Here is a 72,089-nt window from a genome sequence, read left to right as displayed (position 1 = left end):
ATCTTAAATTATCAGTGGTGTAGGCCATACGTATCATAAACAACCAGTGGTGAAGGTTATACATATATTAAATTATCAGTGGTGTAGTCAAATATTATCATATAATATCACCGGTGTAAGCAATTAATATCAAAAATTATCATTGGTTTAGGACATACTTGTAGGTGCTGTCAAATAATATCATACATTATCAGCGATATAGTGAAATAATATCATCTATTATCAGAGGTGTAGGCTATAAATATGATAAATTATCAGCGGAGTAGGTCATACCATAAATTATAAGTGGTGTAGTCAAAGAGTATCATCATAGATCATCAGCGGTGTAGACCATACATATCACAAATTATCAGCGGAGTAGGCAAAGCTTATCACACATTATCAGGGGCGTAGACAATACATATCACAAATTATCAGCGGAGTAGGCAAAGCTTATGACGCATTATCAGCGGCGTAGACCCATACATATCACAAATTATCATCGGAGTACATTCAAAAAAAAAACTTTTAAGTTTAACAGAAAGTCAATATAAAGACACTATTATACTAACAGAATATTAGGTTGAATATGACAGAATATTATGTTATGATAACAGACTGCATTCTACAATCACCCAGACAACAGACTTTCTATTAAAATTAACAGATTAATCTTTTGAGTCTAGACCATATCATAAATTATCGGTGGTGTGGGCCGTGCATACCATAAATTATCAGTGTTCTAGGTCAAACATATCACACATTGCCAGTGGTATGTAGACCACACATATCACACATTACCATCTGTAAATAGGTCACACATATCACACATTGCCAGTGGTATGTAGACCACACATATCACACATTACCATCTGTAAATAGGTCACACATATCACACATTACCAGCGGTTTGTAGGTCACACAAATCGCACATTACCAGCGGTATGTAGGTCACATTAAGACATTATCGTTATTTGGACATTATATTTTCCTCAGCAAAACATTCAGCACATGTTTCCAAACGTATTTAGAGCCGACACGGCAGACAGATGGCTTCATAACCCAAACTTCGACACATCGCCAGTCACGACCGGTGTGGATATAAAACAGTTTAATATCTCCATCAGATACAGAAAACAATTGTGACTTTGCCCTCTATCACGAGTTCACAAGTTGCCAAAAGATAAAGTCTAACCAGCCAGTTCACAAGTTTGCAAAAGATAAAGTCTAACCAGCCAGTTCTCAAGTTTGCAAAAGATAAGTCTAACCAGCCAGTTCACAAGCTGGCAAAAGATAAAGTCTAACCACCTTCACAAGCTGGCAAAAGATAAAGACTAATCAGCCAGTTCACAAGTTGGCAAAAGATAACATCTGACCCAACCTTCCGGAAATACCTCTGACCTCCAATATAACAAACGACGTGTACTGGTGCTATGCAGTACATTCATACTCATTCATGTACTATACAGTGAATTCATATAAATATACATGCTATACACTGCATTCATGTGCATACATGAACTACATTGTGCAGTCATGCGCATGCATCAATTATACAGTACATTCAATGTACTGTACAGTGCATTCATGCACATACATATAGTACATAGTGCATTCGTACACATACATGAAGTATACAGTGCATTAGTATGCATTCATGTATTCAGAGTGAATTCATGCGAATTAACATATATATTACGCATACTCAACCACACCTAACAGTGACAAATAATCCTATTAGATCAACAATAATGGAATGCAGGCCTTTCAAACAGATCTTCATATCTACATGTGTTAGTTCGAACCCTTTGATAAGTGATGTGTCTGGTGTATCTGCCCTGCGGCACATCAGTTGCTTCCTTAAAAACTTAGTATCTAAATCTTGACACTAACGTGAAGTACAAATTACAGTGCAAGAGCAAGTTCCAATACTCCTCTATCAAGTCATTTCAAAGTTAGCCCTGTGCATAATGGCAGTTGTAAATGGATGATTGTCGTATCTCAAGGGTGCTGCCATAAATGATATTTCAAATCGCCAATGAACCCTTATGGTATCGCGGATCGACTTTGCAAGGTGCCTGGATGACAGATGTGGCAGTATGACAGACTGACCTATACCCCCAGGGGGCTCTCCGACCATCTATTAGCCCACTTTTCGGTCTGAAGTGTACACTAATCCCAATAGTCAACATCACACCAATCCCTAAACGGAAATCGTGCTAGCATGACATTCATCAATCGGTTCTCAAACATGCTTATTCTAAGTTAATGCCACATTCATATTTCGTTGTTCGAACAGGGAAATTCTTACTGAGGTTACATATGAGCTTGCAGGTTCTCGAAGATCTGAATCACGAAATACTTGCTGGAATCTCATTTGTGCCATATATACATCTCCACATTAAGCATTACACCAGTCATCACACTAAACATTAATGAACATTATGCCTATCCCCAGTGAACAAGACACCAATCCCCACAGTGACCATTACACCAATCCCCATAGTGAACATGATACCAATCCCCACAGTGACCATTACACCAATCCCCATAGCGAACATGACACCAAACCCCACAGTATGTATGTGTGTATGTATGTTTGCTTGAGCTTTTACATCGCACTTACCACTTTTTCAGTCATATGACGACAAGCAGTCATTAGATGTGTCTTCACATACTGTGTCTTCTTTTAGCAGGGCGAGTCCAGGCCGACAAAGTGCTGCAGCCACTAAAATATTATGAAGAAGACATTGGCTTCTCTCCGATGATTTCCACTCGATTTCTTACGAACCCCTTATGTAAAAAAAAAGGGGGGGAGGAAATATTCAACTTACACTTATGCATTACCAGGTGAGCGCGTTGGCGTTTGACAATCGTGAGGGATTAGCACTAAGCAGGGACCAGTATGAAGAATCGATGTGTACGTTGCCGTGACGGCGTTTTTGTGCTGGCGTTTCTCGTTTCTTCATCTGTTCCGTCAATTCGGATAAAGTTTTCTTTTCTCTGGCTTCCTGTTATAACAGCTTGTTTTCATTCAGCCCCAGTCTCCTTTGCTGGCGCTGTTATCTCAGACATAATGTCGCCTGGAGAGGACATTATGGCTTTGTGGCAGGGGGTTTGTCAGGTGGCAGGAAAAGTACATGGGCTTCTCCAGGCCTATACACCGGTTTATCCCCGCCCCCATTCTCACATTCATTCACCCAACCCATCTCACACTTAGCCACCCACCCTCACCTCTTTCCCACAAAGAAGACCGCCGCCGTGTATAAAATTCAAAGCCCTCATGTTTTTCACCGCACTGATTGTCCTGTTGGATTTCAGGAAATTCAGTTGGATCTTGCCTGTTGTTTTGTTTACGTTGATAGTCTTCTCGTCTTCTATTCTACTGTCTTTCTCCGGACATGGATTCATCAAGATGTATTTAGCACCATATGGCCCCTCGTGGTTTATTGCTATTTTAGTACCGTTAGGTTTATTAATGTGCACAAAAGTGTAAAATCTGTCTGCTTGCCGTCTTGAGACTAAATGGTAAAGTCTCTCTATTCAGCGACTCTGGGCTCGCTGTCACAATGAGTAATTTGTTTGTCTCCCTGTACTCAGTTGTCTTCGCAGGGGAAAAAACGGGCTGATCGATTGGTCTCCGCCATAATTCGAACTAATGGAGACCACAGACAGCTTGGACTTCTCAGCTTGATCGATGGATTGGTTGAATGTCCTAATGATTGATCTTTATACTTAATTTCCGTTTTGGTTTTAGGGTGCGTTCATTTACGCGGTGTTTCTGTATTCCCTTTTCCTAGTTTGCAGTTAGGTTGATCTGTTTGAAGTTTCCATGATTACATGACTGAGCTAGGTAAGTACATTCGTTTCATTGGTGTCAGACTTCGTTCGTTGTTGATACCTCCACAAGATGGTTCCTTGTTTTTTATGAGTCTTCGGAAGGTTAATGAAAGACGCATGCGATATGTATTTTGAGTCTGTTTTAGACAAGAGTAATAATATATTTATACCCTGTTTATTCCGCATTTTCCACATATGTTAGAAGTTGGTCCATGGTTAAAGCGAACCATATAAGATGTATTTTAGTCTTTTACTTTTGATGATGGGTACACCAGATGAAATAGAACATCACAAATCGTTCATGTATCTGATCCGTGATAAACCATATGGTCAAACCTCACTGTTTTCATAAACATGTATATATAAATCCATTAACTTGGACCTGTCACTCTTTTGTTCCACATTTTCATGCAAATTTGTTATATGTTGACAAGATGGTCCTAATTTTTTCTTTCAAAGAATAAACAAAGCCACGTGTGATAGGTATTTTTTGTCTACTTTTGATGACATGTATACCAGGTAAAATAAAATGAAACACACATTTGTTTAAGTGAATATTTTCCTTTTTTTCTTTACAAATCTGAATGCTGAGACAAAAGGCTGTTGGCCACATCCTTGAGAAGAAGTAAAAATGCACTGCTATTCTAATCTTGCGTCTAATCAAGTTGGACAAATCCAGTCTCCCTCAGGGAGGTGCTTGATCTTCAAGCACTTACGATGATACCACTCAATCTTACAGTTTGCTGAACCACATTCAACCATATCTCCATAGCCTTCACCTCCATTGCAGATGCAATGGGTCTCGCATGCATTGCCTTTAAACGGTACTAGTCGGCCTGGTTCTCTAAACCATCTGGTAATCGGTTCTGGCATGATAACCCTGTGGTCTACCAGTATAGGCAGTACTTCTTCCCACAAGACTTGGCTTGGCTGCACCCTAAAACTCAGCAGGCTCTATGGGATTCAGATGACAAGATCGCAGTAGTCAACTTGCAGGATGAACATTTGGGCTTGAGTCTACAAAGAGAAAAAATGTCGTGAAATCAGAATCAGAATGATATTACTGTACTCAACAAAAATCAGGAGATATATTTTGGTATATCATTTAATTTAAATGAATTATAATTTAGTTGGAAGCTGGTAATGTATGATTTTTGTGCAGACCAACTTAAACAAGTTTGTCAGTAACTTGCTAAAGATTGGTAGTTCACCACGTGGCCTCCAGTTACGTTCTCTCATAAAACCAACTGACATCTTCCAAATGAAAAAATCATTAAATAACATTATCATAATTACCTGGTAATAATATGGATGCCTCTGGTCTGTTTTAGTTTACCTAACTTTGAAATGTCAAGAAAGATCTATTTGGCAAATACCTCATGGAACAGGCTACCCAGGTACTTATCCTTCAGGGAGAAGGGGCACTGCAACTTTAGGAAAATTATAGTGTTACTATACATGTTCTATTTACTTAACATGCATTCAATCAATTTCACAAACTCAAACCTCATGCCAGAGGCGACTCACATGGTTAAAGTGGTAGTGACTGATTAGCACTTGTCAAATTCAGCGCTCAGTGTTTTGCTTGAAGTGTAAAGTGTAAAGATTCAACAGGTAGCTGGGAAAATTTTCCCCGGTTTGTTCCTCTCATAACCTGGCAGTGATCGCCCTTACATGAAGGAAAAAATTCATTAGCATGGGACTAGACATCAGCCAACATAACTCACATACATAACTCAGACTGGAGATCATATGGCGTAAGTAGGCGTACAAAATGATGATGAAATATGTAAATCTTACCTTCATTTCTTTCACCCCTTTCCCATAGCAACTGCACTATATCAATGCATCTGAAGACGCACCGAGATGAAAAACCCACACGACTGGACCACCAGGCTACCGTGGCGTTTCTCCATTAACTTTGTGTATTCTTCCAGCGCAACTGACTCGTGGACATTTCCGCCCCTCAAACGTGACAGTGGAGCTCGTGTCAGATTTTTTGTGTTTGTTCGAGCAATATAACACACATATGAAAACTGGGCTTGTCAATATATCTATCCCGCGATAAAAAGAATTACATTTAAGCGGCTGGGAAAAAAATTATTTATTTTATTTATTTCATTGGTGTTTTACGCCGTACTCAAGAATATTTCACTTATACTGCGGCGGCCAGCATTATGGTGGGAGAAAACCGCGATCATCCCCAGGTTGTTGGAAGACCTTACCACGTATGGTCGGAGAGGAAGCCAGCATGAACTGGATTTGAACTCACAGCGACCGCATTGGTGAGAGGCTCCTGGGTCATTACGCTGCGCTGTGGATGGTCCAGAGCGGTCACAGTTGCTATCTTAATGTTGGATGCAGTTATTCTGCCTGCTCTGAACTTAAACCACTTTGCCTGCTTCCGGGTCCTCATTTCCACATTTTTTACCATGGATAATGTCACTTGTATCTTGTCCATGAGTACTTTAAGATTCTTCCAGAAGTTCATCAAAATGAGCATAATCCTTGTCCACACTGTAAAGCAGTGAAGGTAAGTACTGTGGTTTTTCAGTGTGTTTTGGCATGTGATGTTGATGGTAGTCCTTTGACACAGCTAACACAACGGCAAAAGGACGCACTTGGAAGAGTCCCTTGAACAAGTCATCTTTTTCTGCTGTTGCTGGAGAATGATCTTTCCCAATCCCCCTCGATTCTGGTTGTGAACTGCGTGGAATTCCATTCTCCAACTCCTTCATTTTTGCCCACGGCTGATTTGAATTCAATGTCCCGGACTTTTGAATAAGAAATCTACACGAGGGAGATAATACAACTATTATGATCACGCTGACTTGAGCTAAACATATACACATATTTCACAGCATGTCTGTAACAATATACATGTAAACAGAGAAGATAACCTTCAAGTGAGAATATCTGTGATGTAGTATTGCTTTCATGTTTAAAAACAGTAGTGAAACTTACATTCTTTAAAGCTACTGGCATTATCCATCTGCAAGGCTGTGATGTGCAACTTGTATCCATCATTTTGCTGACTGTGTCCACATAAAACAGCAGTGCACCAACATGTGAACATGACGTACCTAGTCTAAAAAAAGAAAAAATTGCAATCCTTATTAATCATTTCTTGTAGTAAATTCTATACATGCACAGTAAAACATACACAAAATGAGTGCACCGTAGGTTTCAGTGTACAATGGTTGTCTTTATATATTCACATATTTTTTATATTATAATTAGGTTATAAGCTTATGCCGTACGTAACTATCACCATTAAAATATCCAGAGAGATGTTACCATACCAAGCGCAGTAGGCCGCCCGAACTGCCCCATCATCTTCAGAAATGGGGCCTCCTTGGCTCAGTTGGTTAACGCGCTAGCGCAGCGCAATGACCCAGAAGCCTCTCACCAATGCGGTCGCTGTGAGCTCAAGTCCAGCTTGACTTCCACTCCGGCGGTAAGTGGGAAGGTCTTCCAGCAACCTGCGGATGGCCGTGGGTTTTCCCCGGGAAGATGCTAGGCATTGGGACAATGAGATTCCCTTTCCTGGGCGATGATGGCTTGGATCCTAGCTGGACTGACAAAATGTTCCCTTGTAACATATATATATATATATATATATATATATATATATATATATATATATATATATATATATATATATATATATATATATATATATATATATATATATATATATATATTATATCCATAATTTTTTTATTGCGTTTTACTTCAGCTGTTTGTGCTCGTATATCCTCGAGGAGTTTATTGTCTAATCCTGTATTCCTGTGGGCACAAAGCTGATTTTGGGTGGTAGATTGCTTTACTCCTGTACCTCTCATGACTATGGCGCTGAGATTGTTGAATGGTGTATTGTTTTACTCTTGTATCCCTTGTGACTGGCGCTGTGATTGTTGGGTGGTAAATTGCTTTGTTCTTGTATGCCTCGTGACTATGGCGCTGAGGTGGTTGGGTGGTAGATTGCTTTACTCCTGTACCTCTCATGACTATGGCGCTGAGATTGTTGAATGGTGTATTGTTTTACTCTTGTATCCCTTGTGACTGGCGCTGTGATTGTTGGGTGGTAAATTGCTTTGTTCTTGTATGCCTCGTGACTATGGCGCTGAGGTGGTTGGGTGGTAAATTGCTTTACTCCTGTATCCCTCATGACTACGGCGCTGTGATTGTTTGATGGTAAATTGCTTTGTTCTTGCATCCCTCATGGCCATGGCGCTGTGGTTGTTAAGTGGTAAATTGCCTTACTCTTGTATCCCTCATGACTACGGCGCTGTGATTGTTGGATGGTAAATTGCTTTGTTCGTGCATCCCTCATGGCCATGGCGCTGTGGTTGTTGGATGGTAAATTGCTTTACTCTTGTATCCCTCATGACTACGGCGCTGTGATTGTTGGGCGATAGTTTTAGTCCCCTATTCCTCGAGACTATCACGCTGAGATTCTTGGGCAGTAAATGGCTGTACTCGTGCATTACTCGTGACTATGACGCTCAGTATGCTGTATGATAGCAAATTACTGAACTCTTTCACCCCTGATGGGTAAAGCTCTGAGGTAGACGAGAGGTAGATTTTTGTTTTCCAACATTTCTTATTGCTATAACTCTGAAATGGTTGGGTGGTAGACCGTTGCCCTACTCGGATCCTGTTTTCGTTGGGCGGTAGATTGTTGTACTCTTGCGTCCTATATTAGTGTTGAGATAGGTCGGTGCAAGACTGTAGTATGCATTCATCTCACATCGTAGATGTGTATTTACAGATATATTGTACTGATGGCTCTATTGTTGGTGTCCGCAAGGAGACTTACAAAACCAGTACACTCTTTTGCTTAACAAATGCCACGTGAAAAAATCTGTTAAATCTAGTCATCTAAACAGATATTCTTATAGCAATAACGGACGATTGTCTCAGTAAGTAGGACAAATTTCCAAAACAACGTTCAGCACAAACGGCCAAGAAACTAAGAATATATATATAGCAAGAAATGAAATAGGCCAAACTAAATTATTATTTGCTAATCAGCCTACTGTTTGCCGTTAAATACATAGAATAATATCCTTTTCCGTCTAAAGTTGGTGTTTAAAGTAATTTTTGTCTTAAGAATTATACCGTGATCCCATGTGAATTTATTACGATGATAAGCTGATAAACAGTTGGCCCCTATCTCAATGCAGTTGTACGATATGATGTTAGCTTAAGTAAATAGCTTAGAGCTTAAATTTAAGAATACTGTATATAATCTAAATAAATTTCCAGTAACATATTTAAACTTATCTAACATACTGCTTGACAATATATGAAGAAATATAAAAAAGAATTTCTTGTGTGGTTCAAATTAACACCCCCGCCTCCCCCTTCATCACCTCACTTTGTTAAGAAATACAAAAAAAAACATGCAAATACAGGAATCAAACTCGTTATCTTATTCGACACAACGATTTCAAGGCACACATGTTACCATTGAACCAATACGAACAATGCATTAGATGCCATGAAATGGTATGATCAATGTCTTCTGAACTTCCACATTATTTCTTCTTTTTTTTTTTTTTTTTGCATTTATAAAAATATGATTGCATGAACCATCTCGATACTTCGTTATAACCTACTACACCCAAACTAGACACCAAATATGTGGAAATGATTTTGGTTCACGCAATCATATTTTTATTATGAAGGAAAACGCATTAAATAGAAAATGTGCTTTTTACACTACTTTTGTCTGTTGATTAAACAAAAAGTATAAATCGCATCAAATCAATTTTTCACGCACAGGTTCTTCAGTAATTGTACTTTATATTCAAGTAAGTTTTACTTATATTTCTGCATAAAAGAAATTACACCTCACCGCTGCACTGAAGTGGGAGAATTTCCTATCTAGTGGCATGAAGTTCTTTCTCATGATTATGGCGGGCATATTTACTTTTCCTGCTTACGTTCTGTCGTTACTGCTCAGAGAATGGTAGCATTTTTTAACGTTTATGTCAAGATGATCTAAGTAAGCAAATGTAACGTGAAGATTACCTCGTAAAGCTATACTCTACACTCATAGAGACTTGGTACTTTAGTGCCAAAGAAAGTTGTTGGGCGTTCGCGTGATAGTAACGATGACGGATTGGGGAGTGGCGTGCTAACAAAGACTTAGATAATCTCCTAACACTCCCGCTGAAATACTACTGATATACCCTTTGGGTGGAGTACCCGATGGCAGACATGTTGTTTTCTTGAGGTCGTTTACGCCTAGAGCTGCGTCTTGCTTTAACGCCATTAGGTCGTCTTGGATCCTATACAAATCATCGGGGTAAAAGTGATGACAAAACTGAGTCCACTTCAGACGAAAGAAGGGCCACAAAAGGCCTTAATGACCTGTGAAATCAGTCAAAGAGCCGTTATTCTCGCATTAGCTACTCAAGTGTTATCCCTCTCCTCAGACTAGAATTGCTAGAGGAACCTGTCATAGCATGTAGCACAATGGTTTCTGTAGGTGTCTATATACCAGGTCTTCAAAAACATGGTTTTAACAGATGCTTCTACACACATACCGCACGATGGTTTCTTTAGGTGATTATATTTATTTATTTATTTATTTATTTGATTGGTGTTTTACGCCGTACTCAATAATATTTCACTTATACGACGGCGGCCAGCATTATGGTGGGTGGGAAAGGGGGAAGAGCCCTCGGGAAACCCACGACCATCCGCAGGTTGCTGGAAGACCTTCCCACGTACGGCCGGAGAGGAAGCCAGCATGAGCTGGACTTGAACTCACAGCGACCGCATTGGTGAGAGACTCCTGGGTCATTACGCTGCGCTAGCGCGCTAACCAACTGAGCCACGGAGGCCCCCGTAGGTAATTATATGCCAGGTCATAAAAGACGAAGGTTCTAACGGATGCCTCTAAACATACATGTAGTACCATGGTTCTTGTGGGTGTTCATATACCAGTCGTAAACCCGATGGTTCTAATAGGTGTCTCTACACATACAAACAACATGATGGTTTCTGTAGATGGTCATGTACTGAACCATAACACTTTCAGACGTCTATATACATACATATAGCCCAACGTCGTCTATTAGGTTTGTATACGTGGTCATAAAACAGGATGGTTTTTATTACACGTCTATATCCTGCTAGGTGTGTACACCTGGTCAAAAAGCACGATGGTTTCTTTTTCACGTCTATATACATGCACATAAAACGACGGCTCCTGCCAGTCATAAAACACAATGATTCGTGTTAGACGTCTATACCTTGTCATAAAACACGATGACATCATATTGGATGTCTACATACCACGTCATAAAACAATATATATCCTGTTAGGTGTGCATACCCAATCATAAAACACTATGCATCCTTTAAGCTGTCTATTCCCTTTCATAAAAATACAATGTATTTCATATGTGCCTATACCTGGTTATAAACACGATCCATCCTGTTAGGTGAGTATATCCAGTCATTAAACATGATCCATCCTGTTAGGTATGTGTACCTTCTCATAAAACACGATGCATTCTGTTATGTGTCTATATCCAGTCATAAAACACGATGCATCCTGTAAGGTGACTATACTCGGTCATAAAACACGATGCATCCTGTTAGATGTGTATACCCGTTAATAAAACGCGATACATCCTGCTAGGTGTCTACACCTGACAATAAAACACGATACATCCTGTTAGGTGTCTATACCTGGTCATAAAACACAATGCTCCTTGTTCGGTGTCTATGCCCAGTCACGAAACACGATGCATCCTGTTAGGTGTGTACACCCAGTCATAAAACACGATGCATCCTGTTAGGTGTCTATATACCCGATCAGAAAATACGTTGGTTTCCTTTAGACGTATACTTTCGCAGGGGACACACGATAAGTGTTTGGTCCCTTAGACAAAAAAAGTAAATAGAAATTAGCTAAATCAGATAGCTATAGCTTAAATCTTGTACAGTTTTCAACAGATGCGCCCGTGATGCTTGGATTAGGCTGTTTGCAATATCTTTATATCATGGTCAGATACCGTGTAATTATAACTCCGGAGACGACTAGAAATCTACTGTCTATCATTTTTGCTTTTCAGAGAGAACAGGCAACTTGATAGTAAATCAGTAACGATTTCTCCTTGTTGCACGGTATTTACTCCCAATACCAGAGATGAACGATCGTGGTAAAAGTCTTTGTCATTATCTATAAAATCAACTCTATAAATAGCTAGCACAATATTAACACTCGAAATCAATGCTCGTTTGTCGGTCTCCCACTGCCCGCAGCGAACAGCGTATGGCTTTCCACGAATAGCCTTAGGTCTGCGTGGTGGCGTGGGTTCAGATCCCAACATTGATTGAAAAAGAAGCTTAATTAGGAAGTATAGGCTTGCCTGTCAGGAGTCAATCATCAAAATATTGCCGATTTACGTATATGTCTCGTTATGGGTAAATAGTCAGGAGACTTTGACGCTTCAACGGTTACCTTTGTACTGACACATTTCCGATTCTTTCAAAGACCCTTTATTTTCGATTCTAATCGTCTCTTATCGCATCTTGCACTCAAAAAATCTGCATCGCCACTGTATCGTCTGCAGACGGTGCTGTATACACGCCCCTAGTAAACTATAACCTCTTACCTCCCTTCCACACGGTTTGTCCGCCACGACACATGACCTTGTTAACTCCGTTACCTGGTGACGTTTGATCAGATGCCCTATTTCTATGTCATAACGCACTTAAATAAACGTGGGATTTGGTACGTGCCCATGTCGTTTTACAGATTCTGAGTTCATAGCATTTTGAGAAAATTATTTGGTTGTAAATTTATGAGGTAAAATTTTGGTTAAAGGTCAGGGGAGCTGACAGAATAGCGGACAGACACGGCGCCAGGGAGCTTAGGAATTGGGCATGTACCGTCTTCTTGAAAGTTGCAGTGGCTCTGTAATTTTAGAGGTGCATCTTTGAGTCGAAGAATTAATAGAATACTGTGAGAGAGCCGTCTGAAAGCCAGATATGGGCCGGTGCGAAGATTACCGTAACTGAAACTCTGTTAGCCGCCAACGGCACCTGACCCTGGTGTTGTACTGATAACGTTTAAGTCATGTTTTAACCAGGCTACATGCTTCCCAGTTTAATTTCCTTGGATGATGCTTTAAAGTGTAGCGGTATTCACCTTATCTGACTAACACCAAATACAACAAAAGCCATATTAGTCAACATGTGTAACTTGTGATAGATGTATTTACTTCTTTCTCTGGATATTTCACTTATAGTGGCTACTATCAGGTTAAAGGATGTAAGAAACCAAGATCCTAGAAGAATTCGAGTAGTTCTAATTTGCACGCATGCCCTTACGACGAGCAACATGTGATTCTTGAAAAAGAATCGACAAGGAGCGGACCAAGTCAACTATTGCGAGCTGTTTCTTCTTCTTAAACGTGTTTGTAGAAACGTAAAAATTATCGGTTCTTTTTCAAGAATCGCGCGGTGTCATTTTAAACAAATAATAAAAAAAGCGTTACATCACAATTAGCGTCAGTGAATGCTCTTTCGTGTCGGCTAACCCGCATTATTTGCATAGTGGAATATAATACGTAGCATGGTTGATCTTTCATGACAATGTTACATGAAGTTTTAGTGCGTGAGCGCTTTCAGCCTCTAGGAGTCCAGTCGGTTGTGCTCGATACAGATGACTATTGGGTGTGTAAGATTAAGACAGTGACTTGGTCTATGATTAGTTATGCGGGAGTGTAAATCTGAATTGATTGAAGCTTCCATATAATCGAGCAAAGTCTGACAGTAGATTATACAATCAGTGTCACATTAATACAACCAGACCTCGAGACATGTTCGTAATCAGAATGCCACAAATTAGATCCATCAATTCTTCCTGTTCATATTTGTTCTGTTACGACCCAAACTGTCTGTATTATAAAGAGATGGCTTGTTCGAAATACACGACAGCTTAGGCGCACAAAAAGTAACCGAAACCAGCACATTTTATTTTACAACAATTTATTAACACACAGCTAAAGTATCCAAAACTCTCAATAATTCTCCTTTCTCCCTTGACCTGCTTTCATAGGTCTTTATAAAGCCTGGTGGAATATTCTACAATAAGAAAATTCTTGAACACTTGTTGTAAACAAACAGGCCCCGAACTGAGGGTATTCTGGAACATTCTAAGGCAGAGCCAGACAGCAGGCCCTGAACTCAGCATATGTAAACAGTGGCAAGCTAAATTTAGAAGATGACGGCTGTTGTGCACGTAACAGTTCCTAAGAGAATTGATGACGCTACTCTGCCTTTTCTCACACTGGCAACATTTGGTGTATTTGAAATGAAGGTGAAAAACGAGACTGTTAGAAAATGAATTTCACATTGATCAGAAACGAATGGACCCTTCATATGTAACATTCTTGGGATCGGTTAGACAAAGGACTGGCGTCACAATAAACATTTAAATTCGTCTAAAAGGAGAAGGGTTGGATGGTCTTCCCGGGTAACTCAGTGAGATACTGGAATGTTTTAAAACCTTGTGTTCGTGAGTTCTAATCCATCCCTACCGTATACCAGTCGAAGGTGCACTCAGGTAGTGCAAGTCGTCACCCATCACCTCTCAAACCACAAACTCGAAAACGTGGTTTCTTGAAAAAAAATCAACTGTGCAGATAATAGCTTGACGTCACAGCAAACGTTTCAATATAGTACACTACTTAAACTCGGTCAAATCCGTAACTGAGCAGGCAACATGTATATAACTATATTTAAGGGTCTCAGCTCTTTGGGCAGGGAACCGTGTTGAAAGTATTCAGATTTTCATTATTGTTCTTCTGTAATACTTCCTGAAACTTTAACGTTTATAAAATAGACACTTGTCGACCTTCATTTTAGTTTTATATTTAATATAGTAGCCTAGGAGAATGGGTATCAAAATTTTGTTGAAATTGATGACGGCTTATGGCGATAATATTGGATTCTATTCCAAACTTTTAATAATCTACTTTTCTATGACCATGATTCGATTGCTTTGAGATTTGATAAACGTGCACAACAATCCAATCTCCGAAAAATTTTGCGATCAAACATTTGGATCCTCAAAATTTATAGTGGAAAAGTTGTTCTTCAAAAGTGTTACGTGAAGAATTTTTTTTTCATCCTTTTCCATGTTACACGGCGCTAAATCTTCGTTCACCCCTATGTATTGTTTCAGGTGCTGACCAGTTTTTGACCAGTTGTGAAATTCTTCAGTTATAATGTAAAAAATATGGCTAATTAGTAATTTTAGTTTTGGGCTTGTAACTTTTAAAGTTTTAAAGTGAGAAAGACCAAACTTTTTACATATTGATAGCACAGTTGATAGAGCTTCCGCTCCGGGAGACGGTAGATCCAGGGTCAAACATGGGTCGGGTCACATCTCAGACCTTAAAAGAGGAAGTTGGAACTTCCTAGCCTGTTGTTCAGCATTAAGGGCATAGTTCAACTACTGGTTGACACCTGTCGCTGTAATGGCTCAGGTGGGTTGGCTTACTTGCTTTCGGTAAGTCGTATCAGTGAAGCTGCACTAGATAAAAGAGCGGTGGAAATCTGTCCTGCAACAAGGAGGCAAATAGCATGCACTCTAAAGACTCCTTTGTCGTCAGTTGACTGCAAAATTTGTTAAGTACGACGCTAAACCCTAAACACTCAATCACTCACTCACTTCAAATTGTACAACCTATTTAGAGTTCTTTCATAAACAGATTGAGAGTTTTCTTCGCTTGAAGTGTTGAAGTTTACAAATGTAGCTTGCCGAAGAAACTGTTTAGTAAATATTATCTTTGGACATTTGTTTGAAATGTTTTAAAGCCAGAATTCTGAAACCAGCCTGTAAAGTTCCAGAAGCTCTCTCTTCGGGGTTGAAACGTTTCTGAGCTACGACCGACATTTCTTCTCGTTGCACGTGATTTCTGTGATTCCCACAGTTATAGCGTTACTCTACTAGGGACTTACTGACCTCTATAGGGAAGGTTGATTGCACGTGGACTCAACCAGAGATTTGTTAGCCTGGATGGTCGTGCTGTCTACTAGTATAATTGTACGTGACGAAGCTTAATCATTCCGCATATTTCGATGCTTCATAGATTTCTCTGCTAAATCTGATGCTAGGCTGTCCTATAAAACTTTGAAACGATCCTTATTTTGTGTCTGAAATGAAGATTTTTTGTACTATCCGGAGAATAGCGATGGACAACAATTTACAATTGGCTATCTGGTTTCCACAAATAAGCAGTTCCCGGCGGAAACAGAAGTTATAGCGAGAAACATAAAATTTTCAAATTCGAATTGTGTGATTCCGCATTAACCATTCTGAATTGATATTCATTCCACATATTTCGATGCTGCATAGATTTCTCTGCTAAATCTGATACTAGACTGTCCTATAAAACAGCTAGATATATGTAGGTAACATGTTGACTTTGAATCGATCCTTATTTTGTGTCTGAAATGAAGATTTTTTGTACTATCCGGAGAAAACCCCTGCTTTCACTACTGGTATTTTTAATCTGTAATTTCTAACTTGACAAGTGCTGAAATAATTATATTATTAGCAGTAGTAATAGAAGTATTATATGTTATGTATAGCAATTTATACATATAACTAGCTGTATGGGATTTGAACCGCGACCCCATGATCATTTATGTTTCAGCTTTAATTTAACATAGAATCACATTTGTAAACTTCAGGCGTTTCTATTATCTTGAATACAGCAATTTTCGGGACCTAAGTTCGAACTCATAACTTTGCTAGAGCAAAGTTGTGTTATATATATATATATATATATATATATATTAGAGGAGAGGTTTCATGACTAACTTTCCCTCCTCCCCCCCCCCCCCCCGCCCCTCTCACAAAAAAACAAAATTGGTATAAAGCGGATATTGGAGACATAAAAGCCAGTGATATATATGACAATGCCACCTATGGTGCAGCAATAAATCCTGGCCATTCACTCCTGATTATCTGACAAGCCTACATCTGAGCTCACAACAGAAACGCTGTTACCAGCAAGAAACTAAGAATACATCAAAGATGATACACTAAAATAGTTACATTATGGTAACAATGGGCGGTATAGTCGGGGTTTTATTCCAATACCACCTGCAGATTAAGTGGATTATAGTCCACAAGGCTTTGATGACGTGCTTCTCCTGACTCCTCATCGTGGCCGGAAAGGGGTGGGTTTTGAAAAGCAAAGTTATATTGTAGTTTGCCAAGATCAATGCTTCCACTTTTCCGAGCGTTGCAGTGATTCTTGTTACAGGCTAATTCTAATGGCACTAGGACTTTACTGTTGAGGCAGACCACTAATTTCCGATTGCTTTGTCTTGCAGGGGCATGGCTTTTCCATGCTTGAATTCGAAACTAACAGAACCTAACGGTAATCTGGAATCAGTCCGTTGTGATTAGTCCGTAACTTACGACACAGCACTGTGTTTGTGTAGTTTCCTACGCAGTTTCTACGCAGTATGACCTCGGCTGTACACATTGCCGTTAAGAATAGATTCATCTATTTTTATTTATTCGGTGTTTTCCGGAACTTGTATGCATAATTCAGCAAGACTTTGCAAAACCTGATACAGTTGTGTTGGATCGTAGAATAATTATACCACTGTAATAGCGCTTGTGCCAGCGGATATATATATGTATTTTGACCGTTTAAGGTAAAAGTAATCAAGCCACAAAAGCGGGAAATAATTCGTGATATAGAAAGAAGACTAGAGCGGTTGAGTAATTGAAAGGCTTGTATTTCATTCGTCATGACACACGAGACCCGGGTTCTAGCCAGACCTTGAACAGGAACTCTCTGCACTCGCCGTTTAACAGTTCATGACGCCTTAGTATATTCTTTTATTTTGGCTAATTAAGTTATTTCTTTATGCACATTTGCGTAATCAAAGTGAAAATAGCAACAACAAACTAAGCCTACAAACGCACAGGTAGTTGAGCAAGCAGACGAAGTTGAAATGCAGCATGCAAGATGATCCGGTCCGGGCGAAAACAATTAAGAGAATGTCGGTGCCTAGCTCCGTAGACAAGTGTATCAAGGCTGCATCCCAATAACATCACCCTGCGGGACATCTCTTGTGAAATTATGCCTGATTTTATATGAGAGGGAAAAGAAAATCATTGGCTTTGAATAGAAAGTAGTGACAGTACTTTATAAGGATGGATTTGATCGATTTCAATTAGTGGATCAAGTTACTGGCGGGTTTGTATCCTTATCATTCCTAATAATGGAGCGCCTGTAACAATATAACTGCCCGCTAGTAATCCGCCAAATATCCTAGAAAACAACTTCCATCTAATCCAAATGACGGGAGACTAAAAGAAATATGAGTTGGAACAGCGTAGCAATAAGGGCGTATTATTGATGGCTGGGTAATTCTCTGAACAACCCGGATAAACCACTAGCGGCAGACATCTAGGGCTAATAAAATACGGTTACGAGACACCTGTGAGGGTAGAAGATCACACGGCCTTCTCTAGGGCTTTGTTCCGAACACAAAAAAAGCAATCTTGATAATCACTTTCCATGCGTCGGCGAAAACACAGCGTCGCAGCCTTTACCTGGTGGAGGGAGACCGAGAACAAACTGACAATTTGACAAGGCTATAGACATGTCCCCACGGACTCCACGACAGGGACTGAATACAAGATCACTGGCACGAGTTATGACTAGGGACCAATTTGATGAAATTTGGACGACAGTAATATTTCTGTACTTTGTGGCGATCATTTGTTCCCTTCGACATCCAGAGACATCGATCATCGATTATCTGAGTCCATTGAGACACCTCAGCCCTCAAAGTTTCTGGACTTTGCTGCATAAATATTATGATCTACTATTATGACTTTCACAGGGCAGAATGTATAACAGAAAGAAGACCAATGTGTCAAGATACAGATATTTACAGTGAAATCTGGTACAATGCATTTCTTCATTAGATGTCCAAGGCTAGAAAAAGAATAGTCCTTAAGATTAAACAATTGTAATACAGTTCTACAGGTGTCATGCCCAAGATTCTGAATTTCTAATATAATTTTATAATCTCCACAATCTAATTTTTATCGTTTTATAGGCTTTCTTTCACCGGGTTACTTGATACAATCCTATAGGCGTCACAACCGATTTTCTGATACAATTTTTTAGGCGTCATGCCTGACTTTCTGGTACCGGTACAGTTTTTAGGCGTAACACCCGACTTACTCATATAGTTTTCTTAACCTCACACCTTACTTTTTACTGCACTTCTATACGCGTCACACCAGACTTTCACACGCAGTTCTTAGGCGGTATAATGTATACGTCATACATTCTGACACTGTTTTTACATCTGACAGCGCCATACAGCTTAAAACGGTTAATCCCTGAAATGAAGTGGCATTCTTGAACGATTTATGACATTCCTGATAAACAAGCGCAAAATCGCAACGTATGAGAAATTCTGCTCATGTCGTCTTGCATGCAGCCCGCCCGTCAAAATGAATAGGCCTATCCGAACTGACAGCATTCTCAGAAAAACCGGATGTCCCACACACTGTTTACAAATGTTCAATCTTTCGGTGACGTCGTGACGTCACAGTTGCTTTCACCAGGAATGGAATAAAAAGTAATATTGTAACAAGAAGGAGTGTTGGGATATCGGATGTGTTGGATCCATCCATTGATATAAAAAAAACTGACTAACTCACCTACCAATCATACGACGTACAGATAAACAGAGAGATAGGCTGGGCGAAGTATTGTGCGACAAGTAAACATTTATTTGTTGTTTGATTGGTGTTTTTAGCCGTACTGGAGAATAATTTACTTATTCACCGGTGGTCAGCATTATGATGAGAGGAAACTGGTAATTACCGTGGGGGGAATCCACAACCATCCACAGGTTGTTGCTTCGCTACTAATGAATCAAGTTGCAGTATATAAGCACACCTCGTATCTCTGAACCGTGGGTTTATACACACATGTGAAATCGTGATTGACCATTATATATGCAGGCACTCACAATTGGCCCACTTCGGTGTACAGTACGACGGGACATAAACACACAATTCATGCATGTTCCGTTACGTTCTGTGATGTATCGATTGTTCATAATTATACACTCCTTGGCGTAGCGAAGATAAATAGTGTTCGATTGTCCTCCACTGTTCCGCTTGCTGCATCTCACGATATCTGCGTCACCTTTATGTGGTGTAACTACAATTACCGCTTTAAGTGGGATATAGCCTCAAATTGTCATCACAGCCTCACAATATCCGCCCCACCCAACCCCCCACAGGCAAGGCCCGTTCCTGGAGAATTAAATTGTTTTACACGCCTTTTTCGGTTGTCCAAGAGCCAGACATATTTAGTTTGCGATAAGCAATTCTAAAGTAGACCCATGCAGTCAGCCTGTTGATGGTCTTATCGACTGTCTGTTGTTCTGTCTATTGGTCGCACAAATTTTTGACATTCTATCGTTAGTTTCTCTTTTGTAATCAGCCATTCGCTTAGCGAAGGGCCCTGAGTGCAACAACACACATATCGAAATGTCACAGCTTTCGCGGATTTGAGATATTTCTGAGAAATGGAACTATAACTTATAAGTGAAGCCATTATTTAGGTTACGTAATACGAATCAGGCGACCTAACATCAACGCTGATGTAAATTGGGTCATCATCGTGCATGGGTTTATTTATTTATTGATTTGGTTGTTGTTAAACGCCTTGCATACTCAACACTTCTTCCTGTATTTATATACCATTCCAACCAGTTACATGGATAGAGAGACACCGGAGTTTCTTAGGCAAACCACCAATCTTTGGCCAGTTCTTTGCTTGTGTTTAATACTCTTGACAAATTTTTCTTACAGTTAATTAAACTGGATAGTTCTCTTACATACCTACTGAAGTTAACTGATCTTGATCCGTGTTTTTTTATCGCACTACAAATTAATCATCCTTTAATAGGACTGACGCCAATGCCTTCGTTGAAAATACCGATGGACAACAATTTACCATTGGCGTTCTGGTTTCCACAAATAAGCAGTTCCCCGTGGAAACAGAAGGTATAGCGAGAAACATAAAATTTTCAAATTCAAATTGTGTGATCGATCAGATGGCAAGAGAACACTTTTTTAACTTCTCTGTTTGTTGTTTTCCCAAAAAGTAATCTGATACAGTTAACAAAGCGTCAGTTATCTGAGTGATGCTAGAATGTGTTCTGCTATTCTGGCAGATTATTCTGTTAAATATAGAACACATGTTCTGTTAATTCAAGATTGTGTTAGCCGAACAGTATATTAAGTTTAATATGCAAAGTATGTCTACTGTGTTATAATAACAGAACACATTTTGACAACACTCAGATAGCAGATTTTCTGTTAAAGATTCCTTTGTTGAGTGGACTGTACCTCTGAGATCGGTTGGCTGTGTTCCCAGCTTAGATTCCGCATTAAGCATTCTGAATTGTTATATTTTGTTTGCCGATGACACTAGTGCATTCTTATCTGACTCCGATCCGGTACTGTTAAATCAAAAAATAAACGAAGAATTCGATAAACTTTACTAATGGTTGTGTAGTAACAAATTATCCCTGAATATTAAGAAAACCAAATATATGTTTATAACACCAAACAGAAGAAACAACACTCAGTTCCGACCTCATATTAATGTAAAGCAACAAGAAATCGAAGCTGTAACATCTTTCAAATTTCTAGGAGTAACTATTAATCATAAATTGACATGGACGACACATATCAGCGAAATTTGCAAGAAAATTTCTCGTAATCTAGGCGCTCTCTCTCATATTAGGAATTTTCTGAAGAAGAAACCATTATATATTCTTTATTATGCCCTTATATATCCCTTTCTTACTTATTGCAACATAGTGTGGGATAATACTTACACAACCCACCGTCTCCCCTTGATACACCTTCAAAAACGTGCTGTTCGACTGATTAATTTTTCCACAAAATATGATCATACTGGCCCATTGTTTAAGCAAAACAAACTATTGTCGATTGAATCTATCAACGTATTTCAAATAAACCAGTTGATTGTTTAAGTGCTTACACTGTCCTGATCTAGTCTCCTGCTTAAATTCTTGTTTCATTAAAACAATCATCGGTTCATTATTTCCCCACACGATCCTCGTCAGTCAATTTTCAGAGGCCTTTCCATGAATCCAATCTGAGTTTCTACACTTGTAAGATGAAAGTCTCGTAGAATGAAATAAGTTGCCCTCTGACATAAAATACTGTGATTCTGTTTCTCTTTTTAAATCCAGGTCAAAGTCCTATATCATTGCTTACTGTCAGCCAGATTAAGTGTCCTTCAATAGCTTCCATTCACATGTATATACGTTAATGTGAGTTTACCTTGTAAATATTGCCACTCTTAGTTCAAGTATATTAATTACTACTACCTATATCCTTAGTTAAACGATGCATATCTTTAATAGCATATACATATTAATACGCATGCAGTTTTTGATTCTAGCTGGTCTTACTAAGATATTGTTTTATGATTTCCGAGTGTTCTGTTTTACAATTTTCACTAGTCCTTTATTTATCAAATACCCTTATATTACCCTCAGCTCATATTTTCATAATCCACTCATAAACGGGACAAAACAAGCCCTCTGAGGGTTTCTTTTCCCGACGGGGAGCGGCATATCACTATAACATATGCACTTTCTATACTAATGTCTTCTTCATTCCTGTGTGCATCTGATGCAATATGTTTTGTTGTACCCTGCTGCATTTCTGGTGAAATAAAAAAATAAATAATAATAATATTCAGAAACCTTAAACTCGGTCAAGCTGCACTTGACGAAAACGGGTTTCCCGTGATCTAAAAGTAATTCTGAATTCATATTACTTCTTTGTGCGGGGATAATAAAGACAATAAAGTTACAATTAACGCAAACTAACCGACGCATCAGACAGCATCTGAAGTTCGCAAACCGCCACTTTCGAATCACGTCTCTGTTGTTAGGGGAGGACGTGACTGCTCTTCCGAAAATTAAGATCATCTCCTTTTGTCACACTAGTTGCCTTTAGACCATACTGTTCATTATTGAAACAATAACAAATGTTAAGACTCAATATCCATTGTCTTTTAATGGCATAATATTATTGATTGTAATCAATGAGTTTGTCTTTTTCCGGATGATACCGAATGCGGTCGGTTGTAGACGTGCTCGAATCGAAAATGGTGATTAGCGAAGTTTGGCTTTCTGTCAGTGCGCCGGGTACATTTGTATTAATTGTGAGGTTATGGTCTTTAAAATTTAAGCAATCAGAATTACTCTATATGATTAAAGGAAACGGGTTTTGTAGAGTACAGCTTTTGCATTTTAGGAATAGCTTAGGAATACAGTCCAATTCATATCACTACACGACAAGTTATATGTGTGTTTATGTGATGGTGAGTATTAGGTTGTTTAAGGACATTAGTCATGCAAATAAGCTTGAACGTGCTTCATTTGCACGAGCCAGTGTGAAAGGAATGGAAAAGGACAGGAGCATACACTAAAGACAATTTACCCAAAGGTGCACCCGGAAGCGAATTTACATTCGATTTATTTATTTGATTGTTGTTTTACGCCGCACTGAACAATGTTTCACTCATACAGCAACGGCCACCGTTATGTTGGGAGGATTGAATGCACTACATTGGAAGACACGTAGCAGGAATGTTATCAGTGTATGGGTTGTACACACTGCACAACTCAAAGATATGTGAGAGGCTCAAAAATACATTTAGGGTATCGGAGCAGAACGATAAGAGACCTGAAAAGGTGGACCAAACTTAAGGCCGATTGACAAATTTCACAGGGTAATGACTGTTGTAATCATGCCTAACGATGAGACTGGTGCTTATGGTTCACAGATTGTGACCAATCTCACTTAAGTCAGATATAGCAGCAGGTCCTAATACTGAATGCATGGTCGCAAAAAAGACCTGAAATGGTACCTTCTCTCATTTTGTCTGATGACCTCTTCTTGTATGAGCGGGTCAAACCTAAGTAGCCTATAACAATCAGAATACATGTAGTCGTTTCTACTTTATTTTACAAATACGAAAGCAATAACTCAATTTGCCTAACACGGGACTGTGTGACAGTACTTGATTGATGTATTTGATTGGTGTTTTACGCCATGTTCAAATATATTTCGCTCACACGACGGCGGCCAGCATTTTGGTGGAAGGAAACCGGGGGAGCCAGGGGGAAACCCACGACAATCCGCGGATTGTTGACAGACCTTCCCACATGCGGCCGGAGAGGAAGGCATCATGAGGCATTGGTGGGAGGCTCCTGGGTCATTGCGCCGTGCTGGCGTGCTAATCCCATTGGCTACGGGTGACAGTTGGCTTATGGCTTAACGCCACATCGGCAATATCTCAGCCATATCGTGGCAAGCGAGTAGGTATTGTTCTTCTCAGCAAAACAGCGCCAAGACACAATAAGAAGCGAAAACTAGACCTGATGTCAGTGAGATTGACATTGTGAGGAAGGAGTTGTTGACCGTCCGACCCGTAACTATGATGACATACATCCGGGGTTCAATTCGAATTCGGTTAATTATTCACGCGAGAAAAACTGTGACATGATCGAGGCAATTAATGCCCATGTAACACCACAACCACCAAGCTCAGAGTGTCGCATGACCGCCAATGACTGTCAAAACATCAGGCAATAGGGAACCATCTCGCAACTTTAGTTTTGCTGAACTGTACATAAACTGTGAATCTGGAAAATTAATTATTAGTCTTTGACAAATTAATAAATATTTATCCTGTTCAAAATCAGTATAACACTAAATGTTTCCCTATATAGCTGTCATGATTCATCCGTTTCGCCTTTCGACTGGCTATTCCTGAGTTATAAATTCTTTAAACTGCACGAACTTCAGGTAGTTGCTATCAACTCATTTAGACACATTTGCAGATATTTAAAAGCTATCTGATTGGTGTTTAGGTCTGCACGAAAAAGTTTTCGCTTGTTCCACAGCGGTTAATTTTATTGGTGGACGCCTTCACCCCTCAAAATTTGAATATTATGACAAGGGAAAGCGTACCGACGGAAGGCTAATATAGTTTCCGTGGAACTTCATGGAAACCTAAAAGGCCTTGTCAACGCTGTCGACAACTCATTATACCCAATACGCAGAGACTGATGCTATATCGGGGAATCCTCATAAGTAAGTTTGATTTAAAGAAAAGACGTCACTAAATGTATACACGCATCGATAAAGTATTCCACATAAAGTTCAAAAACAAGCCTTTCTGTTTTTATGATGTTGCTTAACAGAGATATCGCATTTCAAAGCCACACACATTGAAATAGTCGAAAGCGCCTCTATGCATGTTATATCAATTTTAACCAATCAGCCGCGAGTGATGTCTATAATTTGAGAACGCAGCTGTTTCCGCTGACGCGGTGTTTCCATTTTCTCTGATATCGCGGATAAGAATTTCGGATTAAAAGTTGATTTGTTACAAAGCACGTCTGAACAAATTGGCTGTGCCCGTTTAGGCCCGTTTTTCATCTCACTTCCGAAATAACTAAGGTTATATTATATGTGATATTTTTTTAAAAGCCGTCTGTAACTATCCACTTCCTCAAATGTTCCACATTATATTAATTTATGTGTGGCTATAAATTTTTAAAAAGAGCGGAGAAGTGTATATGATCCACACTACATGTATAGGTATATCCCTGTTAAAGCATCCACACTTACAGCGTTATCAAATGGTAGCAATTGAATTCGTTGGAGACAAATTTACTTTGTGAAAAGAACACGAGACTGGAATAATAAGAGAACTGATGTATTTCGGGACCAACGATGCTGATCTTTAGTGAGAATGCGCCATAGGCCAGGTCTTGTCCATACGTTAGATCGACGTTGACTTAACTTCGGGCATTTACGTCATCTTTCGGCTCAGGTTGCGATAACCTCCGCTCCACGGAGGATGTGCTTTATCATTTGTTTGTTGGAATAAAAAAAACATTTAATTGATAATGTATATAGGGCAGCAGATTAACGAGGTGTATCAAGATATAGGTCTGCACGTCTACGTAATTGGGGGAGTGGAAAGTGACGTAAAGCAGAGATGTAGGGCTTCTAGACATGACATGAAACACGTACAGGTAGTGCGCACGTAGCTGTGCTACAAGCAATCCGTGTGTAGGCTGACGGGGAGTTGAAAATATCGGCAAAACAAACGGAACCAAATGTCACGTGCTCGCGAGGCATCGGTTTCAGGGTGACGTCATCCGGCGAATGAACCACCAGGCAAGGTTAAGTGTGTCCTCCAGTCACACACAAACTGATGATTGATCGACACAGATTTTTGCCTCTCAGATCGATACTGCTAATTCTGCCAATGACTTCTGCGATCTGTACTCAATGTGAGTCGAGAAAATGTATTTATTTGATTTATTTGATTGGTGTTTTACGCCGTACTCAAGAATATTTCAATTATACGACGGCGGCCAGCATTATAGTGGGAGGAAACCGGGCAGAGCCCGGGGGAAACCCACGACCATCCGCAGGTTGCTGGAAGACCTTCCCACTTACGACCGGAGAGGAAGCCAGCATGGAGTCGAGAAAATGCTGTGAAACATAGCATTGCTTTGCTTACCTTTCTGTATATTAATGACCGCCATGTGCATTAATTCATCACAGCGACAGACCTAGCTGCCTGATTTGTGTAAACAAGCTGGTTACTGTACATTTTCAACCTTTAAACCTCTAAAGTACGTTTTTCAGTAGAATTTATGCCTAGTTACAAAGCAAATGGCGTCAAAATGACTTCGTCTGAGCGACTAAAGATGCAAGCTTCATAAAACTATGTAGATTATTACTCTACGCCCCACGGTTCCCTTAGAATGTTTCAAAATATTATTCAGTGGTGGTTGAAAAGGGCGAAGGATTAGGCTAGGTGACTTCTGTATATCATCAGTACATTAGTGCATCAGCACAATCCATCCTTGAAACTAACCAACGAGATGGGCAGCAAATGTACATCAAAGACCTCGACCATTTTTCTACACCCCGGCAGTAGGTTTCCCTGATTCTATTTGCGTCGCATAAACGAAGAGTTTCAAATACTGGAATTCGGCGAAGATTACTGAATGAGTGGGTGGTGTACAGCTATAGTAAGAAAGACATGGTCATAATGAACAATTTATTTGATTGGTGTTTTACGCCGTACTCAAGAACATTTCACTTATACGACGGCGAGCAGCATTATGGTGGGTGGAGTGAGTGAGTGAGTGCTTGGGGTTTAACGTCGTACTCAACAATTTTTCAGTCATATGACGACGAAGGAATCCTTAGGGTGCATGTACGTGTAATGTGCCTCTTGTTGCAGGACGGATTTCCACCGCTCTTTTATTTAGTGCTGCTTCACTGAGACGACTTACCGAAGGCAAGTAAGTCGCCCCGCCCCAGCCATTATACTGATACGGGTCAACCAGTCGTTGCACTATCCCCTTCATGCTAAACGCCAAGCGAGGAAGTGACAACTTCCTCTTTTAAAGTCTTAGGTGTGACTCGATCAAGGATTGATCCTGGATCTACCGGTCCCGAAGCGGACGCTCTACCAACTGTGCTATCCGGGCCGGTTGGTGGTGGGTGAAAACCGAGCCCGGGGAGACCCACGACCATCCGCAGGTTTCTGACAGACCTTCCCACGTACGACCGGAAAGAAAGCCAGCATGAGCTGCACTTGAACTCACAGCGACCGCACTGGTGAGCGACTCCTGGATCATCATGCTACTGAACAATTTAAAACGCCGCCTACATGTAGCTTGCTTCCTGATTGCGCATTGTCATGTCACTGTTATATTATTAAATTGCCACCTATTCACACCAGTCCACGCAAAAAAGATAATACGTTCTCATAACAGTAAAAAATTTTAAGAACTCGTATAGATCTGCACCGTCATTTGAATCAGCGGTATTTGACATTTTGAGAGCATAAAACTTCTCGAATGTGCCATAGAAGAAAGACTGTATATAAAAAGAGATGCTTATTTTGCACAGCATGTTTTGTGTGTAGATTTCACAAAAAGACACCAAAGGCCTTCTTTACAAACAAAGGTCCAGCTTTATGTCCTTCTAACTGATGTACTGAACACACAAAATCGTGATGGACATCAGTATTCGATGGATAAAGGATATTTACTGCGGTCCTTTTTTTCTTACTTGCCAGTTTTATGAAGACCGATCTGGCTTCATTACTACCGAGCTTTGCATATTGAACACGTCAACTGCTTAATGGCCTGATTCAAAGAAGTCACTTGACGTGATTGAAGTCATTCTATGTTTATCAGGAACAATACAAAATCACGTTGACCACGTGTGTGTCCAATTACGCCTGTGGGAATTCGTTATACACGCCAATTTCGACATCCTTACGTCAATTGCATATAAATGAACATCTTAGGGAATTTGGGAAAAGTCTAACAAAGGCGTCTAATAAATCAACAAAGTTTTATCTGACGCCAACGTTCAAATCTGTTAAGAACGTTAAGTGAACTGAGTTGTTGAGTTCCTCTCAGCACTAAAGGTTACCCACAGAAAAAAGTTTTGAAATGCTTTTAATGTTCACACGAGACTATGACAGTTATCCATGAAAACATATTCTTTAAATCTGTTCCTTTTCCCAAATGTGTATTTAATAGCCACAAAGTGTTCAGACGACAGCCATACCGACGCCACGGGAGGGTGAAAGGGGAGGGTGAAAGGGGAGGGGTGGGGGGGCTGAATCTATAAAGGAGTCCAAAGATTCTAGGGCCCGTATTTATCTAACGACTTCAGACTTGAATCATAAATTGTAAGTCCTTGAAAAGCCAAACAGGAAATAACACAAATTGGTGTTGGTATATATATATATATATATATATATATATATATATATATATATATATATATATATATACAATATGTACAATATATATATTGTGTATAAATGTATATATATATATATATTTTTTTTTATTTTATTTTGTTCTGAACTAAAGAATCAGTGTGCAAATATTAAGCTTTCCAGTGCATAACCGTTCATTTGCAGCTGTATATGAATTTATGACTTAAGTCTTAAGCCGTTTGATAAATACTGGACCAGGGGCCTGTTTTACAAAGCAGTCGCAAATTGCGCCTGGTGTAACATCCATGACGACATACAGTGGTGGTGATACATCGGTGGTGGTGAGCAAAATAGAATACAAAACGCGCTGAAACAACCTTGCGAAACATCATGGACACTTCTTCGAGGCGGATGCATTTAAAGGACATTATTTAAAAGTCAACATTTCACGAAGCATTCTGTTATGTTTTTCTCTTTTTTTTTCACGGCCATATGGTCAGCTACATGTTATTATGTTTCGTTCAAGCAAATGCAGGCGTTAGCTAGCTCCTCGGGATAAGCTTGAAAGCAGATGCAGATCATGCAACTGAATGGATTGAACCGGACAACTGGAGGGATACCAATTAAATCTCTAATTAGACCGGACATGTCCTCGTAAACCTGACTGATTGATTGTTGTTTACATCCATTTTGAAGTATTTTTCACTAATAAGACGGTGGTCATTTATTGGAGTGGAGAAACTGGAGTGGTCGGGATAAGCTTTCAGTCGTGTAACGTACACATACGCTCGCCATATTTGGTGAAAATCTACTGGAACCCGTTCTACAAAGTTGTCGCAACTCCTGAGACAAGCGCATTTATCATGGTTACGTATCTCTTCAGTTAATATTGTCTAGGGTATTATACCAGGCGCAGTTTTACGGGTCCATGTTCAACCGGGTTGAGTTCAACCGCCTCGTGTCACAACGACCCCTGCAAACACTTAGAGAAATGAGACAAATCCTGCTCTCACCTGGGCAGGGGACTTGATTTTGTTTTGGTTTATGACTTGATTAATGATGTATTTAACCACGATGAGGTACATGTGTATCGCTGGTGGAAAGACAGAAAACCAACGCTCCTCGCCCGATATGTTGGTCAACTGGCGCGACCTGCGCATTCGACAAGTGATTCAGAACTCTAGTAACCAATGAATTCTATAGAATGACAATCTCGTTGTTGTGTTGTTTAAAAGTCACCAACATTTTATCATGTTAATTTCAAGGCATAAAATACATTCGGCGTTAAATATAATTTCGCGAAAAATTCGTCAGACTCTTGACCTGTGGGTAATCAGGCACGAATTGTGCCTTTTAAGCCTAATGCACTGTAATCCAGGACGCTCCAGGACATAGATATTACTTAATTTCTATGTCCTATAGATTGTGACATTTATCGGGGGAACTTCTGCACATTTAGTTCCAATATATACATATATTTTTTTTCTATTACTGTGAACTGGTAAGTACAATAGTCACAGATATTCCGAAGCAAGACATTCAGCAGCCACAGACTTTCCGCAGTTCAAAACCTTATTTTTTTTATAAAATCTTGGTTTATTTTTTGGGTATCAAACTGAGTTTCTTGGGAAGTTGTCTTTGTTTGTAACCTCTCCCTGTTAGCCTACATGTACCACCACGATACCACGATTCAAGTCTCCAATCCATCCAGGACAAGCTCGCCATAGTATGCTGTTATAGACTTTAGTTTCTTGTTGAGGAAGTTATGTTCAATTTCAACCTTTCCACCTGGGCCTGCAAGCTTGGTTATCTGGAAAACAAAACAAAAAAAAGAGTCAAAGTAATATCAATCACACGAATCACCGTACAGAATCCACACACACTACAAGGATGAGCAGGCTGGCCAGGCTGTTTGACGGCCAGAATTACCTCCCTTCACACTGGTGGACTTTCCTGACGTAAAATTCAGGACGGAATTCTTCCTTTTCCTATGTTTTATTTTCTATACTTCGGTACTTGCAAAGAAATTTTATTGTTCAAACAACTTAATCTTAGTCAGAACATGATATATTTACGGATGACTAGTCATAAGTTTCACAACGTTATTCCCACGACTCTGGCAGAGATGAAGTTTGAACAGCATGTACATCGACGGGAAAACTGAACTTTAGTTTGATACATTTCATAATTGTTTAAGGCCTATTCAAGAATTTTTCACTTATGCAATGATTTTCAAAGGTGGAGGAATCCGGGGTGCTCAGCATAAACCACTGGCCTTTGGCAAGTTACAGACAAACCTTTCCCACATGTGGCGTACATGTGTACAGATATATGTGCACCTTACTGTTGAAAGACCACTGATTTTCATCAAACATTAGGTCGCTTATTGTGAAGCCCTACAAGCTGCAAGAACAGGGGAATCTACAACTTCCCTGACTAAAGCTGGATTTGAACCTGCATCTCATGTGTACTATTGACTGAAAGGCAAGTACCTTCAGCCACTACGCCCCAGCCACTCTTAAACTTGTGTGTAAGGAAATTTGGTAACTCTAATACGGTGACAGCGGAAATATTCCTTCAAAACTGACACACAATGGTTTACATTGCACCTACTTCCCGCCCCATAACCACCCTTAATTTCAATTCCCTCTCAAAAATTCATAGATTACCAAAGCCTTACCTGCTCAACATCGGAGTTCCTTGGCAGAAAATAAGCAATGTTCTTCGTTATCCCCTGGGCAAGTCTAAATATCCGAGATGTTAATTCAGTTAAGGATTAATTAATTTATTCATGTTTGGGCAGTTTTGAATAAGAAGAATCAGGAGAATTTTTCCCATATCGACTGTATACAAACAACTGTCAAGATGAAGTTTAGCTGTCAGGTTTCTGAATATTTAAAATTGTTCAAATAGCCATGATATCCGTTCATCAGAGAAGCAAATGGTGCCATTTTAACTACTACAACACAGCTATCATGGTAAAACTCTGACCCTGATGAACTGCCCTGAAAAGCTGAGAGCTTGCTTTCAAAAGCAACCGCTTTTGCCACAGTGCTAAGACAGGTGCAGCGAGCTGAGGTTCAAGCACACTTGTACAACATAAACACAAAAAATTGTTTGCCATAATTCCTCAGTTGAGCACTGTGTATTTTGTGTAACATCACACCCTTTTCCCAGCTGGCAGACATGAAGAAGTACAGACACGTAAACTATCATATAATGCAATGGCGTACTTCTATCTGATTGGCATTTCAGCTGCAGGATGTAAAATGTACGGAACAGCAGTAGCATGTAGGTTTATCGGTGAACACAACAACCCCCTCAAACTTACGTTTGAAAAGCTGCACTATATCAGCTCACTGCTCAATGGCTTGTACATCGTCATTAACCAGTGCATATTTATTTTTTTCATTGGTTTTTATTTGATTTGATGCAATTGCAATCAATTTTTTGTTCCGTGCATGAATTGCACCCCTAAATGTGTTCTGATATAGACCTTAATAACTTCTTGTTATTACAAGCTTACTATCACTTCAAAATAACGGTAAAGGCTATTCAAGGTGGAAGTAACCACAGCTAAGAAGTAACAAAGGATATCCATTCAGTGGGATCATGGTGTCCAAGTCAAACACCTCAGAGTCGAGATAGGCAGGACCCCCCCAGGGTGGGGACAAAAAGACAACGTCTGCCTGAAGACTGGGAGCCAGCTCCAGAAAATCCCCCTGGATGAACTCAACCCGATCTGCCACACCGTAAACCTCCGCATTGTGACGAGCATGGGACAGCTTCACAGGGTCAAGGTCAATGGCAATCACTACAACAACAACATGGTAATATAATACTTATTTAGAGTTCAAAACAGTGCCAAGACTTGTCACTTTTTGTTGTTAGTTTTCTACTGATAATATTTTATTATATATTAATTTTAAATCTAATTGGTTTTTTACGCCATACACAAGAATATTTTGCTTATACGATTGCAGCCGGCATTACGGTGGGAGGAAAGATAACATTTTAAGATCACTTATGCTGGTAAGAATGTCCCATTAACTTTGTTGGTAGGATGCTAGTAAAAAGGGAGTTGGTGGACTTTGGCTGTGTAGATCTAAGTTCAAACCCCAGCCCAACCCACAGGGGAAATCCATCAACCATTACATTTGATTCTGACCAGTCAAATTCAAATAGGTCAAATGTTTACTTATTTATTTATTTATTTGATTGGCGTTTTACGGCGTACACAAGAATATTTCACTTATACGACAGTGACCAGCATAATCAGTGCTACAGACAAATGTACCTTTCCCGAAAGGTAGCGTACATCCGACATTTAATGCGAACAGTCCTGTTTAAATCAGAAGTAAATCTACACTACGAACCATGCACTCGATGTTCTCCATCATGTGTTCCTTTTCAGACACTGTAGGCTACAGCAAAGCCCCTGAGACACCACCCACAGCCGTGGAGAATGCCTACCGTGATATTTGTCTTGTGACATTTTCGAGTGTTTGCCATGAAGGTTAAAATGCTCTTTTTGGTTCTGCTTCTACACTGCACAAAATCAGCCTAATATTGCAACCCAAATGTCTGATTTCAATTCCACACGAACTGTCACTCTGTATCGACGGTCGAGTATCGTCGAGGGGCAAGTTCCTGATGTATACATGTACTCATGGTTTTGTAAAGAGAGAAGCTGATGCAGTGGAATAAAAAATATCTGAGAACAGCTAACAACTTATGCACAGAAACACTTCAGATTTATACTATATACTCCCAATAATTAAAGCACAGAAGAAAAATTCTTGTCTTCTGATGTTGGTCCTACATTTGGATTTAGCCTATATCAACCACCGTTTTATCATCTTTTGACCCAAAGACGGCAGTTGTTAACAAGCTAGTACGGGCCAAGAAATGTTTAGACAGGGAAAAGAAAAGTTACCTGTCACATCAGGCTGGTTACCATAAAAAATAATAATACTGCAGCCCCTACTTTCAAATCAGAAGGAATGAAAAGTTCAGAATAAAATTGTCAGTAAGTGAGTTATTGAAATAAACCTCACACAGCTTGACGCGAAATAAATGTATTAACTTCATTCAAATTCATTCTTCTTGCAGCCTAAATGGCCTACTTCTATTGTATACCGGTTAGTCCTATATAACTACAACGGAAAGAATCTCTGTACATGTCGGCCTGTGTATATATGTGTTCACATGTACACATCCACTTTCACTTAATCAACATCACACTTTCCAGGTGTGTTACTAGTGACTCAAAACAGTGAAGTGTTGAGTATTTGAAAAGAAAAATGTGTTCTGCGGTACAGCGTACTTGGAAAGTCGGAAGAAAAGTACTCCCTCTCTTTCAAAGTCGGAAGTACCCTACTCCCACTGACAAAAAAAATTATCTGTAGCTTATGAAATAGTTTTCACACCATATTCTACATCACAGCTTTAACTTACCTCGTTCACACGTGAAGGCAAACTGTATGGTGTTTCCACCAACCCCACAAAAGGCATCAACCACCAGGTCACACTGACATCTCTCTGCCAAGTGTTCTGCAATCTTCTCTGGTGTGACAGAAAACCAGGCCTCTGACAGGTGAGAAAAAAACAAAGATTTTCATGAATTAAAAAAAATGTTTTTCCATTCTTCTGGAATATTTGTCCTTTTTTACATACTACTATTAATATTCACTGATTGCAGACAGCATGTTGCCAACGCTGGTCCATGGAACCATATGCTTGTAATATGCAAGTCTTAAGAACAAAAATATAAGGTATTGTCGTTAAAAAATAGCATAAGTCTCATACTACGCATGTACATATAAAACACTTACTCACAAACAGGTAATGTATGAAAGATAGTGGTATTATAAACTCCCTGATTATCTCCAGTCCTAAACCTTACCGCCATCACTAATGAAATATATACTCAAGTACTGCAGAACACATCAATCAATTTATGTACACATCATAAGATACCTTCTTGTCCCATAAACCTTTCTGCCATCACATAAGTGATTTATCCTCCATTACAGCATCAAAAACCAATTAAATAAATGATCTTAAGTCCCTTGTTTCCTCCACCAATAAACCTGAGCAGTGAAAGAGAATGCCAGTGACAAACATCAGGTTACCATGGTCCATCTTGATTCCCTCATCAAACTTGGAGAAGAGTCGGTATCTCTGAGCCCAGTACTTTCTCAGTTGTGCATCAGCTTGGATCTCCAGCGGAACTGACACCACCTTTCTCTTTTTGCGTTTCTTCTTGTCCTTGGGAAATTTCAGTGTCGAGTTTGTCACGACACTTTCTGTAGCTTTCTTGGCTAGTGATATCTCCTCCACATCTGATTGGTCCTCACTGTCACATGACAAATCACTGGAATCAGAGTCTGTCCAATCTCCTGCTCCAATTCCACTGGCTGATTTCCACAGGTCACATGACTGCTCCCTTGTGGATAGATTTGCATCACCTGACCCACAAACTATACTCTCTTCATCAGACACCCGAGAGTTTAATTCTAAGAACTTCTTGACTTTTGTGAGACTTTTTGGTTTCTTGACCCCTAAAGGATTGCCATCACTGTCAAAATGTATATGTTGAGCTTTGGATGCCATGTTCAGGGATTTGAACTTGTGAAATGGTCGTCTGTCCATAACTGTAATGTGAGCTCCCACAAACTGTGTCTGGCCTTCTGCGCTGAAATAGTTGCAAAGAGAAAAGCAATGACATGTGGGTGAAATTCAAAAACAATACAGCAAAATTGAACAAAACCTAGGGTTTAAACACCACTGGTAGAAACTGACATTCAGGTGCACTTAAGCATTATAAGTAGGTGGTGTTTTCATTCTGTATTTACTTTCTGGATATTTTGTACTCCCTCCCATCTTTCTAGATCTGTACCCCTCATCTGCAGTCAACAATGAATAATGTATCCACTCCCCCATGTTCCATTTGTATCTTTTGTCCTCATCCCTATTAAGAACTTTGTATCTTTTCCTCCCCATCCAATCCTTGCCATCTTCTCACCACAGAAATCTGTACTCTGTTTTTGCTTACTCAATCCTTAACATGTGCTCACCATGGAAATCCATACCTGGTTCAATCCTTCCCAATCCTGAACATGTGCTCACCTGCCAAATCCTTAACATATGTTCACCATGGAAATCTGTACTCTGTTCTCTCCTGCCAAATCCTTAACATGTGCTCACCATGGAAATTTGTACCCTGTTCTCCCCCACCCAATACCTCATCACAAATACATGTACCCTGTTCCCTCTTGCCATATGCGTGCCAAGCACTCAAAACTGGGCAGTTTGTATCCAATCCCTTCCAGTAATATCCCTCATCTGGATATACCAGTGGACAGTTTGCGCCCTATCCACTCCCTTTCTATGCCTCCACATATCATGATCAATGGATACTTTGCTCCCCGTTTCTGTATCCTTGACCTGAGCTCACCACTGGATATCATAAGTTACATGGATACCCGATGATATGAAAATACATGAGGGTTACTGGTCCCATGTATATTCTGACAATGGGTAATAACATAAAGAATTTATCCCACTGACGACCCAGCAATTCAGGTCAAAAGGCAGATAAATTGCGAAGTAGAGCGTAACAATAGGGAGATAACCTAGTCAACAGACCCATACTGGCTGCAGGATACCAAAACATTCATGCCCCTCCCCCTTCCCAACCCCGACACTCCCCCACCCCACATGACTGATGCTGTCCAATAAAAACCAATGAGTGTTTTGTTTGGTACTGATTCTGATACTGCTAAACATTTTGTACCTAGATCTCCCTTTCTCCTTGACTTTGGTTGCATCCCACCCTTCACCCCTCTCTCCGTCTTACCTGATCTCATCACTAGACATCTTGTATCCCATCTTCTCAAAGTCACAGGTCATCTGCTTACGACGGCGCTTTTTCAAGGACACTGCCTCTTCTACTTCATGGCTACAAACAGAATTTCCCAAATTTTTCAGCAAAATAACTGTTATGATTTTTATACATTTTTTTGTCAGTACAAGTATTACACATATAGGCTATACCTGAGGTTAAATCGCATAGAAAAGATAAAGCTCAAATTTCTGTTGAAGAGGATGTTAAAGGCAAAGGCCACTCTAAAAAGAAGTATGTAGAGGTAAGACCGATTTAGTGAGATGACATCGCATCAGAGGACAAGCAAGAAGACAGTTCTTGCACAGAAGTGTTGTGAGACACTAATGATGATCCTCATCTGAAATTAAGTCATCTTAGCATTTTCGACTAGTTGGCAAGAGGCTAAAGATGTAATGTGGCACTTTACATTCTGTCGACCTAACCTTGAGGGTAGCTTGCTGGGTGCCTCATCCGGGGGCTGGTTCCCATCCTCATCGCTGCCAGATCCGTGGCAACACCCTGGAGAAACAAGAGGGACAGAATGAGCAAAGCCTGTAGGAGAAACCAGAATTAAAACAACAGTATCAATTTTTATGATTATGATTAACATGAAATATGAACAATCTTCCATGCCGGGCTAACAAGTAAGTACATGTATGCATATATTTTTTTCTATATGTGTACATTTCCAGTCCTGTCATCTTCATTAGGACAACTGTTTGCACAGGCCTATATATAGATCTTCGTTACTGGTATGTCTGACTTGTGTGCTGAACTTCAGTACTGAAGTTTAGCATGTAAAAATGCACTTTCAGAAACACATAAAGACCTTTACATGAGACTTTGATGCCAATATTTAACTTTTTCTGATGAGAAATTAATCAAACTTCACCAAAAACTCTAAAGGTGCCCTTTAAGGTGAATGAATCAATGAGAATCAAGCAAAATGTGTCATGTATGCAAAATGTGCCATGAATGCAAAAATGTGTCATGTACACAATATGCGTCATGTATGCAAAATGTGTCATGTACGCAAAAAGTGTCATGTACGCAATATGTGCCATGAATGCACAATGAGCCATGAATGCAAAAATGTGTCATGTACATAAAATGTGTCATGTACGCAATATGCGTCATGTATGCAAAATGTGTCATGTACGCAAAAGGTGTGATCTACGCAATATGTGCCATGAATGCAAAAATGTGTCATGTACATAAAATGTGTCATGTATGCTAAACTTTGGTGAAATACAGTATTTATTCCAGGTGTACTCAAGAATAGTTCTGATTGAGGTGATTAAATTTCTCTGTAACTTTCCTATATCTGATCGTCATGAATGGATGTATCTGACAGTCTGAATCAAGAATAGTTTCGCCACTGTGTATGAACAGTTTTCATGATCTCATCCAAGATTGTTCCTTACCGCTATTCCCTGTGGCCTTACATGGAGAAGTCTCAGCCCTAGATCCCCTTGTCGCCTTCGTGTTGCCACTATGAGATGAACTACCAGTAGAATTCTCACCTCCACCATCTGAAGGTTCCTCACAAGAATCTGGCACAACCTCAGCAGCAGACTCAGGAGCTGTGCTTGGAGGTGGCTTACCACCCACTTCACCTGTCCTTAATCTATCACTGGATACACAACACACCTCACCACATTTATCATCACCACGCTGCTTCACAAAGTCACTATTCAAAGTACAGTCAGATGTACTTGGCACTACGTCATCAGCACCAGCACCATCACTTATATCAAGACCAGATCGCACTCTCGAAGACAAGTCATTAACGCTGTCCAAAGTGTCTTTAGCACAAATTCTGTCTACCTTTACAGAATATATTTTGCAATTTGTTTCACACTGAGAAAGTGTTCCTTCATTAATGTCATCATTGCCAGGAGAATCGTGTTCATCAAGAGTAGTCTCCCTTGACCCGTCTGAATCCATAGTTACTTCCTCTTTGCTTACCAGCATGCCTGCCCCATACCAGGACTGGTACTGTTTATAGTAGTACCAGTACATCTCGTTATAGTGTTCTGACCACAGATCTCTCCACTCATCATCGTAACTTCTCTCAGAGATCTCCACACTGGGTTCTGCACCCTCACTCTCTGATCTATGCCTCACACTATCTTCTTGAGCGCAATAAGAGTGCATCATAGTCACTACCTCTCTGGCTTGCTCCGTGTCTTGTATCACACTCTCTGTGGCACTATTGTTTGCTACTTCTGACCTCTGTGTCATAGTGGCCTCCACTGCCTTGTTATAAGTTGTGTTGTTTACCAGACTTCTACTGATTCCAGCTACAGGGCTTTCCTGACAGCTCCCCTCCACAGCATCATTAACTGTAGAGCTCACTAGGGCATCTGCCTTTGAATCTTCTTCAGCCTGTATTTCCACCTCAGCAGTGCATGGAACGGCAGATGTGTCCATATAGTTAGAATCTATGTAGTCTGGGTACTTCTGTACCCATCCTTGCCACACCAAGTACTCGCCGTGCTTAGCCCAGTAGTCATCCCATCCTGGTACATCACAATCTCTCAGTTCTGTATTACCCTCACATGCGTCTGTGATCAACTCACCTACAATGGTGTCTTCAGTTTGATCTATATCAGCACAGTTAACATCACTTGATGATGTCACATCTGTGGAATCACACAGAAGATGGTATGGCTTCTCAGGCAATGCAGGGAACTCACATCTGTCCGAAACAACACAGCCATCTCCATTTTCTATAAGGACATCTACCTCTTTGGTCAAATCTCTTTTCCTCTGCTTTTTCCTTTTCTGTTTTTGGCTTTTCTTGCCCTTCAAAACTGCTTTTGTCCCCTGTAAAAGATCACACACCAAAGGGCTCACTTCCAAAACATCAATATCCAGTGACAAATTCTTAACACCATGGTGCTAAAGCAGTGCCACATTTTAATACCTACACATATACATGAATTTCCTCTCAGCTGATGATAGCATGTTAAGGATATCTTCAATAGAGTGTGTAGATCAATATAAAATGATGAAATCATTACCAAGAAATCACATATGAGAATACATAACATATAAAATACATATACTAGTCAGCTATAGATATATATGAGATGTCTGTCACTGGTATTACATTAACATGTTTAAGACTCAAGCATTTATAATATTTCTTTAACTATTTGCTTTAAGAAAAGAGTGCAATATGACTTACAGGATTGAAAGCTTACCTCAGTTTTCGAATCTGAACCAAAATTCAATGGCAATCCCATCATTTTCATCATCTGTTCTTCCTCCTCCAGGAAAAAGTCCTCTTCGGAGACAGAGACATCTTCGTCAGATGTAGAAACATGGCCATTCACAGTTGTCTCCTCTTGCTGGTCTGAATCATGAGTTTTCACAGTGCCATATGGTTTCCCCAGCAATCCCCACTTGCATAAGTCACCATCTCTTCAGAAATTGAAAGGGTACATGAATTTCACATCAGCTATTTCCACTGGACATTTTTTGCCCTAATACAAAACGTTCACTTAGAACAGTTTTCTGTTTCAAAAGAGTCTCAGCGATTGCTTGACACAAGAAATATCTGATCTTTTTGTAAGCGTTAATTTCATCCAAAAGCAGTACGGATTACTGTTGCTCATACACAACTGTTTATGCTAAGTACATGCACTGTTTGTAGTTGACAGACTAGTTTTGCTTTTGTGTGGTTTGACAAATGGATTTAGTGAGCATGTTAATTGTTGTTTTGATTTTCTTTCAATATTTTTTGGACATGTACCGCAAATCTTTTCCTTTGCTTTAAATATATCCAACAGGATGGTATGTCATTATAAACTTAAGGCTCAAAATAAAACCCTCTGACCTTACATTCTTTATCCAGACAGGTGTACAGGGCTATAATTTAGATAAATTTGCGATGTGAATAGTTGTGTGCAAGACACCAGGACTCTAAGCTTCCATTCTCTTACTCTATCAGGAATTTATGCCTTGAGGTTAGCAGAACTAGTTGTCATTTAAGATATTCTTCAAATACCTGATGAATGCTCTAGTGCAATGGCACTTCACAGCCTCTCTGTTTGCTATGTCCTCCCTAAGGTCTAAATACATCTTTACTTCGGCCAAATGGGTCCACTGGTCACACATCTGTCAAGATGAAATTTACAGGAATTAAAAAAAAAACACCACAACGTCAGTTTTCGATGATGTGAGTTATTACTGGGTCACAGGTTGCAAGTCATCACGGACAGGCCCGAAGACCAGAATGCCATGCCATACTGGTGTCAGATGTACAGTAGTTTCTGCATTACACCAACTTATGTGTAGCTGACCCCTCTCAAATCTAGTCTTTACACCCGATCTGTCTGTCATTCCAGCCTTTAGGTTGGCCCAGTAATACCGGTAACGATAACAAAAGTGTAACTGTGGGAAAGTCTAAGACTGTTGTTATCGGTTATTCCGATTGTTATCGATCAGGTTTCAACAATGCGAGCCTTTGGAAATCTATCAATTCAAAAATTATATAGCTTTAATCATTGTCTACACTGAAATAAGACTACAATATACCTGACTGGGTCACCGTTGTCGAGAAAACCGTTGAAGGCGTGATTACGAAAACTAGGTACTGTGTCACCGTCTCTGCAGTAAAATTCAGTGTCTGGGTGAATATATTATCAAAACAGTCGTACCATCAAAACATCAAATTACAAAAAAGGAAGTTGGTAGTTAACACCAGTAACTCCGATTACATGATCCACCATGAGCCAACATGAGCTTTCAGAATGACTGTTCTAACAGAAAACGCACGTGTCGTTGTTGCATGTTCGTAGTTAGATCGTTTTGCCCATTATCTCCCCTTAATTCTTATCGCCTGTATGTGGAAACAAGTCTACAGTTTGTGTGTTTCTTGGTCCTTCATTCAAAATCTCATCCATTTGTCATCTAACCTCATGCTTAGTTGTCTTAGCTGACAAGCTACGGACCATGGGTTACGTTACAGCAAGAATCTAGCGTGTGATCAAAGCCCTACATTGAAGCTACAGCGTTGAGTGCATTTTAGAAATCTTGCGCGAAGGAGGTTGAAAATTGCTCAGAAATGCAGACGATTTTTTTTTTTCGGACAATACTTGGGTTATTTGTGGGTGACAAATCATTTTCCGGGGTACTTTTACGGTGAAACAATATCAAGGTAAAAGGGAAAATGGTTTTGTGAGGTTTCCTTTTTTCACTAATTATTTTTATTGTTGACAAAAATATTGCGTAATTCAATTTATAGATGAACGCTGTGCGGGCCTTGCATGGTTTCCTAGTAAAACGGCACAGGTACCGGTAGCTAAGCTACGTTATTCAGACCTCAGAGTTTACACTGGATAGCTCGACTATGGATTTATTCAAAATTTCTCAGTATTTTACTCCCATTCTCAGCGTGTGTGTTCTGTGGCTAGTGTATGTTACTGTAGTTCTTCTTTCAGATATGATTGCCCGAACACTGCCGAGCAAAGGTTTCAGAACTTCCATGTACTTTGATAGTTACGGTATCTCTACAGGGTTATTATCCGACTGAAAAGTTTTACGTTCCGGTAATAAGAGTACCGTAACGTATAAGCTAACACAAGTTGAAATGTAGTGTCATGTGATGAGTCTTGTAATTTCTTACCAGATAATAATAGTATATTTCATCGGCAAATTCGTCAGGACGCCTGACTATGGGCTCGGATAAGACCGATCAAAACATCAGTTCTCACTATAGTTTAACCAGTTGAGTTTGTGTTTCACTACTGCAGGTATTTTGATGTCTTATATAATCTTAAGGAGTGAAATTGACACTAACCTGGCAATGTTGTGTACCGGCATGCAAAATTATGTACTGCATATATATATATATATATATATATATATATATATATATATATATATATATATATATATATATATTACTAATTAGGCCTGTATTAGGCTCTTAGGCCTATCCTCTCCGACCGTAGGTGGGAAGGTCTGTCAGCAATCTTCGGATGGTCGTGGGTTGCCCCGGGCTCTGCCCGGTTTCTTCTCACCATAATGGCAGCTGCCGTCGTATTCGTGAAATATTCTTGAGTACGGCATAAACACCAATCAAATAAATAAACCGTAGGCATACCTTTTAACAGAGATTAAAAGGAAAGACCCAAGATGAAAATTATATAAATTTTCAAGCCTTAAGAATAAAGCACATAATTTTTGCCTCGATATTCTGTCCCTCGTTCTTGGCAAGGTAAACATAAAAAAAACCCATAAAATACGGTTCCCAATGCAGGCTTATGCGACGTTATACTGTCTAACATATGGCAAATTCTCAAACCTCCCCCCTCCCCCTCCAACTCCCGCTCACCCCGCCCCACAAACTCCGCAGACTTATACATGAGTCCCAATGTGTAACTCTATTGTTGATCTTTTCATGTCTCAGTCTCAGCATATTGTAACCCTGTGGATCATTTCACCTTCTACTTATTTCGCTTATAAATAGATGTATATTACATATAACCAAGAATAAAAAATAACATGTGATGTTACAAAACTTTCGTGAGTGAACAGAGTTCCTTGCCTGTGAGGGTAAATATATATATATATATATATATATATATATATATATATATATATATATATATATATATATATATATATATATATATATATATATATATATATATATATATATAATGAATATAAATCCCACCTTAGAACTCAAACAATTTAGGGCATGTTATTTTAAAAAGTACTTTAGGATTTCAACAGTTTGTCCGATGGTGATTACTGCAAGTTTGAGCTGTTTTTTTAGATTAATGTTACTACCATTTATGTGCTTGCTCCTATTATTGTAGTATTTATATATTACCTACTGGGCTGCTGTATTATCTGTTAAACCCAGAGTAACCTTGTTGGGTTTTGCTTGTTATTCATACATTTTTAAATGTGAAGCACTTATCGGATCGTAGTTTTTACAAATATGTCGCCAAGCACATGCCATCGCCTGTGATTCCACTGTGAGTAATTGTTCAACATTACCTATGTTTTTGTCCCTCATGTTATTTCAGTTTGACAGTACGTTCTAATTATTAATAAATAGTAAATCTGGACCATTTCTTTGATGCATTCCGAAAGAAATGATTGGATTAATTTTACACTTGAAAGGAGGCTGTTGGAATTTCTAGTGGATAATATTCTATACATAAAATTCGGCGACAATTTACATGAAGGCATTCTAGATTTATAACCTGCCATGTATATTTTCCTAAGTATAGGCCTATAAGCTCGTGAAGACACCATTCGTGACAGATGGTAAATATTCTGCAGCGTTTGACACCGTCCATTCTGTTCACATTCCTAATATGCTCGTGAGACTTGTCTCTGTCACATTTCTCGGCTCGCAAGCACTGACAGCCGAAGGACGATTGAGAGAGATTAATGCAGCGAGACCTAGAAGTCAGTAATGTGACCGCGGCGCTTCTCCTTGTCTCTTAATGCTGTACGTTCATTGGTCATCCTAAATAAAGGGGTTTAATTGCTAAATAAAGCCTCTGTCGGTTCCAGTATCATGCCACACATTTCATAAACTAGCTTTGTAAACACCTTTGAAGTGTGCACACTTCTCACGCCATTCTTTATGCATTGAAAGAAATTAATTCCATAACTGAATACACCTACATCCATCCTGTGCGAAAAAACAGGAAAATACACTGATACCACTCTAAGTGGTCCAAAAGTTTGATAATATTGCTCTTTTGCATATATAGCTAAAGAAAAGTGAATCCGCGAAGTATATGAATAACAATGAATACAAAGTTGGACAGGTACACGCGTATATTATCTGACATAAAACCACGTTTCCCTAAACAAACATTATCTTCATAAACAAGCATTTATACGTGCCTGAATTCAGTCTGGGGAAATATATTAATTTATGACCGAGGTAAATACGTGCAATGTTTACCTAGCTGTTTTGTGTGGTAATGTTGGTATACGTGATAACGGAGAAGGTCGATTGTAGCATCTAGGATATGGCTAACAATAAAACAGTGAAAAGAAGAAATCATTAGATCGCTGTCTGAGTAGCAGATAAACCATAAGGGTTAACAACATGTATATGTATAGATAGATATACATATATAGGTGTATATATACATGTATCATATGTAGAATCCTAAGGTGCCCTCAAAATGAAATGGAGACAAGTTGTGTATACCCTGATTTTTGCTTACAGAAAATCATATAGTGTGTACATAGGTACAGGAGACAGATATAGGACTGACAGTTGGACGATCATCGGAATAAAATCTGATACTAATGTGGCCCCTTATCGGGGATTTGTTTGCGCGCTGTCATGGAGACCGCGGGTTCAGATTGTGACGGGACAAGAAGAAGATATATGTTTTTATTACACGCTGTTACTGCGCGTCGGTTGTGTACAGGTCACCGAGGGCCATGAGATACCTGTCGTTAAAACTGCTCATAATCTGCTCGGTATAAACACGGACGCAATTGTGTGAGTGGGATCGTGCTGGTTGGGGACGTGAGTTAATCCGATGTATGAACTGTTCTACATTGTATCCTGACGTTGAGGTTTTGCTATCCCAGACCCTCGACATGGGACCCGAAGTTCAGGTATTATTCTCCTGGTGGCTTTATTTTTTAGAGTGATACGTACAAACGACAATGGCCCGAAGTATACCGCTGGTAGGTGTGGTCATGTGAACCTCATTGCCATTTTTGTGCATGATCTTTGAAAAATACAACCGGAAATAATTCGGTGTTAACCAGAAATTGTATTCCTAATAGCTGTTTGGTAGGCTTTGGTCCATAACCATCTCCCCTGCTTCCCGCGTCACGTCATTACCATCCACTGTGAATGGAATGTTCTATATCTGCCGCGAAATTAGCAGTCCGTTCATTGACTCCATGGTAACAGGGCTACATCAGCAGCAATTGCCGGTTATAAACATTTTGTTCAGGAAATCAGGGTTCCCCGGGTGAAGAAGTCGATATAGACTGAGGCTTTGGTTGAATGCTTGTGACGACCTTCGTTTTTACAGCTGACGGCCAACGGGATACATTGACTTAAGCTGCATTCTCGGGACTGTACCTTGCCATTTCTGATCGCATATCGGTTTATCAATGTACAGTAGAATGGTTTATCTAAGCGGGGCAGAATCATTGGGACAGCGATTGCTGGAAGGAAATCTTCTAATTGAAAATGCATTATAAATTTAGATCAGACAGCGTGTCACCCAATTAAGGAGAGCAGGGCGAAAGGTTGAAGTAATGACATTAATTATTTAATTAAGCATCTTTAAACGTTATACTATGTTAACGCCATTGTTATTATCTTTCCCAAAGCAGATGTTGTCCTGTATATAGAAGCAATTAAACGGCCATACTGTCTCGAATTGATTGAGGATTTCGAGGGGGGAGTCGGTGTCTTGTCCTCAGTTATTGCACCCGTATACGTAGTAATGAAGAAAAAGTTTCAGCGGTTGAAGTGCCCTATGAATTTTCCATTGCACTAAGTGGAAGGCGTGCACGCGACCTGCCACTAAAATACCTTGAACTCACTGTTAATTACACTGCGTGATGACTGGAACCGATTTGCTACCTGTCATTTTATGACATCCATCTGCCATTTATGCCACGCAATGAAACAGTGTCTATAGAGCATTTTATATGTACCTCTGATTTGCATGTGGGGTTTAAGGAAGACTCCCGTCTGTAGCCTGGTATATAGTAGAAGTATTTGGTTGATATGTGGTACACCTTGGTCGTGGATATCCAATTAACCGAACGTGCCTGTGACTGCTCGGCAACACCCAATACTGATCGTGGATAGACCGGTATTGTTATACTAATCCGCTGCTTATTCTCACTTTTCGTTATATGTATAGGCTTTGTTTATCACAGCAGCTGCCGAGATATGTCTGTCCACTTTACCGTGAACATTGTGCTGTGAACAGTTTTCATTAGGAAATTCCATTAGCTTTGTGTTAGTCTTGACAGATGTTGCGAAAACCCATTGAAAGTGAAACTTGCAGTTGTACAGCCAGTGGAAAGACAGAAGACGACGTGTTTTTGAATCGTTCCCTATCCAGTTCTGAAACACAGTTTAAGCCTTGTTTTATTTCATTTGCTCATCCAATTGTAGACTGCCGGTGGAGGGAATCGTCTAACGGAATTGGCTGGCATCGATACTATGGCAAAAACAACCTCGAGTTTGTTCCAGATTCCGGAGAAGAGACCTGGACCGTGCGGGTCGAGTGTCACAGCGTTTTGCGATGTGCCTAACTCAGATGACAGTAGCCACCGACACGTCAGACGGGTAAGACACACTTGTACCAGTTCCCACTTGGTAGAAGTTTTTATTGCAACTGTATTGTGTATGCATTACATATTCGACTTTGTGACTTTCTGGGAACTAGATACATGACCTTATTTTCAGAAATTGCTGTGTGTTTCGGACTACAGAAATTTTTGCTTATACGTCCTTGATAACAGTGAAAACTAAAACTCCGAGTAAAATAATGAAAAGAAAAGGACACCGTAGCCGGGTATACCTCGCCAGTATGACTGGGTAGCTGAGTATGTCTCGAAAGATGACCTACACATTGGAAAGAACTCACAGAGGCCCAAGTTTTTGTTAGTTGATTTCAGGGTGTTACTCGTCACCTATTACATGACTCAAATAACACCGTTCCTGAACTTACATTATACGTCAAACAACAAAAAATTGCGTGATTTTTTTGTCTGCAAAGAAAGAATATACGAGTCACATCGTGCAAATGTTTGTAGTACTAGAGAGAACTATGTGGGCTTTCCACTCGACTATGTTTTTCCAAAATCTTATTAAATTGAAATGGACATTGCTTCACCAAGGAATTTTTGAAGGAAAGTATGCACATTTTTATCCTAGTTATGACTTTGACTCACAGTTTGTTTGTTTTGTTTATTGTGTTTTCGTCCATTTTCAACAGTATGGTCGTTTTTGTTGTGCGATACATTCAGGTGCACCATGAGAACACCTACCACCTGGAGCCTCCCGTCAAGTTCAGGCTAGATCTGGTTCAACCAATTCTCGATAGGGTGTTAGCAGCGAACTTACACGGTATGTACAGGTTTGTTTGAGCCTTTTGAGAACATTTATTTAACTATGGTTTGCAACATCTGCATGAGAAATATCGGACCTAAAGAAACCATCCTAATTCCCAGGTGGTCAAAACTGTGTCAGCAAGGTAGCCCTGTATATTCTTTATACCAAAATCCCATTGCTGTAAGGAAGTCTTTAGTATGACTTAACTTTTAACAAACTTTTGAATAACCATGTCTCACAGTTAATAAAGTGATAGCATTCTTCATTTGGTTTGGTGTTGACTGGCTACAACTACATTGATATCATAACTCACATGGTCTTTTGTAACCTTGTCTGTTGCTTTTTGGGGTTTATTTAGGTCCTTACATTTCTTACCTTTCATTATTAATCACTTGAAAATCAATGAAACCGTCTCTGAACAGTGCATAGCTCCATCATTTACAGTCCGTTCTGGTGTAAGTTTTCACAAGATTAGCTTCTTGGGCTGAATCTGTCTAGTGGTACCTGTGAGCGTGATTCCCCAAGGCGCTCCTTAAGGAGCTACTGTTAAGACATGTATGTCTTAAAGGCAAGGTTAAATGATAAGGATCGAGATAGTCGGAATTGCTGTCTTAAACTGTAGAAAAAAACACATTGTAACTAAGCCGTTATTGTTAGTTCGGGAGGATGTAACGGAAACAAAAGTTTTCTGCCGTTTCCAATTTTGCCTTGTGTGACATCATGCAAGAACACTTAACATCACCCATCACTGACTTATAGGAACAAATGACGTCGTACTTTCAAATGCGCATGACGTCATTCCAGCGTAAATGCCTTACGCCACGTCATATCAGCCTGCTTCATCGTCACATAAAGAATATTACTACGTCACATCAGGAAAAATTTACGGAAACTGCTGAAGATTTGGTTTTTCATGACTCTTCACTTACAGGTGTTAAATAGCGTTATTCAGCGTAAATTATTTTGAACCATGATGCTAGCTATATTCCATAGGGTATCCTTCAAATCAGTGTAATATTCCAACCTGACGTCTCTTAGGACTGAAGTAGCACTATAAATAGCTCTATATAGGAACTCTCTATATCATTTTTCGCCCTTGTTTTTCTAGATAGAAAATACGATCCCTTGGAATGTTCAGTTTTGGCAAAGTCTCTGGCGCAGGACATTAGAGTGAAAGTCAAAGAGTTGGGATTTAAAAGGTAAGTCAATTAATATTTATTAATTCTATCTTTACCGTGACATAGATAATCAACAAGTCGGCGCACTAACCCTATAAAGTATATTTGATGGGTACAATCTGTTGAGAAGCCTGATACTGAATGGTTACGTTCAACTTTTGAGTCCCCTGTCGGTACCAGCGGAGAGGTGCCTTCTCCGAGACTAGTTGACTCACGTATCGCTGTTATTCTGACCACTCAAACCGATAGGAGACCTCCGGAATGTTGTTTTATACACGTAATGTTTTTGTAACCCAGAAAAATGGAGGCATCGGTTCACCCCTTTTGTGTGTGACATGGTGATTTGTTTAGCGCACGTTTTAAGACCGATGTACTTACGTATTTCAAATGCATGACTTGTGTTTGAAAGCCCCTTCCAGCCACGATTGATCACCGCCATAAACAGTCATGTGATCTCCACAGATACAAGATTGTGAGCCACGTGACAATCGGAGAGAAGAAAGAGCAAACAGTCCGGATGGGAAGCCGGTTTTTGTGGGACACTGAACGGGACAACTACGCTTCAGCCAGCTTCGAGAACATCCATTTGTTCGCCACGGCCACTGTGTTCGGTATCTACTTTGAGTGAGAACCGTGCAAGCTCATCCCAATAATCACATATGATAATACTTCACATCTCATAAACTGTTTCATTCATTTCTGCAGCGGCTTGACCTGCTTTGTTCACTGTTGTGCGGATATTTTAAATCATCATATTAACGCGAAAAAATATAAGAAAAGAGGTTTCATCAATTTCATTTTTCTTGAGCCGGACATGAATAACCTTGTTTTATGGAAACGCTTTAGTGAAGGTCAATACTACTTTCCTATCTGACTCGCTGTCTGTGTGCTAACGGCCTAACAGGGGTCGATGTCCATGTAATCTTTGCCACAGATGTTCTCAACGCCTCGATGGAACCCAAGAAAAGTTTACTAAAGCTTCATTTTGGTTTCTTTACACATACATCTACTTTTATCCTGTTAAAATTTTCATCATTATAATATGTTGTTGACGTGTGTTTTTTGCCAAAATGATACAATGGATTTTTATTGATATGTGAGACCATTATTTGTGTACATTGTTGACGATTAAATTAACAGAACAGTTTGTGGAATTTCACGTTGTATATGTATTACATGTACTTCTACCTGCATGGCTTCCAAGAAGATACACCTCACTTTCTTTGTCCTCTCTAGCCTAATTCAGATCACGAATACATAGTGAAATATTGTCCAATACAGGTTTAAACAGATCTTATTTGTGGATATGATGATGAAAAATCAATGAAAAGGAGATGATAATATAGGATTTTTTTCTTATACCATAATGGAGTAATTATCCATTTGCCTCATTTATTGCCCATGTTTTTACACCGACATGATATATATTCAGTTGAGGCCTCGGTAGTTCAGTTGGTTAGCGCGCAAGCGCAGCGTACTGGCCCGGGAGACTCTCACCAATGCGCTTGTTGTGAGTTCAAGTCCAACTCATGCTGGCTACCGTACATGGAAAGGTCTGCCAGCAACCTGCGGATGGTCGTGGGTTTCCGTCGGGTTCTGCCCTGTTTCCTCCCACCATAATGCTGGCCGCCATTAATAGGTGAAATATTCTTGAGTACGGCGTAAAACACTAATCAAATATATATATATATATATATATATATATATATATATATATATTCAGCCTTCGTAATAGCGGGCTCGTCTCAACAGCCATATGTTCACATGACGTATTTTTTAGGTGACGACAAGGAGTCAAGCAGTGTGTGTACACATACCTTGTCTTCTTGAATTCAAGTGTATTGCGTGCCTGAATCAAGTTGTAAGCGATGTCCTCTTTCGCTTTGCTGTAGCATGTCACTGTAACTATATACATGTAGGCCTGATGGTGCTCGTAAAATAATACAAAAATGCAGCCTAGCAGCCGAAAATAATGTGTTTTTAGACAGATTGTAATTGACTTGTGTGGGCGATCATATCCATTCTAATCCATGTTTTTGATTTAAAATTAAAGCTATTTCTCTTATATATTTATCTTTCTTGGGGCCCCGACCTTTTTCATTTGTTTTCTTTTTTCCAAAAATTTGTTTTCCCTATGTCACTTTGACGGCTCCACAATGAACGGAACAAACAATGAAAAAAAAGAACTACTTGCAGTTTCACGGCTTCCAAGCAGTCGTCAAGAATGGTATTCAGCGTCTGCTTCAGTACAGAGCATTTTGCCACGTGACAATGTAATAGTCGATCAGCAACATAGCAATGCTGGTGTATAAAGATACACAGCAATCATGGGCATTTATCTAGGCACTTAACAAGCGTATAACTGTCTAGTTACCATTTCTCTTAAAATCTATTAATGGTAGCTAAAAATGGTCAACCCCCACGAAAAAGCGTATTTTGTATGGCCTTCAATTTGCTGTAACTTTTCGAGTTGCTCTTTATTCTTCAAAAAGCCTGAATTACATGTTGTTCCTTCACAATATCTCAAAAATATACTGACATAGACAACAAAAAAAAACAAAAGCAGATTCGAAATCACCGGCCCAAAAAGTCAGTAGTATGCATCAAGGTTATATCAACACTCAAAACTTTATGTCACATATTCGACCAGTGGCGAGCTTGTTAAGGAATTTTAGTGTCTTTTCCAAATTTATGTAACTAGTATCACTCTTCATGTAGATCACAGTTTTAAAGGATCCATCCGTTTGTTCTTAAGAAGATGTTTAAATGTTTTGCTCAAAATCAAATATAGCCGTCAAACTAAGTGACCTACAAAAGTTCAAAATCGTTAAAAATAACACCGCTGAAAACTTTGCTGCCAAATTTCACACATCTGGGATTTGCAGTTTTCTAGGAAAGCGACAAAAAGCACTGTCCGAAAAGAATCTTTTAATCTTTCAAGCGAAAACAATAGGCTTTAAGCGTTCAGCTTGGAAGCCTAAAAATCTAGAAATGCCTGCAGTTCCACGGCTTCCAATCAGTCTTCATGAATGGTTTCGGCTTCTGTTTAAAACAAAGCAGTTCGCGACATGGCAATGTTTGTAACAGTCGTTCAGCAACACAGCAATGCTGGAATATTGAGATACACAGCTCGTTATAGGAAATCATTTAGACATTTAAATAGGCAGTTAACAAGCATGTCATTCTCTGTGTCTAGGTTAACTGAATGGACTTAAATTTCCACTTCTGAAATAGGGTAATATCACTGAAGCACTTCTATAGCTAGATAACTATTAATCTCAGCTCAAACAAGTTCAGTTACAACGGAAAGTGCATATGTTGGGATGCAATTTGATGCAAATTACACATTTCTAACTCTCAGAGTTTTTCATTAACAGACCATTAAATTACGTTACTTTAAAATCCTGAAATTAGTTTCTTGACTACATCCAAAAAGTTATAAAGACAAAAAAAACAAAGCTGATTAAGCATCACCAGTCAGAAATACACCAGAACATAGTTCTCGAGTGACGTTCCGAGATAATCACAACACCAGAAAAGTAGATGGAACTGAAGTGGATTTCACTGATTTAACACTTTAACCTTTCCTAATGTCTGACGCCATCTGTTATTACATATAATAAGCAGAATGGAGTATGTCAACTTTCACCCATTCGGGCGTCTTTCCAGGCTGGCTGACCGTTGGTCATAATGGTTAACACCCCGCAGAGTGAACAATTACAGGTTGATCGTGTGACTTCTTGTAGAGCCTCATCCTGCAAAGATCCGATATAGCTCCCGGTGACGATGTTGTCCGAGTGTTGTCATGAAGCGGAAATTGATATCAAACTCAAACTAATGAAAACCCTATCAATTGCGCAGTGCTGCAAGAGATTGGCCTAATGTGACGTGACAGGGAGTTGACAGGACAAATTAGAGACGCCATCAGGTGGTAAACAACCACAAATAGGGAATCAATACTTCACTGGAATGAGGAAGGGCCTTGTATTCTGAACCATGATCTAGTCAAGTACATGGGCACGCACTCTAATTTCGTTTGATTTCCTTCTCTGGATGCTTTAAAGCGAACAATGTAAATGAACAAAGCCATCTTATATCTACAGTACGCAGTAAAACAGCGATGTTAAATCGCCTAACTATGAAAAGGAACCAAGCCATCTTCTATATCTACGGTTTATACGCAGTTAGACAACGACCTCAAATCGCCGGAATCAAATAACCAGAGCCAATGTTATGTATGGGGTAGCTCTGGATGACTACACTTCGCACGGTTTCAATTACATGTCATGTATTGGTCCCATTCACCTCTAAAGAAAGCATCGTAAAATGTCGGAAAACTGTCGATTATTAAACTTCCCGACCTGTCCAGTCACTGCTTTACAATGTTTAGCGTCCAAGGGTCCCAGGGGCTGTTAAAATCCCGAGCTATCGATTATCCTAAAGGTAAATACCCATCCACATTTCAGCAAGCTCAACCTGTCCAGTGATTTCAGGTTTCCAAACTGGCCGGGCCAAACGATGGACACGTGTGTCCCAAGAACCCGGATGGTGTATGTGATGGGCGGCCATCTTCGTGAACTTCAAGCCAGTGGGCAAGATGAACATGCTGAAATATGGACGGATATTTACCTTTGGGATGATTGACAGCTCGGGATTTTAACAGCAAGGTGCCCTGGGTGGCTAAGCATTGTTAAGAAGGAACTGGACAGGCCGGGGAGGTTAGTAAAGGACTCTGAAACTTTACGGAGGAAAACCTGAATGAGAGCAATCCATGACTATACGAGCCCCTGCGAAGTGTTTTCATCCAGGGCTACGTATGGGGATCCTTTCCTGCCTATAGCGCTGTGTTGTCTGCTGTTCCTTCTCTGAACAAACCAGCGACAGAGCATATCCATGGACTGCAAGAGGACAATTAATGGTCATTTCAGTTTAAACCTGAGTCGCTACTGTGTGGGAAAATGTATACCCTGTTACTATTCATTCAACCTACTACTTTAAACTTTCAAAGATTATATTAATATTAATTATTAGCACCGTTTTCAGTCACAGTGCATATAACTGACGTGGTGCATTTGTTATTCTCGTTGAATACCTGAGTTAGAAAACGATATAAATTTCAGTTGAAAACAAAGAATTGCACCAGGCTGTTTACTCCATGTAGGTTTTTCACTCAATAAGCCACTAGCTACAAACGTGACTACATACATCCTAGTAACCATCTACAAAAAATTTCATTTAATCATTCATTTAATTGTTGGATCAGCGATTGAAAAATTAATTTGTTCATTTTAACAGAAAGTCTGTTGTCTGAGCGATGCTAGAATGTATTCTGCCATATAGCAACAGGTTGTTTTGTTAAATATAGCACACATATTAATGTGTGCCTAACGATTAATTCAACCTAACGATTCTATTAGACGAACGGGACACTATGCTGAATATGACATAATATTGTGTTATAACAGGCTTTCTGGTAAATTGAACAGATAAATATTTTGAGTGTACATGGTTAGCAATAATTTTGTGTCAAGCTCACAGTTAGCTTTAAAGGTGTTAACAGTGACGCCCAAATGTTACTAAGTAAGCATGACAGTTTTGTTCATTGCTTGTAAATCTGGTTGACTTTAAACAGCGTAATGGGTACGGGGCCATGGTCTCAGCACACACAGCTACGGGTTCAAACAAATGTCTACTTTAAAGTCAGACAAAAAAGAAGAAAAAACACTAGTATGAAGTGTATGTCAGACGAAAATTTTTTTTTCTAGTGTGCTAGTATGCTGCTTTTAAAACACTGGATACTTGAGTGGCCTTTTCTAGCCATATTGTGACGTCACATAAGGTTTTGGCAAGGGCTTGATAAATGCAGTCTTCTAAACTACTACATTAAAATGCACAGTGCCATAAATGAATTAACTGAATAGACCTTAAAGCAAATTATTTCTTAATGAATGTATCATTCGCTGATGTAGGCCCTATTATGCACTGGAGCAGCCAGGTATCATTCATTGCTTTGATGAAGACTCTGAAACCTCTGAAAATATCGCGAGAAGATTAGGTTCAACGAGCGGTGGACATGAAAATATCGCGAGAAGATTAGGTTCAAGGAGCGGTGGACATCAGGCAACATCAGGCAACAGGACTTGAACACGGACAAATTTCAAAACTGTAACATGACTGTTAGTTCAGTAGCATCCATGGCACCTGCTGACAGATAAATGAGATTGTGAGTGTCACGGTGTTAAAGAATCCAGTCTTGCAGTTTCCTTTGGTGTTTGAGGTCTTGGAAAAACTCCCTACCGTATGCCATTTGGAATTTACCACTTGAATATTTAGACCTGAAGTCAATAGTTAATACAATCACGACAGAATGCCCTAAAATGTTACAAAACATAAACTTTATGTCTTCTGTCATTTTCTGACTGCAAAGAAAACTGCCGATGCAGTCTTTCTCGTTCCTGTAGCTCACCCCTCTCCCAACCCAGAGAGTGATAAAATGTCAACTTTCGTCAACAAATCTGCGATTATGTTTGAAAAGATTAGCTTGAATTAGTGAAGGAAGTATTCCTAAAGGTAAACACTCTGTTCCTGAATTGACTGGGGGTTCAAATAGCTCTGTTATTGTATGACTGTTGGCAATATGTGAGTTAACACATTGAATCAAAAGTATGTTTATAAAAGGGGGCATAACATATACAAAGCTACCTATCTGCGAGGGCTATCATACAAAACATGAACTAAAAACATGCACTGTCTTAAATATAGCAAGGAAATCTGGCCACCCTTGGTGGTACGAATATGTGAAATTTTGGGCCTTGGCCCATTGACTATAAAGCGAAAGGTAGAGAGCGGTGCATGTGCTGTAAGGAGTACGAGGAGTTAGTTCACAATCCCGAACAACAACGACCTCATACCTGCTCGCCGCAACTAAGAATCAGGTTTATAAATACTACATGGTGAAAACATACGCAGATTGTTTCCAACAGCAAAGTCAGCCGGTTCGTTATACACTGATAAACGCGACCGGAAGTATACACATAAAGGCCTGCTTCAGCAGCTTTTCCGGAGAATTCACCGCTAAGCATCACTGGGTCAAATAACGTGTTTAGCCGTTACTAAAATCCTCTTAAGTAAGGTTTTCACATAGAGATGTGTGTTACCGTGAAGAGTTCACATGCGTAGATATACAGCCACATTTAAGCGTTTCTACGCATTTTCCTGAAAACCATTGTTCCATGAACGTTGTCCAGTACTATAGGGTATTACAGCGTACAGGCAATACATGGGGTATGTTTGGAATGGCTTCACAACACGTAGGTAAAGCGCAGTTTGGAGCTGGCCAGTTCCCTCTTCAGTTTGTCCTCCAATCGCTCGTTCTGAGATACCGTAAACCAGTTCTTCCAGTCGCCAACTTCACCTGTACGAAACAGATAAAATCAATAATTATGCGACAATAATCGGTTGTCCTTATAAAAAAACGAGTCAAGTGCACCTTGTGACAACTAGTGCACGCATTTTTACTTGATTAAGAAAACGGTAAATGCACCACGCCCAGCAACACAATCGTTAACTGTCAAGATAAATTTCCACTTAAAGGTCGATAAGGCGGTGTACTGTTGCTACACAAAGAGGGATATCATTAAATATTTCAAAGGAAAATTGCAAGAATGACATTATTCACAGTGAGTGCCAGTGAGTCATCAGTTACAAAATTGGTTCAGTATGGGGAGACACTGCTTATGCAAGCAACTATATATTCAAAAAGTGTAATCCCTGTTAACGATAATACTGTTAATCCACTTTCTAAATGACATCTATACCTATCTGATATATTCACCTAAGGATACTTAACGATAATACTGTTACTTAATCCACTTTCTAAATGACATCTATACCTATCTGATATATTCACCTAAGGGAGTGACGTCGTTTGTGATCATCAGAGGGGTAATGCATGTTCGCTGTAAAGTCTACCGGTCAACTACGCTCTATTCTTTCGTGGAAGGCCTGTTGGTCGAGTGGTCTAGACAGTTGACAAGTATTGCTGGCGGTTTGGTGCCTGACTCTGAGTTCGAAACCCGCAGTGGTCTCAGCCAAATTTCAGCACTAGAATCTGTGCTATATTCAGAAAGTGTAATCCCTGTTAATGATAATACTGTTACTTAATCCACTTTCTAAATGACATCTATACCTATCTCCCTCGCAGTTTATTATTTTGAATTCAGCGCCACTGCCCTGATAATATCTCACGTAATGAAACGGAGGTAGGTTAAGCATTTGAGGTAATCAGTACTGGGCCCTGTGTTGCTAAAACAGAGGAGGTAACAAAGATTCATGTACTGAACTAAACACGCGTGTCGCTTAATTAATGCCCAGTATGCCCAGCAACAGAATATTCGAACTGGGGGTTTCCCAGCAACTCAGCATCCGGATGCAGAGACGCCAGTGACTACATGCTCACTTGCCTCTCGGCTGAGAAAGTGGATATTTAGATTTGGACTCGACCAATGAAAACACAAGTGAATATCGGTTCTGATTTTGAATTTAATGAGGTGACTTTGTAATCACTGACAGTGTTTTGTAAAATGTCCTGAAAGCGACGTCTCCAGTTGACCTTCTGCGCAAGGTCTTGTTGAAACAGACATTTGTATACCAGCTATCAACCGTAATGGACGGCGTGGTCAATAATTGCAAGACCAATTTCAAAAACATCGTTCATCACAAACCACCAAAAGAAATAAAGGCAATATACATAGATATCATGAAAGAAATTAGGAAATTGAATCTCCTATGTTTGAACCGATATGATCATATGAATTTTCTCAATAAAACTATACTTCCTTATGGGAGAACTTTTTGAGCAAATTTTCCTGTCAATATCCAGCGGGGTATCAATGTCATTGCTCACGCTCACCTTTCCTGTACATCATCGGCTTCCCTTCCCGCCAGTCCGCCTTCTCCACCTCGTCATCACAACTGGCCTTGGCCTGTTTCATATTCTTGAACGAGCATTTGTCCATTATTCCCCGGTATAGCTCAAGGTTTTCTCCTTTACCCAGAAATTCAGCCAATTTGCGAATCTGTGCCAGAGGATCCTGAACAAAGAATGAGGGGCAATAAAATATACATTAGTATAATATAAAGGGAAAAAATACCTGGAACAAACCACAGCATTGATACGAACAAAAGATACGAGAAAAACAACAGATTTACGAGTTTTTCAAAAGCGACTTAAAGATTTGATAAACTATCCGAGCAGTTAGATCATTTGTACTGTATAGGGACACAAGCTGGCTCAATCGATTATTAGGCGTTGTTCCAATCGCAGCTAAAGTCACAGGTTCGAATCCAGTTCTTGTTGGATCGTCTGCGGCTTTTTACAAAGAGATGTATCAGGTACCGAGCGAATGTTGACGGTGTAGTTTTGGCACACGATTCCACAAATTCCACAACATACAAATGTAACCCGACAACCGTGGTATAAGTGTAAAATTTTGGGGTATACGGTATTGAATAACAATCAAATAAGTAAGTAAATAAAATTATACTCTTATAGATCTCATCTTTTGAGAAAACTGAGAGATTAGATAAATGCGGACTTACAGTGATTCCCCAAGTCTTGGACTCTTGCACTGTTTTCTAAAATCTGATGTCAACACAACATTAGGGGAATTCTAGGCCAGTAAGGTCTAAACGATATTATATTTATACATAGACCATTTTGTAATTAACATCACTGTATTTTCTTTACCAAATTCTCGCGCTATAGAGGTGTCTATGCGGCTCTTATACAGAATATAAACCATTACTTGTCTTAACATTACAGAATTTATACATGTTTATGTTTAAGACGTGGCAAAAGGAGGTGTATAAGTTGCTTCTGTTTACGTACTTAGATGAACAGTTAAAATAGAACATGATATCTGAGGATAACGGACAAGAGGCCCGATTTCACCGAATACGTTTCACCATTTGCCAACTGTCTCACTTTTGTCGCTGCTTGGTTTTACCCTCCATGATGTAATCTTTTATAGTTTATGTTGGTCTTAGTATGTTGTTGTCGGTATGGTTACGGAGCCGTTAAAGTGACATAGTGAAAAAAAACTTTTGAGCGAGAAAAAAATATTACCTGGTAAAAAGAGAATTTTTTTTTAACGCCCTGCTTTTAAAAACCGGGGCTTCGACATAACTGACCCTTCATACGGGTTACAATATAATCTCATCCATATGTACGGGCTACTGCATGGTCATCACTGCCATAATGCTTTTACAAATTAACCTTAATTAACTAAATATCGCTTTCAAATTATACTTTCTCAGTCCCAAAATGTTCTTTTAGACGACGAGGAAAGCCAACAAGATTTTAACTTCTAACAATCTGGAATTATTATTAATAAAGTAAACATTCAACCAAATAATACGATAAGGTTAAAACTTATCACAGCCGTCGTCAGACATGTATGTAAGGCCTTTGGTCCTAACGTATATATAGCTTGCCTTAGTTCCACCCTGGCTGGAAGGATTAAGTACATGTATTCGAACAGCGTCTCACATATAGCTGTTGTAGTTGAGATTGACAGAACTCAACAAGGCTACATAAGGGTGGGGCAGCACACTGTATTTCGTATTTTATTTAGTCCATATATGTTTCTTTGAAATCTCTATAATAATAAGCTACTTCGTTGATATATGGAAATGCATTGCCTGCCTGAAACATGTCGCTCTAAAGCGGTGTAGATGCACTCTCTTATCTTTTCAGTTCGTTCTACATGGAGGTAGAATTCTACCTCCATGGTCACTGTTTCTGCGGTGCCGGTCAAGCAAAGTCGTACAGGTACCTGTATATACCTGTATATACGATTATGTCCATTGTAACCAATAGAATTGATTTAAAATACAAGTTATTCACCTCATGGTAAACCCTAGTCAAAATATGTAGTTATGAGTGAGAGATGGTTGTCTGTGTCTGCCATATTGGCCATTTGATGGCCTAAAAGTCTTGGCCAATTAAGACTTTAAAAGTCGGGGGTTAAAAAAAGATTTTCTCTTCCCCCAAATTTTTTTCACCATTTCATCTGTTTTTATCTTGCAAACTTTTTTTTCTCTTCCAAAAATTTTACAGATCTGTATATGGCCGAAAAACACAACGGCAAAGGGAGATAATTAACTAAACCAGCCACCACAACATGTGACACACGTAGGTCGCTGTCAGTTGACAGTTTAATCATAACCAGGCTTTAATTTGAAATGACTGTCACAATGCTTACATTCACCCTTGACACCACCCCTTATCTCTATGCACTCGACGCATCAGGTAACACAGCATGCGCCAAAGTGCAATAAGCATTTCACATTCAGACAAACGTCCTTGTGTGCAAAAGGGAGTAAACACTGGCTCAAACGTACGAATGTCACCTAATGTATTCTCCCGCGTTGGACGAGTTTATTTTAACCATCGGGATTGTGTGTTGGAATCCAGATCCCGCTGTCTGCGTTACGGTTTTGAAGTTGTGAAGTTATCGGTGTGACGGTGATTGGTGTCTGTCATTAGATGATTGACAGCTACCCGCAACACCATGGCGCGTCTGGTTGTAGATCAGAACATTCATTTCTTCCTGAAAATTATAGCTCACCTTCAACGTTGTCATTTTTAGGGAAGTTATTATCTCCAATCTTATTGCCCAAGACAATAAATCTTTTCTATTCGCTCCGCCTATGTTTAATAGGCTGTTATTCGAGAGCCTTTTAGTCGTCTTTTCAGCTTTATGATTGTTTTTGTATGGAAGCACAGCTCACAGGCAAGTTCTTCATACCAACGTCCCTATGAACAAAATTATGCAACAAGATCGCGATCTGTGCTTGGGTGTACGAGGCAGGTGGTGTCGCTTACGGTGAAAGACATCCCTAAAATAAGAACGTGACGGCAGGTCTTTTTCCCATTTTCACTAATAATATAGTTTTTCGGTTGTGTTGTGGCAATTGCCATGGTGACAAGAACAAGTCAGAAAATCGACAGTCTACTATCTTACCTTTTTCATATCTTCATAGTACAGAACATGTATAGGGAGGTCAGGTCTGGCATCGATCAGATTTTCCCAGTCACGGACATACCGGAACCAGTCCCCATAATCCACTGCAACAGAGGACGAGATCACCAGTTATGATCTGGGATATTGTACAGTATACATGCCACGTTCGGATCGTGCATCGGATACTTTATAGTTACTAAAATTCTACTTAAAACCTTTTTACAGAGAAACGTCTCACGTTATAAACAAATTCATTATTTGATTTATTTATCTGTTGGATATTTACAAGAACCTTCTTTATTCTTCACAATTATTTAATTATTGCAGTCTTTTGATTTCATGTATCGGGTTATGATGATATCGAATAAAGTCTTGTATTATGGTAGAAATCAAGCCGTATTCTTAAGCCTGCCGTCAAGCAAAACGGACGTTCCAATACTTGCAACGCCAATTCCCCAAAACAACCAAAAACAATAAGGCACTATTTATATAAAGTATAAAATTAAGACGCATTCATACCAAGAGAAGCAGCCAACGGAACCACTGTGATATGTTTGAATTGATACAATTGATACGGGTCATATTCGACAAATTTATTTATTGATTTATTTATTTCATTGTTGTTTTACGCCGTACTCAAGGATTTTTCACTTGGGCTCTATACGACGGCCACCAGCATTATGGTGGGGGGAAACCGGGCGGAGCCCAGAGGAAACGCACGACCATCCGTAGTTTGCCGATAGCCGTTTAGACGTACGGCCGGAGAGGAAGCCATGCAGCAAGAGCTGGACTTGAACTCACAACGTCATATTCGACGTAAACGTAATGTCATAAACAATTTCTGCATGTACTTTTATTATTATTGCTACATTAACTGTCGCAAGGTCAAGGTATTCTACAATGACACACATTCTGGTGGAACTATTTAAAAAAACACCAGTCCTTGTTTCAAGAAAGAAGATATCTATACCTTCCTGTCACACAGATTTGCCACAGCTTTCCTGGATTCCAAAAATGCATAAATTCTTATACAACGCTCGTTTTATTGTGGGTCTAGAAGCTGTACTGCTAAACTTGCATCTACTCCCTTAACGAAGGTACTGTAAAAAGTGCAGTCGTTTTGGAACAAGTACTGATGTCCAACTGCAAAAAAAATCCAGGCGTCAACTGTATGTGGATTCTTAAATTAAACCATCTCAATGAAGAACTAGACGCTCAAATACATGTATGGAATAAGGACATCTCCACTTGGTGTTACTCTATTCTCTATGCTACTATTCCTCATCGATATAATTTCATCACTGAATGTTCTACTAGAGTTTAATAAAACCGGTCACCGCTACATCAAAGGCAAGAAAGCGGTCTGCGGTTCCACTATCAATGTTACTGTTTATGATATGCCTCGTTGCCATGTAGGTGCTTAAATTTCTCATATCTATGTGAAATTGGGAAAAATAATATATCAACAGTGTACAGGTATTTTCGAACCACCCACACCGTCTATATTTATTTATTTATTTTCTTATTTGATTGGTGTTTTACGCCGTACTCAAGAATATTTCACTCATACGACGGCGGCCAACATTATGGTAGGTGGAAACCGGGCAGAGCCCAGAGGAAACCCACGGCCATCCGCAGGTTGCTAACAGACCTTCCCACGTACGGCCGGAGAGGAAGCCAGCATGGGTTGGACTTGAACTCACAGCGACCGCATTTATGAGAGGCTCCTGGGTGATTACGCTGCGCTAGCGCGCTAATCAACTGAGCCACGGAAGCCCCACACCTCCTATAGACTGACCTATACTTGTTCTCTTATGAATACGACCATATGTAGAAACTATCAGGCTTCTCAGGCTCGATTTTTCTCATTCATGAGGCCTAGTGGTTAGCGTGCTAGTACAGCACAATGATTCACAAGCCTCTCAAATGCGATTGTTGTGAATTCAAGTCCAGCTCATGCTGGCTTCCTCTCCGGTCCTACTTGAGAAGTTCTGTCAGCATTCCTAGGATTATCGTGGATTTATTCGCTGACTCTGTCCGGTTTCGTCCCACCGTAATGCTGGCTGCCGTCGTATAAGTGAAATGTTATTATGTATGGCCTAAACAACAATCAAATCAATAAATAAAATTTCTTATGCACTAAATTAACGGTGTATAAATGAGCTGCTCGCTCTAAACAATTCATATATGGTAAGGGCTGTGAGTGATATGCATGCACCTTCGCTGGATTTAAAGGATGGAATTAAAAGGATTTAAGGATGGACTCTTCAGACCTTATCTGGACTTATATTTGTACAAAACTATCACCTGTCGAGTCGATTTTACGACAAGAGGAATAGTTTTAAATTGACACTGTAAATTACCCTTATTTAGATAGCAATAAAACAAAGGGTCCTGTATACGGCGTAATATCTCGCCTTGTAGCATTTGTTAGATCCTGTGTGTCGCATGACGATTTCATCTGTGTCCAATTGCGCTTCTCCGGCGCTATTGGTCATATTTGAACAGTCGCAATCAAAGTCCATGTGAGATATATATTTTGGATTATCGACAACCTATAAACTAGCATGGTACAAGATACGGATATCTTTTAATGATTCATTCGCCTCGAACATTCCTTGCGTCTCTCCATCATCAATGAAAACTGCTGACTGTACCTCTTCGCATGAATCCGTCCTAAATTCTCACTTGATATATAATTTCTTCGTTCTTTGGTGGATTTGTTGAACGTTGTCATGGAAAATGACTTAGGAACGTATATAGGAACGCTGTATATAGGAACGTCTGTTTCGAAGTATAGATTTAACATTCCTGAAAATTGTTCTGTTCGGACAGTTACTAAACCAAAGTTTTACATGACTTGAACCCACTACCTTTCTAGATGTCTAACAAAAGGATTTTATGGTCTAGCTCACCTGGAAATTGCTTTCCACCATGCGCACTGGACCATGAAATTCTTTTCTTAAAGATTCAACATGATGACGACTGTATTCACCTAAAGAATTGCCTCTTTGTGATCTACAGTGAACAAACTTACCTCTACCCTCCATGAATAGTTCGAAGTAGCCGGCCCAGGTACCCTCATAGCCATAGAAGGGCAGAAGATTGAAGGTGTGATTGTACATGGACACCAGCATGTCTTTTGGATTTCTCAATAGGTAGACGATCTTACATCTCCGGTTGATGAAATCTGACGGGATGTAATCTGGTGAGACATGCGTGTTGAGGGCCCGAGGTGATGGCTGGGCGTCTAGACTGGCGTTGCTCACCGCTTCCATCATGACTGATTCCTTAATGGCCGGGCTGTAAGAAGCCTCTCCCTGTACAATCATACTAACCACCTCCCATATCCAGTGTGTGCCTGAAACATAGAAACGAGTATGGTATACAGAGAGCCAGGGCCTATTTTCTCGAAATGTTAGTAAAGCAACCGCTTTTAACTTTTCCCGGAGGGCTGGTTGTCTTTTGACATAATACGGATACTGATTTAATTCCGACGTCTAGAACATTCTTTGTGTCTTTCCAGCATTACTGAAAACTGTTGACTACTTCTCTTTGCATGAGCCCGTCTTAAGTTCATACTTTATATACTTTCTTACTTTTTGGTGGTTTTGTGTTGAACATTGTTTTGAGAATTGGCCTTACTAATAAATCAATATATATTGATCTGAAACGTCCATCCTCATATTGATCTGAAACGTCCATCTTGGTTGACGCCTAGTATATGTCTGTTTTGACACATAGATTGTAACACATAGAAGACGTCTTAAACAAAAAAAGAAAATGGACTTCTGAAGTGTGGGAAAATGTTCGCCCTATACTGTTCGGTTTGAAGATTATGTAAGGAAGGTATTTGCTAAAGCAATTCTTCCTTGAAATCACTATGCTACCTCAAAACCCTGATCATTAATGACATTCGACACAGACAATGAACAGTCTGTTTTTAAGGCCGAAACGTCGTGTCATGATAAAGATCACTGACCCACAGCTGTCACTGATCATTAGCTGGAGTACAAACAGTTGAAATAAAGGTTTAATTTATTTCTGGACAGCTATCACAAAACACATACACGAGGTTTTTTTTGGTTTTTTTTCTCGTTTATAAATTACATACCTTTAAATTACATAAAATTTCAGCCGCTTTTCATTAAGGGGATCAGAGCTATACATGAGTTGTACGTGGGCTGACTTGATCGATAATTTAGTCCATTTAAAGCGTTTTATGGAAGCTCTTGAATATCGTACTCATGTGAAAGTGGGAAAGGTTTACCAGCAACCTCTGGATGGTTGTGTGTTCCCCCCCCCCCACGCTCTGCCCGATTTCCTCACACCATAATGCTGGCCGCCGTCGTATAAGTGCGATATTCTTGAGAAGGGCGTAGAATACTAATCAATTGTACTCAATTGAGCATTGTACTCAATAAAATAATGACATTTTTTTTTAATCTTTTGCATGTAGGTACTACATCGCTATGATATTAAAATTACGTGCACGTAACGATAAGCGCAGTTTGTATTACGGCGATCCACTCAGACGAAGTAGACACCTGTTTGGTACGCAGAGGGACTGATTTCCTGATGACGTTTTGTGGGCAAATTGGTAACGCAGTTCTGATTACGATAAACTGATGGTAAATCCGGCTTGGACCCGAATCGCCAGTGCGCGAGAAAATGTACCCCATTGTCGTAAACACCACTCACCTATAGCAAGTATAGCAATGCGCTTTACTGAGGCGCTCCTGAAAAGCTGAGGTGAATGGGGTTAACTCAGTGATTAATGAAGTTGAATTAAAAATAACGTATTCTGGATTTAGACCATGAATGTACAACACAGCTATATTGAAGTTATAAGTACGGCAAGGTCATGTTTCCCACTCAAACTGATATCAGAATTTAATGTCAGTCCGCCAAGAATCCGCAATTAATAGGAGCTGAAGTTCTTATTAATTATCAAACCAGTACATTTACCAATAACTCATACGAATATTTCATTTAAAATTAATCAACTGTAAATTATTCACGAATTAAATTTCACACCCTGCCATCATGGAAATTTGTCAAACAGCATAAATTAATTTTTTCACCGTTACATGTTCCAAATTTTCTTACCACACTTGGGATATCCGCAGACGAGGATGTCGTCATTTCGTGCATGTATGTCTGGAAACTGTTTCAGTCGTTCGTCCAAATTCGGAAAAGGCGGGAAGTAAATATCGGTACCTTGTACACGGTAACATCTGACTGTCTGATTGAACGGATCTTTGATCTGTACCAAGTCAGCACGGGTTTCTGGCCTTTTCACTCCATCCATTGCTCAAATGAAACCTTTGTCCGTATTCAGTATGTGCGTTTTCACTCTCTGAGCTTTACTTCTAGAATGTTAGAGGAAAGCATATATATTACGGTCAATGAAATGTGATCACGTGACACTGAGAGAATTTAATTCGTCCCTGTTCAAGACCAATCACAACATCTCATGTTCAAATAGAGCCCTGTTGGTATGAAGGTAGGTGAAGTAGCCCGACGATTTAATTTGGCAGATAGAGGCCACAGGCCATTTTGTCCCCGAACTGATGGTGCAGAAGCTGATGGTGCGGAGGCGATAACGGAGAGTGGTTTGGCTGATGAATTGCAATCAATAAAACAACCTCCTTACTATTTAATTAAACGTTTGAGGAAAGCCAGTAAACGAGCACTGGAGTTTGGGGAGAACAGAAGGAAATGACAGACGTCTTTAGCCTGCGGACGTCTTCAGTCAGTCCTCTTCGCGAACAGCCATTTCAAACCGCTCGAATACACCGTAACCGTCTTTCCAGGGCAAAGTACCAGTCAATCAGGAGTTCCAGGTTTTAGAACATGTGACAAAACCACGAGCTCTTACGAAGGTGCCTTATTCACGGCTTGTGAAATATAAAACAGACAAATGCAGAAATTTAACGTTAATATTTTCCGGCAGTATACAAAATACAAAACAGAAGTACATGCAGACGCAGTAAGCTTGATGACCTAGCCCACAAACAGTTAGGCCTTTCTAATGTCTTCATCTTCTCAAATCCTCCCGGTTGCCATAGTGACACTAATCCTTGTACCTTACTTGAACACTATATTCTTTGAGGATTAATCTTGTTTCAGCGGTATAGTGTTTTTCCGAAGCTGCCAGCAAATCGGTAAATTACAGTATTTTAGATAATGTTTTTAGATGTATTGGTGCTTTTGTCACGATTTAAAAATCTCTTCTTCCCATTCAAGCTCAAACTACCAGCCTGCACTATGCAGAGAAATCAAATTACAGGCTCTGTCTCTGACAGCAATCAGTTGTATCCATGAAGACATTGTGTTGCACCAAATAGATGTAAAATATCCAGCGCTAAGGCTGGCAAATTTGGCTGTAGCTGTCAAAGACGTACTTCCATTGACACGTGACTGAACGGTGTTTAAAGGTCTTTGTCTTTAATGTTAATGTACGAAATATGTTGATCGTTCTATATATGAAAATATATTTGTATATTTTTCGAAGTCTGTGTATTTAATGGCCACCCCATTTGAGAGTTTTGAATCATACTTAAACAAATCCTTGAAAGTTACTTCAAAATGTACTTGAATATAAACATTTATTTGTTTATTTATTTATTTACTTATTTGATTGGTGTTTTGCGCCGTGCTCAAGAATATTTCACTTATACGACAGCGGCCAGCATTGTGGTGGGAGGAAACCAGGCAGAGCCCTTTGGGAAACCCACGACGATCCGCAGGTTGCCGAGAGACCTTCACACGTACGGCTGGACATGAAGCCAGCATGAGGTGGACTTAAACTCATTGGTGAGAGGCTCCCGTCTCCTGCGAACTAACTAAGCCAACGAGGCCCCGATACTTAACATGGCTATTCCTATCAAAATGCTGCATAAATTGTAGGCCTATTACTCCCTCTCAAGCAAATGACGAGATTCACACACTGACGAGATTTGTCTCTCGTGTGGAAGCCTAAACAACTGGAAAGACATTGAACCTCTGGGAATAACCTTTAAACGTTAACTATGGGGGAAGGATTATGGGGTCAACTTCCGTGAGTAATAATGTTCCCTCGTTTTGAAGAATCAAAGCTCCAAATGTCAGCACTTATCATCATCTATGCATCTATGCCTAGCTGTATGCTTTATTCCTGGTCTGTATGTTTATCGGTATATAATGAAATCCTTATTTACAGACATGATGTTTCAATCTATTACGAATAGAAAACGGACCGAGATGGCTTGTCGTTGTCTTCAAACAGGTTTTTCCCATACATTTCACAAGCATCAGTTTATACACAAGTTTTATTCAAATCTAATGTTGATTTATCGTTATCGCTCGTGGTAATTGCATTATATGCCCAGCGACAGGACGATAAATAACCCAGAATTCGCTTAAAAAGTCCAATTTTTTAAAATATGTAGCCGAGCAATGAACTAGGGGCCTCTCACCAATGAGTTCAATTCCAGCTCATGCTGGATGCCTCTCCAGCCGTATTTGGGAGGTCTTTTAGCAACCTGTGTGTTCCCCCAGGTTCTGCCGGATTTCCTCGCACCACATTGCTGGCCGTCGAATATGTGATACATTCTTGAGTACGGTGCAAAATCCAGCAGATCCACAGATAACTTTCACGTACCGTAATGTAAGTAGTGTAGCTCCGAAAAACGAAGGCTTCATTTTGACTGAATTATTTCAGTATTTTATTATGCGATCATACTGATGATGCAATTTCCGTAATACACAAGTAGTGTAACTGCGAAAAACAAAAGGTTGGGTGAGATTTTAATGGATGTATGTGATCGAATATATGTTAATATTTCTCATGGTGTTTCATTTTAGCTACTGATATCTGCTAGGAGTGAATTAAGTCCGTGATTCACTTATATGTGTAAACGTTAACACAACATTTTGGATAGTTTGCCGTGTTTGACTGCATGTTGGTAAAGAATTATTTCACGTACAAAGATATTCAAGATGTTTTGAATACTGGTACTTAATTTTGGATAGTTCTTCGTGTTCCTTTGCATATTGGACATGAATTATCCCCCCCCCCCCCCTTCCCACTCCTCCCTCCTTCCTAGAGCACTATTTAATGCATGCAAAGAGATTCAAGATATGTTTAAACTTCTTGTGATAACTTTCATGAATCTCAAGTCACCAAAGCTAAGGCATTTTTCGAGCATAAATAGTATATTATAATTTCGCCTATGAATTTATCTCCAAATCATGTTGTCTGCATGTACTTTTATAAGGGTCGAATGTGCCTGTCTATTCACTATCTACCTCCAACCACCACTGCTATATGAGAGCTATTAGTGTTGCCGGTTGTTGCCATACCAACGATGCATGGAGTTACATGCTGGTCTGTACACCCCATGCATGGTCCTGTACCCTGCTTAACACACTTTACGGATACTTTTGTGAAGTTCCCATCGCCCAATCCATGGATCTTAGTTATAACCTAGAAAACGCCCACCAATGCGTAAGAGATATATTCTGCGTATACAAAGCACGCCTACAGCATCCATTAACTGAAGATTTCGTGTACCCCTACTCTGCCTAAAGCCATATGTACGTATATACCATCAAATATATAACCCAGGACCATTCCGCAATATTCTTCCACCCTGAAGTCTATACCTGCATATATCTTTAGCACAAGACCTAGACCTACATATCTGCACGCATTACCTATTCACCCGTCGCCCATACAATGACATAGCGTCTGCTGATCGTCAATACTGTCCCTTAAAGTTCGCACTCGCTCGCCTTCGCTGTTAATACAGTGAGGTGAAAGTCCACATACACACTGACATTAAGTTTCGACTCACCGCTGGAGTAGTCCGTCTGGTGAATAACAGCGCTAGTGCTGGAAGTTTAAGTTGTAACATGTGTTATATACATGCAAAACAACTTAAACAGATTGCCTTTCACACGACTACCCCGGTCCGCATCATCGTAGGTTGGGACCTTCAGTCATGCATGTGGGGGCACCTGTTACTATAGCCCTGACAGCTGTACTTATGTACATGTTGTCCCCTGGCCGCAGGATTATTATCTGAGGTATACATCGAGGATCAGTCAGAAAAACATGTCCGGCCTTCGCCTGGTCAGATTATATGGCGTGCCAGTAATACAGCCTCAATGCTAACGCCCAAGGCCTAATTTAGAAGTTGTGCACTATAGCTAAAAGTATGAAAGCCGACAGTGGACTTCTCACTACATCAACTCCACATAACTTGCCACATCGGTTTGTAATACAAGGGGCTATGTTGCAGATCCGCTGGATAGCGAAAGGCCCTCTATCGAATATGTCAGTGACAATCCAACAAGTGTTTTCACTCTTTCTTAAATTCTACCGTGAATACACTCTTGCTGGCATCTACGGACAGCGCTTTCAGGGCCGTGTTACATTTGCGTCTGATGATGTATAACTAAGCGATAATTATAAGAGCTGCATAGGAATTCATCTTTATTACATCAGTGTGGCTGAGATACTCACCTTTAACACTATTCCATCGATATGGTAATTGTTCACAAACTGCGGGTTTGAGATTTGACCTGGATATCATGCCTATAGAATGTCTAACTTCATCAATGAAAACTGATGCTTTTAAATATTTACTACTTAAAAGAATTTCTCACACATTTCTCACATACTGCGTGGTGTTTTAGGTTGTTTAAAAAAAGGGGGGGGTTTAACGATCATCGACTTAGGTCTGTATAAAGTCTTCTGACGCATAGATTCTTATATACTGGTGCTGCATACCATGTTAAGTCGGATGCCCCAGCCTGAAACATTTCGGACCTGCTGGTCGCTCATACAATGAGATACCACCTTTGTCTAATTTCCGGACCTGTCGGCCGCCCATACAATCTTCAGATACCACATATGCCTTACTTCCAGATCGCCTGTTTGCCCATACCATTTTCGGGTGCCACCTTCGCTTCATTTCGAGACCCACTCTGGCCCATACCATCTTTGGATGCCACCTTTATCTGATTTTGAGACCGCTTGTTGGCCCATACAATCTTCGGGTGCTAACGATGTCTCTTTCTAGATCACCTAGCTGTTTTCCCATACAATCTTCGGATGCCACCTTTTTCTCATGCATTTTCGAACCTACTATGTGTATAAATATCTTTGTCATATGTCCTCTTTGCCCCATTTCCAGATCTGCTTGTATGTATATAATTGCGGATGCAATCCATCACTCGATTTCTGGATCCTCCGGTGGTACATGCTATCTTTGGACATTACCCAGAGAAAAGTCCTCAGCGGCTGATGGTGCCCTCATTTGTCCAATTGATGGTGCATAACCATCACCAGGTGTTGGGAAGATCAGCAGCAACCTGCGGATGGTCGTGGGTTTCATCATAATGCTAGCCACCGTCGTATAAGTGAAACATTCTTGAGTACGGCGTAAAACACCAATCAAATAAATAAATAAATCACTGGATGCCGCTCAGATTCAAATGTTTCTAGACGGCTGTTCTCAAAGCGGTATAACGTTACGCCGGTCGCAAGTACCGGGCGGCGTATACCGTCAGTATGCGACGTCATTGTGATTAGGCCGGCGTAATATTACGACCCCTTTGAGAATTCGCGCCCAGATCTACGAATGACTGGCGTATACTTCGACACATTCCAGGACCATCTATATAAAGATGTCCCACTTTGACCTTATATGAAGCTGGTACCGTACTCCTCACAGCGCATGCGTCGCTCTGTACCTTTCGCTTTACATCACCGCCACCACTAGTAAATTTTGTACAGAAATACTGAAAAACGCCGAGGTCACTGGGGGTCACGGTGATGAGACAGGAAGTGATGTCATAAAACACGAACAATCCGTCTCAACCTTATATACACATGGACTCTCTTTATCTAGAGTATGTATAACATGATTCTAATCAAGATATGGAATCTGACCTAGAAGATCGGTAGAACGAGTTTTGATTATAACCGTTACACGTTTTTATGGTGGGCACAGATTTATTCTCTGATAGCTTTAGGTCGTAAAGAGGCTTGTAAAAAACTGAAGTTTTGAGTTCTTGTTCGATAGTTTTGAATAAAAGACTGTAGGATGAAGGCTGACGAAAGTTGCGTGGCAGAAGGTGAGAATGATAAACTCGAGTAGACATTAACATTTAGCTCTGGTAAAA

General features: G+C 39.8%; 3 protein-coding genes across 5 annotated transcripts; 1 reads left to right on the top strand and 2 right to left on the bottom strand.

Moving 5' to 3' along the window:
• Positions 1–29,965: 29,965 nt before the first annotated feature.
• Positions 29,966–41,301, bottom strand: LOC135470639 (trimethylguanosine synthase-like). Its single transcript, XM_064749675.1, has 11 exons — positions 41,167–41,301; positions 40,637–40,746; positions 39,831–40,050; positions 38,046–39,450; positions 37,065–37,140; positions 36,595–36,696; positions 34,868–35,430; positions 34,191–34,322; positions 32,331–32,547; positions 31,414–31,492; positions 29,966–30,543 (listed from the first exon to the last, which is right to left on the bottom strand). The coding sequence occupies exons 2-11, from the start codon at positions 40,744–40,746 to the stop codon at positions 30,424–30,426; spliced, it is 3,024 nt and encodes a 1,007-aa protein (XP_064605745.1). The 5' UTR covers positions 41,167–41,301; the 3' UTR covers positions 29,966–30,423.
• Positions 41,302–41,631: 330 nt separating this feature from the next.
• Positions 41,632–50,333, top strand: LOC135471573 (dynein light chain Tctex-type 5-like). Of its 2 annotated transcripts, none has more exons than XM_064750858.1 (5): positions 41,632–41,788; positions 46,769–46,942; positions 47,626–47,725; positions 48,819–48,909; positions 49,351–50,325. In XM_064750858.1, the coding sequence occupies exons 2-5, from the start codon at positions 46,817–46,819 to the stop codon at positions 49,514–49,516; spliced, it is 483 nt and encodes a 160-aa protein (XP_064606928.1). In that variant the 5' UTR covers positions 41,632–41,788; positions 46,769–46,816; the 3' UTR covers positions 49,517–50,325. The 2 variants fall into 2 exon arrangements, with proteins under 2 accessions (XP_064606928.1, XP_064606927.1); XM_064750857.1 differs by lacking the exon at positions 41,632–41,788 and adding an exon at positions 45,120–45,237 and having other exon boundaries at positions 49,351–50,333.
• A 4,062-nt stretch (positions 50,334–54,395) lies between these two features.
• LOC135470489 (sulfotransferase 1B1-like) lies at positions 54,396–69,862 on the bottom strand. 2 transcript variants are annotated; one of them, XM_064749465.1, is made up of 6 exons: positions 69,755–69,862; positions 66,024–66,286; positions 63,952–64,275; positions 60,915–61,018; positions 57,800–57,980; positions 54,396–56,302 (listed from the first exon to the last, which is right to left on the bottom strand). In XM_064749465.1, the coding sequence occupies exons 2-6, from the start codon at positions 66,223–66,225 to the stop codon at positions 56,190–56,192; spliced, it is 924 nt and encodes a 307-aa protein (XP_064605535.1). In that variant the 5' UTR covers positions 66,226–66,286; positions 69,755–69,862; the 3' UTR covers positions 54,396–56,189. The 2 variants fall into 2 exon arrangements, with proteins under 2 accessions (XP_064605535.1, XP_064605534.1); XM_064749464.1 differs by having other exon boundaries at positions 66,024–66,814; positions 69,755–69,852.
• Positions 69,863–72,089: the final 2,227 nt, after the last annotated feature.

Source organism: Liolophura sinensis, chromosome 7 (genome assembly GCF_032854445.1).
Source record: "Liolophura sinensis isolate JHLJ2023 chromosome 7, CUHK_Ljap_v2, whole genome shotgun sequence".
NCBI classification, from domain to species: Eukaryota; Metazoa; Mollusca; class Polyplacophora; order Chitonida; family Chitonidae; genus Liolophura; species Liolophura sinensis.
Note: the sequence above shows the minus strand (reverse complement) of the source record. Positions and strands in the feature narration are given on the sequence as shown.

Coding starts and splice junctions, on each gene's coding strand:
- LOC135471573 (XM_064750857.1), top strand. CDS start 45,163: ATGAACTGTTCTACATTGTATCCTGACGTTGAGGTTTTGCTATCCCAG. Junction 45,238..46,768: donor ACATGGGACCCGAAGTTCAG/GTATTATTCTCC, acceptor ATCCAATTGTAG/ACTGCCGGTGGAGGGAATCG. Junction 47,726..48,818: donor GTTAGCAGCGAACTTACACG/GTATGTACAGGT, acceptor TTGTTTTTCTAG/ATAGAAAATACGATCCCTTG.
- LOC135470639 (XM_064749675.1), bottom strand. CDS start 40,746: ATGTGTGACCAGTGGACCCATTTGGCCGAAGTAAAGATGTATTTAGAC. Junction 36,697..37,064: donor CCCAGCAAGCTACCCTCAAG/GTTAGGTCGACA, acceptor TTCTGTTTGTAG/CCATGAAGTAGAAGAGGCAG. Junction 35,431..36,594: donor ATGTCTAGTGATGAGATCAG/GTAAGACGGAGA, acceptor CAACTATTTCAG/CGCAGAAGGCCAGACACAGT.
- LOC135470489 (XM_064749465.1), bottom strand. CDS start 66,225: ATGGATGGAGTGAAAAGGCCAGAAACCCGTGCTGACTTGGTACAGATC. Junction 61,019..63,951: donor ACTATTCATGGAGGGTAGAG/GTAAGTTTGTTC, acceptor CCTCTGTTGCAG/TGGATTATGGGGACTGGTTC. Junction 56,303..57,799: donor GCCGATGATGTACAGGAAAG/GTGAGCGTGAGC, acceptor TGTTTCGTACAG/GTGAAGTTGGCGACTGGAAG.